Source organism: Pituophis catenifer, unplaced genomic scaffold (assembly GCF_029215685.1).
Source record: "Pituophis catenifer annectens isolate HBS135680 unplaced genomic scaffold, rPitCat1.0.hap2 SCAF_2, whole genome shotgun sequence".
NCBI lineage: Eukaryota > Metazoa > Chordata > Lepidosauria > Squamata > Colubridae > Pituophis > Pituophis catenifer.
In genome coordinates, this window is record NW_027256882.1 from 150,016,835 (window position 1) to 150,088,923 (window position 72,089).

The following is a 72,089-nucleotide window of genomic DNA, read 5'->3' on the forward strand; positions in this document are numbered from 1 at the left end:
CAAGTATTTTTCTTTTTCCTAATAACTTATAGCCAACATGCAGCACAGACGGCGTATCCCTGTTATTCCCCCCCCCCGTCCGAAACCAAAAAGGCTGCAATTATTCCAGGAGCCGCAAGGTGGAAGCATCGGGAATCCCGCGCCGCTGTAGACGGAAGGGAAAGGAGAGGCCCAGCCCTTCGAGGTAGCTGGCTGGTCGCTACAGGAAGCGGAGGGCGAGCGCTCCACGTGGGTTTCGGTCCGGCTTAGAGCTACGCTTCTCGCTTTTTGCTGGTTATGGCTGAGAGGATCGAAGAACGCATCGAGGACCGAATTCCGGAGCTAGAGCAGTTGGAGAGAGTCGGGCTGTTCACTCGTAAGGAAGTCAGGTAAAAAGCGGAGGTCTGGAAGCGGGGCGTTCACAATAACTAGGGAAGGGTGAGAAGGTGGAAGGAGACCCTAGACCAGGGACCTCTAAACTTGGCAACTTTAAGGCTTGTGGACTTCAACTCCCAGAATTCCCCAGCCAGCTATGCTGGCTGGGGAATTCTGGGAGTTGAAGTCCACAAGTCTTACAGTCGCTAAGTTTGGGGACCTCTGCCCTAGACGCTTCTACTTGCAGCATTATCTTTCTGATTAAGAATAGAATATAAACTTTATTACGGTCATCGACCAGCAATAGACATAATAAATTAAAAATAATACTGACATTAATCGTGAATAATAACATCCCTGTTATGAAAATACATGATCTCAAGCCGTTAGGGTCACTCCCTAATTTACATGAGTGGAGAGCCAATAAGTATGTGAGTAAATGTATTTTTCCAAAAATCGTTATAGATAATCTCCAAAAAATTGGCACCAGTTGACATCTATAATTCTGTAACCAATTTTTTTTCTTGTGGACATTGCAGTGACACCTTTCTGATTAAGAATAAACCATCACAAGCGTGGCTTTATACCCCCTTCTCCAATCTTGTGTCTTCCAGGTGGATTGGCATTTCTTTTAGTCCCAATACAAATGCATAAGACCACTTTAAGGGAGGCTTCTTAAAGGCTTCTTGATGGACATCCTAAAAGTCCTATATATACAGGTGGTCCTCGACTTATGCCGCAATTGAGCCTCAAATGTCTGTTGCTAAGTGAGACACTTAAGGGAGTTTTGCCCCATTTTATGACCTTGCTTGCCAGAATTGTTAATGGAGTCACGGCAGTTGTTAAGTTAGTAACACGGTTGTTAAGTGAATCTGGCTTGCCCAGGAACTTAGCTTGTTAGAAGGTCACAAAAGATCATCACAGCCCTCCCCCCCCCCCCGACACTGAAACTGTCATAAATGTGAACCAGTTGCCAAGCACTTGAATCACATGACTATGGGGATGGTGCAATGGTTGTAAGTGTGAACAGTCATGTCATTTTTTTCAGTGCTATTGTAACTTTGAACGGTCACAAAATGAACTGTTATAAGTCGAGGACAACCTGTATTTATATGTGGGTACCCTTCCATCTTCCACCTATGTTACACCACAACTTGTCCAGGGGAATTAGCTGCATAAAAAAAATTCCATCAGCTCCAACAATTGAAAGAAGCTGTGCTTGACAGGGTAGCATGGACAGCATTTGCCTATAAAGTTGCCAAAAATCAGACACGACAGAACAGTTAAAGCTACTATTAATATGAATCAGAATTTACGAAAGAATTCTGCCTTCATTTTTGCAGGGCTGTCATTAAGAAGGTCTCAGCTCTTGAATATAAGATACAGCGGAGAGCACTTCATAAGAAGGATTTCATTAGTTATATACAGGTAGTTTTCTCACACAGATCTTTTTCTGTGTATTTTTATCTGTTGATATGAATACATCTATGATACATTGTTTATTCTGCCTCTAACTACTTTAAATTGTTTCTTTCTTCAAGTGAACCTGCAATGGGATGCGATAAAATGTTACTTAGGGGAAAGGTAAACAGTCTTTCCATTAGTTCTGATGATGTCACAGGAACCTCCCAAAGCATTTACATTTTGGAAAATAGAAAACATAATTGAAATCAATTATATTTCATGAGATTTTAGGAAAATTGAAAACTATTGTAAATTCAGGCTATTTTGCATGACTTTTTTATTTAAAGTTTAAGAAATTTGGAGATCAGTAGGGAGAATGCATATAGGTAGTCCTCAATTTATGACCACAATTGAGCCCAACATTTCTTTTTCTAAGGAAGGCAGTTGTTAAGTAAGTTGTGCCTCATTTTACAACTTTTTTGTCACAGTTGTTAAGCAAATCACTGCAGTTGTTAAGAGAATCATGCGGTCATTAAGCAAATCTGGCTTTCCCCAATGATTTTGCTTGTTGGAAGCTGGCTGGGAAGAATAATGTTGATCACATGACCTGTGCAACTGTTATAAATACATGCCTGAATTTTGATCACGTGAACATGGGAACGCTGCAAAAGTTGTAAGTGTAAAAATTGCACTTTTTGCACTGTCATTGTAACTTTGAGTGGTCATTAAACAAATGGTTGTAAGTTGAGGACTACCTATATTGATAACAGAATAATGGAGATGGAAGGGACTTTGGAGCTCTTCTAGTCCAACCACCTGCTCAAGCAGGAGACCCTATATCCTATGTCAGAGGTCTTCAAACTTGGCAGCTTTAAGACTTGTGGACTTCAACTCCCAGAATTCTGGGAGTTGAAGTCCACAAGTCTTAAAGCTATGCTTAAGCTATGCTAGCTGGAGAATTCTGGGAGTTGAAATCCACAAGTTTTAAAGCTGCCAAGTTTGAAGACCTCTGTCCTATGTTGTCAGCTTTAGATTTAGATAGGTGTTTTTTTGCATAATCTGCAATATCTGTAGGTTCTGACCTATTTCAGAACTCTATTACATCCTGTCTTTAGGATGTTAAGGCAAATGACTCCAATCTCAAATTTTGTGGTATTCATAACTTTGCTGATCTTTACTGCAACAAAGTTATATATCTTCAGTGCAGGTTTAGAGCAATAAAATAATTTCCCAAACCTCCCCTCCCACCCAAATGTTTTGAACTTTATTTTCCTAATATTCATCACCACCAGCTTTGTTCCCTCCAAGGTGTGCATGCATGTGCATGCATACTAAGGAAACACATATACATAGTAAAAGTGGAGGGCACACAACATTACATTTGAAGAATGATAATAATTAGGCATGTAAAACTCTGAACTTGCAACAAGTCCTGTACAAAGTTATTGCCTCAGTTTAAGACATCTGTGCGGGTTGCTTGGTACTGCCAGGGACTGAGCAGGGATTCAGTCTGTGCTGCAGTAGCACCAAGGAAGCATCACTGCTGAGTTAAGCCAAAGCAGCTAATTTATGCCTGGGAGAGTTTGGGACAGAAGGCAGACAGCAATCCTTCCTTACCTTTGAAGTGGTAGCTGACCGGCCCTGGTCCTCAGAGCCTTCAGCTCAGGAAGGAGCACTCCCCTGCCAAGGTTTAATTTCCCTCCTTCCTCCAAAACAGGTTTAATAAATTGAATTAAATTCAGAATGCATCTAGAAAAGGAAAGGAAGCATGAGAAAAAATGAGACAAAGGTCTATCTCAATGCTTTTTTACATAACACTTTTCTTTATTTTTCCTTCCATCATAATTTCAAATTGCAAAAAAAAAAAAAAAAGAAGAAGAAGAAGAAGAAGAAGAATTTAAAATGCTTACAGAATATTGATTGCAAGTATCAGTGGCTAGCAGGTTTATAGTATAATCAGTAAGCATATGGATCTACTTTGGTGCAGTGGTTAAAGCATCAGGTTAGAAACTAGGAGGTCTAGTCTTTCCTTAGCCACAAAGCCACCCGGTGACTTTGGGCCAGTCACTTCTCATGTTAAAAAGAAGGAACTGGCAGGTCACTTTTGAAAAATTCTGCCAAGAAAAGTGCAGGGAGCAGGTTGTATGGGTTCAGCAATCTAAAATGACTTTAAGGCACAACTTTCAAGTGTGTATATGACATACTGATCCATTTTCCAGCTTCTGTATTTTAACTAAGAAGTATGTAAACATTTCAACATTTTTCTGTTGCCTATATTTGCAGTTTGTTCATAGATTTGTGCACAAATGCTTGGTTTGTCATAAATTTGAGAGAATGTTGCCTCCTGTCACTCTAAAAGCAAATTTTGTGTATAATTGATGAAGGGTCTATACTGGTAGTTCTTGACTTACAGCAGTTCACTTAGTGACCATTTGAAGATGCAATGGCACTGAAAAAAGTGACTTAGCAATAGCACTTAGACTTATATACTGCTTCACAGTGCTTTATAGCCCTCTCTAAGCAAACTGCCAAATTGCAGTCAGTCAGCAGAAGTAGCCTGCAGTACTGCATTCTAACCACTGTGTTACCAGGGCTCATAATCACTTATGACCATTTTTCACACTTATGACCATTGCAGTATCCCCATGGACATGTGATCAAAACTCAGATGCTTGGCAACTGGTTCATGCTTAAGACGGTTGCTGTGTCCCAAGGTCATGTGATCACCTTTTGCAACCTACTGACAAGCAAAGTCAATGGGGAAGCCAGATTCACTTAACAACCGTGTTGCTAACTTAGCAACTGTGGTGTGTCACTTAACAATTGTTGCAAGAAAGATTGTAAAATGGGGCCAAACTCACTTAACAAATGTGTCACAACATTAATATTTGGCTCAGTTGTGGTCGTGAGGACTATGTACATAAATGAAGACAGGAGGTAGGAGAAAGCAGCTATATTGGAGTGGGTAATGTGTGACTCATCAGATTGTTGTTGAATTTGGTTCTGATTCCATGTTTGCTAGGACTGTTTGGAATTCAGCAAGATCTGAAGGTGTGTTAACAATGTAAGAAACCTGCACCAAGCCAAGCCGTTGACCCACTTTGCTGAATATTGCTTAGCGTTACTATTCTCCAGGCTTTCAGTCCTACCTAGAGGTATTTCACTGGGAGCTTATGAAGGGATTACTTGTCACTCAGCTATGATCCTTCCCTATAAAAAATAGATTATTTGAGATGTGGCAGGCCTAATAGATTATTAATTGGAAAAAATAATATTACATTAAATGTAAGGAGAGGAATACAGAAAATGTACATTCGTTCATACAAATGAGCCACGCTGCAGACTGATGGAAGTAGATTGAGGAAAGCGGAGCAAAGCTTCCCTGCAAGGGAATGATGGGTAGACCTTGTTATATTCTCCCCTCCCTCCCCTTTGGGGAAGCAGTTAAGTAGAGAATCTCTTGGGGACATGGACAATATATAAATTTAATAAAACAAACAAAGCATGAGGATCTAAGCAGGTGAGTAACCTGAACAATACATTCTGTTTACAAACAGATACTTTGTTCTGTTTCAGAACAAAGCTGAATTGATAACATTTCTTTATTTTAGAATGCCAAATGATTATAAATGGGGGTAACAACTACATCTTACAGTGTGAATTGCAGGTGGTCCTCAACTTATGACCACAATTGAGCCCAAAATTTATGTTGTCAAGTGAGAAATTTGTTAAGTGAGCTTTGCCCCATTTTACGACTTTTCTTGCCACATTTGTTAAGTGAATCACTGCAGTTGTTAAATTAGTACCGTAACATGGTTAAGTGAATCTGGCTTCCCCATTGTCTCTGCTTGTCAGAAAGTTGCAAAAAGTGTTCACATGACCCCAGGACACTGCGACCGTCATAAATATGAACCAGTTGACAAGCATCCCAGTGTAAATCATGTGACCATGGGGAATGCTGCAATGGTCATAAGTGTGAAAAATGGTCATAAGTCACTTGTTTCAGTGCTGTTGTAACTTTGAATGGTCACTAAATGAACTGTTGTAAGTTGAGGACTACCTGTATTTTTGATCAGGCTGTTGATCACATAGTATCTTTTGAGACTGCTGGTTGATCCTCTCATTCCATTTACTGTATTTTCCGGCGTATAAGACGACTGGGCGTATAAGACGACCCCCAACTTTTCCTGTTAAAATATAGGGTTTGGGCTATACTCGCCATATAAGACTACCCCTCTTCCAATGCACACCAAATAAAAATTAAAAAACATCAACTGGCTCACCTACAATGTAAAAGCAGCTGTGCTAGACCCAAAATGGCCCCTGCAACAAGCAGGAACCTCACACAGCCACAAAAAGCCCCCCCAAAAAACTTTCACACTCTAAACACACACAACACAACACAACTGGCTCACCCACAATGTAAAAGCAGCTGTGCTATTCCCAAAATGGCCCCTGCAACAAGCAGGAACCTCACACAGCCACAAAAAGCCCCCCCAAAAACGTTCACACTCTACACACACACAACACAACTGGCTCACCCACAATGTAAAAGCAGCTGTGCTAGACCCAAAATGGCCCCTGCAACAAGCAGGAACCTCACACAGCCACAAAAAGCCCCCCCAAAAAACTTTCACACTCTAAACACACACAACACAACACAACTGGCTCACCCACAATGTAAAAGCAGCTGTGCTAGACCCAAAATGGCCCCTGCAACAAGCAGGAACCTCACACAGCCACAAAAAGTCCAAAAAACCAACTTTCACACTTTACACACACAAAATTCCACATACAGCTTTGTGAGATTTTGTGTGTTTGTGTAGTTAGAGTGAAACACTACAGAAACACACTAAATCTCAGAAAGCTGCACAAATATTATTTTATTTTATTTTATTTTTATTTTTATATGAAAGCTAAATTTAAAACTTCCTAAACTTTAAATGGCTAGGTCTAAAAAAGAACAACTAAAAAAACACCAATTGACTATTTTTTTTAAAGCTCCCAAAGGGGAAAAAAACTTACCCAATAGAACAGGGGTCTCTAACTTTGGCAACTTTAAGACTTGTAGACTTCAACTCCCAGAATTCCTCAGCCAGCTTTGCTTTGCTGGCTGAGGAATTCTGGGAGTTGAAGTCCACAACTCCCTGCTTGCTTGATTGCTGATTGCTGATGGAATAGATTCAGGCAAGCGAAGCAAGGCAAGCGTTGGGACTAGCAGCTGAGGTAAGCAAGCTGGAGGGGGGAAACTTTTTATATTTTACATGGCTCTGGCCATCCCAGCTGAGTTGCAGGGAACTCAGCTGGGATCGTCAGAGCTGGGATCGTCAGAGTAAAAGGGAAAAGACTTTTTTCCTTTTACATGGTTTCTGGCGATCCCAGCTGAGTTGCAGGGAACTCAGCTGGGATCGTCAGAGCTGGGATCGACCGTCAGAGCTGGGACCGTCAGAGCCATTTAAGGCTCGTCAGAGCCTTTCGTGCTGGTCTGCCTGGTTACAGGAGAACGACACCCGGCGTATAAGACGACCCCCGACTTTTGAGAAGATTTTCATGTGTTAAAAAGTCGTCTTATACGCCGGAAAATACGGTACTTTTTAGCCTTCTGCAAACTTTGGGGTTTCCCAAATGGTATTAATACTTGCCAGGAAAGACCAGGACAGTAAATCTTGGGCTTCTATCTTGCAAATACCTTCATTAGTGTGGATAGTACTTGGCTGCCTAAGAATCAGCATTCAAAAATGACTGCTATTAATTTATTGGATTGGGGGATTAGAGTAATTCTTGATTAATCACTTGTGTTATTGGCAGCGTGCTTCACTTGTAACTGTTATACGTTCTAGAAATGCTAAAAATGTAAAGCTTGACAGTGACAATCTATTCAGCATGGTAATCCTTGAATTATTGTTGATCTTTTTTCTCGCAGTATGAAATCAACCTCTTGGAACTGATTAAAACACGAAGACTGGTAAGTTACCCAGGGATTGATCATTTGAAAAAGCGTATGGAGATTTTAAAATCTGTACCAGTGACAGATCTGTTCTTTTCCTTTAGCGCATAGGATATTCATTTAAGAAAGAAGAGATTGAATATTCCATTGTGCAAAGAATCCATGGTGTTTTCAAGCGTGCTACAACAAAATGGAAGGTAAACCTATTGTTATTACAGAAATTGCTTTTTTCTAATTTTTGGATACTATTAAAAATAAACAAATAGAATCATCTTTATGTGTGAATCAGATACCTACATCAAAAATTAGCATATGCACTCTCTCCATGTTTATTTAGATAAAGTTTTCTTGTACAGCTCACCAGTGTGTGTTATTGGCAGGCACATGACATTTGGCTAGGTAGTAAGTAAGCTCATTGGCCAGAAAAATGATTATTTTTTATTATTACCATTGTAGTTTTGAACAATTGCTAAACAAGGTAGCTGCTAAATGAGGAGTGGCTGTATCTAGTTTTTAATACTGAATTTCCTGTTTTTCATTATAAAATATATGACACGGGATTATACAGGTATATAGGTAGTCCTTGCTTACAAGTCACTTATTCAATGACTGTTTAAAGCTGTGAATGAACAAATGGTACTTGCAACTGGTCCTCAGAGTTCTGGCCATTGCAGCATCCCTGCAGTCACATGATCATGATTCAGGTGTTTTCAATCAAATTGTGTTTACAATAGTTGCAGTGTCCTGTAGTCACATGATCACCATTTACAACCTTCCCTGCCAGCTTCCCACAAGCAAAATCAATGGGGAAGTGGACAGGAGAAATTTGCAAGTCGCTCTGGTAATTCCACCTTTGCTTTCCTGTGCATTCTGCTATGCCCTCTTTCCCTTGGCCTCCCTGCACTAGTGCAGATCTCACATGTCTTCCCTTGGCCTCCTTGTGTTTACGCAGCACTATAGCATACCCTTCCCCAATTTACATGAGACCAACACAGGACCTCCCCCACCTGGGGGGGGCATTCCCATGCTCCTTACCTGGGACTCCCACTGCTTTCCACTTAACACCTGTATGTCTTGGGGTTATGATGGCAACTGGGATTTCCTGGATTACATCACTTGGTATCGTCAATCCTGGTCCCAATTGCCATCATAACCCAAGGACTACCTGTAAATACCCTCCCTCCCCAGAATGACAGGAGCGATGGGAATTGCAGTTTAATTTCATTTAGTTGTTTTGTGGAGTGTTACATGGCATTGATTGCCTTCCAGCAAGACCTGGGTGAAGCATGGAAGGGAAGCTTTAAAGTACAGCAATTTCTATATAGATTCTAAACATTGTTAGATATTTTCCATGAGCGGCGTAGTGGCCTAATGGCGAAGTCTCTCACCTCCCATTTGGAAGGTTAAGAGTTCGATCCTAGGTAGGGGCAAATGTTTCTCTCCTAGGGTGCAAAGAAAAAAAGTGGCAGGAGTCCCAGGTAAGAATTGCGGGAAGGTGGAGTGAGTTTGGGAGGCCTAGCACAGGCAACACATGAGTCAAGGGATATTGGAGAAGGACTGGAGAAGCCCAGCATAGGTTGCCTGTGGGTTAAGGGAGGCTGGGGAAGGGTTTGGGAGATCCACTGCAGGTCACACAGGAAGGAGTGAGTTACCAGAGCGATTTGTGACCTTTCCTGTTGGCTTCCCCAATGACTTTGCTTATCAGAAGTTGGCAGGGAAGGTTGCAAATGGTGATCACACAGTTCCCTGTGATGTTATAATCACAAGCAGGGCGCTATAATGCCCGGATCGTGATTGTGTGATAGCAGGGGCTGGAGCTTTTGAATATTGATCCTGCATTCATTTTTTCAGCACCACTGTAATTTTGAATAGTCACTGAACGAATGTAGGTAAGCTGAGGACTACTTGTATCTGTATAGGCATCTCTAATTTCAAAATGCTTGCTTTATTTGTCTCTTTTCCTCCCTTTTTCTTTTCCTTCCAATTCCTGATGATCTAGAGAGCATTGGAATGAATGAGTGGTCATGAGTTCTCAGCTGATTCTTTTTCCCTTTGTCTCACTTCAACAGGATGACCTTCAGCTGTGGCTGTCTCATATTGCATTTTGCAAGGAATGGGTGAGTGGATATAATTTTCTTGTAAACAATTTGTACTTTATTATTTGAACTGAGCTTCCTCCTTTTAATTTTTATACAGCAGTGCACTGTCCCATTTATTGGAATATGCATCTTGAATGTAGCATTTGCAGTATAAAATGCTTTGGGTCTCCAAAGGAATTAGTTAAGGGCAGGAAGCAAAACCATCAGTTGTGGGCCAAATAGACATTCAGGACAAGATACTTAATTTTGATACTCCGTTTGTGGGACTTACGCGGTTAGTAAAGTATTCCTTTTTCTCTTCTGGAAATTATATCAAAAGTATTGCTGGAGAGTCTTGGCTATATGAAAATTGTAGAGTCAAAATTGGTTTGTTTGTTAATTAAGCTAAGTCAATTAACTCATACAATCTGCCAAGAAGTAAGAGAATATGTACATTTCTGGATGATTAGGGATATTGTTTCTTTTACTTCTCCTTTCCAAATTTAGTGCTATTTAATTGTTCCCAATCATTCCCAATTTTAATTATGGGAAATATAGATACAATGAGTTCAATTCTTGCTTCAATCCATTGAAGGCTTGCATCTGTCTCTACTCCTGTTAGATCAAGAAAATTCATATCCTCTGCAGTGAAAATGATTTGGTTTCATATTGAAATGCTTAACTACAATCATGTTTTCTGTTTCCTTACAGAACAAGAAAATACAGCTGAGCAAGGTGTTTTCTTCCATGTTAGCCCTTCATCCCAACAAACCAGGTACATGGATTATCTCCATGTCCATAATTCTTCCTGCAAGAAGCACAAACCTTTTTAATTGCTAGTCCTAGGACATATAAACAGAACTTGGTTGATGAAGTTGAGGATATCTGGGGTATGAGGTTTTTTTTATATGTTTTTAATTACAGGTAGGCCTATGTGACTATAATGAAGCCTACCTATTATGGTTGTGATGGTCATAAAGCAGATTATGGAACTAGACCCAATGTTATAATGTATAATGTTTGGTGGTTCTGTTAAATGAACGCTGTGGTCATTAAGCAAAATGTATTGTTCACCATGGGGCTTTTTTTGCTGCAAACTGGAAGTAAACGCTAGCTTTTGACAAATCTGTGGTAGATTATAGCCATGTGATCACAGGATGCTGCAAACTTTGGAACTGGATTGTAAGTATCTTTTGGGGTGGTCCGTTGTAACTTTTAATGGTTGCTAAGTGGCCAGCTATAAGTCAAGGACTACCTGTATTGTTTTAAATGTGGTTTAATTTCACATTATTTACACACACACACACACACACACAATGGGAATTTTTGATAATTCTGGCTTTTGCAGAAGTGGTTTGACACGAATGTATTTCAAGAAGGATTTGTTTATTCAGAGGGATAGAATCAAGATCACGTGAAGTGTTAATACCACTTTATAATGCCTTGGTAAGGACACACGTGGGGTACTGCATCCAGTTTTGGTTGCCACGATGTAAAAACGACATTGAGACTTTAGAAAGAGTGCAGAGAAGAGCAACAAAGATGATTAGGGGACTGGAGACTAAAACATGAAGAACGGTTGCAGGAACTGAGTATGTCTAGTTTGATGAAAAGAAGGACTAGGGGAGACATGATAGCAGTGTTCCAATATCTCAGGGGCTGCCACAAAGAAGAGGGAGCGAAGCTATTCTCCAAAGCACCTCAGGGTAGAACAACAAGCAATGGGTAGAAACTAATCAAGGAGAGAAAGAACCTAGAGCTAAGGAGGAATTTCCTGTCAGTTAGAACAATTAATCGGTGGAACAACTTTCCTCCAGAAGTTGTGAATGCTACAACACTGGAAGTGTTTAAGAAGATGTTGGATAACCATTTGTCTGAAGTGGTGTAGGGTTTCCTGCCTAAGCAGGGGGTTGGACTAGAAGACCTCCGAGGTCCCTTCCAACTCTGTTATTCTATTCTAAAAGTGTTACAGAAATGAAACATACATGACCCATGCTGAAATATGAAATTGGGTATACAATGCATCATTTTGTCTAGGAATCATCGTAACGTTATCTAGCATGGAATAGGAACCTCTGACTTTCCCACATTGCTGAGTTACAACTTCCCTCTTCCTTGGCCATGCTTGCTTGGCTGTTGTAAACAGCAAAGATTAAGCATTTCTTTTTGGGTTGACCTCTAGTTTGATGCCCCATTCTGTATTGGCTGTCTTAAATAACCTTTTCTGTCTCTTTAATCAGCTTTGTGGATCATGGCTGCAAAATGGGAGATGGAAGACCGCCTGTCATCAGAAAGTGCTCGGCAGTTGTTCCTTCGTGCATTGCGTTTCCATCCTGAATCTCCTAAACTTTATCAAGAGGTAGGCAGCTGATTCTCTCTCCCTCCTCTCTCTGCAGTAGCATATAGGACAAACACAGATGATCTGTTCCTGGTCACGAAGAATAAAATATCATCAGGGGTTGTTCATCTTTGCTGGGAAATTTTATCTTTGAGTTATAGCTTATAAGGTATTCTTGGGTGTACAGGTAGACCTTGCTTAAGTGCCTTATTTAGCAACTGTTCAAAGTTACCACAGCACTGAAAAAGCAACTTTATGGCCTCACATTCATGACCGTTGCAGCGTAATCAAGACAAAAGTGTTGTTGGGGTGCATATATAATTTTGAGTCCTTGCAATCATTCTTAAAGGATGTGACTATTTGAGTTAACAGTGCTTTAAGCACAGTATTAACAAGGACCTCTTTTTAACCAGAAAGCTATGATAATGTTCTTTGTAATCGTTGAATGCCTTGATACATTATTAATTCTCTTCCCCTTCCTTTTCCTTTTCCTTTCCTAGTATTTTAGAATGGAGCTGATGCATGCAGAAAAGCAAAGGAAAGAGAAGAAAGAATTTGAGCAAGCAAAGATAGATTTAGTAAGAAATCATTATGTTTGTTATCAAAAATATTTCTCTCTCTCTCTCCATGGTACTTATTTAATTTAAATTGTCAAGTGGAAACATTTGAACTGTCAGTTTGTGGTGAGAATAATTATTGCATATTTGTGCGGTGCTTTCCTGCACTTGCTATAGTTTAATAAATGAATCCAACAATGCCTATCTGTCGTGCACACCTGGGCTTCAAAGCAGATTGCCTGACTAAGAAGAAATTCACTCACATTCTTTTCTTGCCTAATTTTGATGTCTTTTCATTGCTAAATCAGGAATGTGAAAACACAGCAGATAAACAGTGGAAGGATTTTATTAGTAGGCAGTGGTTGTTATCAAAGGTGGGATGCAAATGAGATCACATTTCATTGCTTCCATTTGCACGTCTAGAGGTCATAACTTGTATAAACATGTACCAGGTGTTTGTTTTTTTTTTTAAAAAAGTCTATTTTAGATTCTTCTTTCATTGAATTAGAACCCATCCAATTCCAAGATTTTGTAGCAGGTAAACAATATGGCCTTCCCAATACCTAAGCACCAAAAACCGACAAGGAAAAAATGTTTTACATTGTTAGCAAGTTACTGGAGTTTGACAGGTCTTTGTTTTTAAAACCTTTCTTCTACCCTTCAGTTGCTCATTGAAAGCAGCTGCACCAGAAAGGTAAACCATGACTTACAATTAGATGTGGTAATGCTGTTGTTGGGCCATGTTAGAGATATTGTTTAAAGAAGAGATACTTGTTTTTCTTAACAATGCCCCACCAATCAATTGCAATTGATTCCACATGGAAACATTGTAATCCCCCCATAATGCCAGGCATGATTTTTGAGGTCTATTTGGCAATGCTAATTAATATCAGGGAAAGAAGAATATGATGCCTTGATTTGAATCTCACTGAAAGATGGAATTGATTAGGAGGTACTTGAATATTAGAGTTCAAGATTCTGTACCATCATTTGCTTTATATTAGGAATGATAGATCAAGTTTGACAGAGTATGATAGAAAGATCAGAATGCCATAAGGCTTTCTTTTAAAAATTGTTCCTTTGGTGGATTATGACGTATGGTTTAATTCTGCCAAATCACCTTTATTTTAAAAAAAAGACAAAGGAAAGAAAATGGCTGTGCCAATTTTCAACATATGTAGTCAGTTTGGAATAGAAGAGCCTTGGTACTACAGTGGTTTAAAGCACCCTGTTATTAACACAGCTGCCTGCAATTTACTGCTGGTTCGAATCTCTCCAAGGCTCAAGGTTGACTCAGCCTTCCATCCTTTCTAAGGTAGGTTAAATGAGGACCCAGTTTGTGGGGGCAATAAGCTGACTTTGTATAAAATATACAAAAGTATGAAGGCTATTGCTGAGCACATTGTAAGCCGCCCTGAGTCTCCGGAGAAGGGCGGCATATAAATCAAATTAAAAAAAAAAATATATATATATATACTCTTCAGTTCTGAGCTCAGTTAATTGTTTTCTATGATGGCCTTCTCCAGAGAGAGAGAGAGAGAGAGAGAGAGGGATCGAGAGAGAGAGAGAGAGAGAGGGAGAGAGGGAGGGAGGGAGAGAGCATGTGGTTCTCTGTTCTGTGTAGCGCTGTGTTCCAGAAGGGACTGTTATCTTTTCCACAGCAGAGAACGTTCGGTATGAAAATAACTACTCAGAAGTCACAGCTGGTACAGAATGCAATCGCTGGCCTGCTGATAGATAAGAGCAGTTCCTCCCAAATTCCACTGCAGGAATTGTCACTAGGGTTATATAGGCATCATCCAAAATGTTGGGTTTGACACTTACAGAACCCTAAATGGCTTGGCCTTGAGATCCATTCAAGATTGCTTTCTGGCCTCATTCCAGAAGATAGCTGAGGGTTTTTGAAACCTGAAGTTGCCTTACATTTGTGGGTTACCTGTAGGACAATTGTGTTCATGTTTACAGACAATGGTGGGGTGGGTTTTTTTTTTGTTTTTTTGTATTATCACTGCTTTTATTTGTATGGGTTTTGTGGTAGTAAAGCTCACAAAGTCTTTGAATACTGGAAGCATAGAAATAACATGCACATGCGATGTTATCCTGACATTGGGAGATATCTGGCCTCCCTGTTTTATGCAAACATTACAGCCCTCCAGAGTGTCGCTGCTGAAGCCTTGGCCAGATGCTGTAAAAATTCCAAGAAATAAAACGTTAATCATAAAAGAGCCGTTTTCTCTTGATGTGTAGGGTGAGTTCAGTTTTTCTGAGGACATCCTTAATGCTGAACTGGCTAGAATTGTCTACAGAAATGCAATTGAGAAAATCAAAGGTAACCTATTACTCTTTAACTTGTAATCATACCCACTTGTACATTGTTTTGTTGTTCTTTTATTTTTGAAAATGAGTATAGTTCATCTTAATTTTTTAAATATTTGGTTGCTTCAAGTCATTTTCAACTTTCTGGATTGATCCCTGCAGTTTCCTTAGTAAGATTTCAGAAGTGGTTTGCCATTGCCTTCTCCCTAAGGCTGAGAGGGAGTGACTGGCCCAAGATTACCCAGCTGGTTTTCTGTCTAAGGCAGGATTGGAACTCAGTCTCCCAGTTTTTAACCCAGTGCCTTAACTACTACACCAAACAGCTCAATGGTGCCTTCTTGATGCATCGAAATCTGGTCAGAATGGTTGGTTAGATGAATTAGCTAGTCAGCTATCTACGAGTCCTAAAAATGCAGAAATTCATAAGTGAGCAAATACAGATAGTCTTCGACTTGCAACAGTTCATTTAGTGACTGTTCAAAGTTACAAACATCACTGAAAAAAGTGACTTATGACCATTTTTCACACTTGCAGCATCCCCACAGTCATGATTAAAATTCAGACGCTTGGCAACGGACTCATATTTATGACAATGGCAAATGTCCCAGGGTCATGTGAACACCTTTTACGACCTTCTGACAAGCAAAGGCAATGAGGAAGCCAGATTCATTTAACAACTGGATTGCTAACTTAACAACTGCAGTGATTCACTTAACAACTGAGGCAAGAAAAGCCATAAAATGTGGCAAAGCTCATTTAACATCTGTCTCACTTAGCAACAGACATTTTGGGCTCAATTGTGGTCATAACTTGAGGACTACCTGTATTTTCTTCAAGCATTGGGGAGATACCTTTTCTCTATGCAGTATTCGTCTAGGGTAAAAATGCTCTTCCTTTTGTGGGTTTGGGGTAGACGTGCTTCAATTTTTTAAAACGTTGATGTTCTTTGGGTCAATAAGCATATCTGGAATTTTAAGCGTGTGTCATTGGTTGATTAACAAAGTAGCTAATGCTGATGAGACTGGGAAACAAGTAATTGGCTAAGAAAATGAATAGGGGGAACAGACAGAGTCTGAGGATAATAATTTGCATATGTGATGTCACAAATTGCAACAGAATATTCATTTCAAAGAAAATCTAGTTACTGACACTTGATTTGCATATAAGTAAGAGAAAAATACCGATGTACCCAGGCAAAATGTACACAGCAAATATACCCTAGATAAAAATCACAGGGCCTGAATATTTTCTTGACAGTACGGTACAGGGAGTTTATTTTGCAACATGCCAGCACCCCATTTATGTTAGATGGGGCAAGGAGCCTAGGAATGCCAAAGGAGGTAGGGGTACAATTAGGGGAGCTGCAATTCTGATTATGATGCTTAGAATACCCTGATTAATATATCCTTCTTCATTATAGGTGCAGAGTTTGCACTATCGCTTCTGTCAATTGCAAAACGTTTTGATTTTACACAAGATCTTCAGAAAGAAATCCTTGAAAAGTAAGTTCTGGGTGTGGTTTGCACCCTCTTAGTGTTCAGCAGCCATTATTCTATCATGTGTTAGTCTACTCCAAAAGACCCTGCATGTTTAAGGCTTAGAATGATTTCACCATCTTCCAGAAGTCAGGATTAGATTAATTGTATAACCTGCTCTCGTTTTTGGTTTGGCTCTAGCAAAACCAAATCCTATTTCTCTTCAACTAAGATGCTCCAGTGCAAAAATGCAAGTGTTGTTATTATCTTGGCTCTGTTTTTAATTTATAAGATTTTAATATGTATTTAAAAAGTAAAATTTTTGAGTACTTGGCAGTGGCTTACATTTGGGCAGATTTTCATTTCTTAGGCTGTAGCCATTTTTCAAATTCCCTTTTTTTCCTGGAAAGCTCAGCCAGGTGAGAACTGCAGCATCAGCCTTGCTCCCTTCTGGGGAAAACAGGTTAAAAGTGACTGTGCTTTGAAATATTCTGTTTCCAGTCAGGGTGCTCAGTTGTTTTTAACTCTGATATTCTGGTGAATATATGTTGATATTGATTATTGTGAATGTTTTCTAATGCAGCTTTTTAAATGTAAGCTGTTTTCAAATCCTTGGAAAGGAAGACAGGTTTAGCATACCATAAAAAAGGGAAAATTTCTTCAAGTCTCGGCATTTATTAGCACAGCCTTGCTTTTAAACAGATATCTAACAGCTGATGTAATTTGTTTTATTTATTTTCGTACATACATATATATTGCCCATCTTGCTATCCAAGATGTGCCATTTATATCCACAAACAGCAGAATCTTCAAGCCACGATCAACTGTGCGAAAATATTTATTTGCCCATTTAATTGTCTGGATTTGCCTTATATGCCTGCGTGAATTATGTGACTTAAAATAAAAATAATAGTAAGGAACAACATAATTTAGGAGCTATGGTCCAGAAAAGAGCATGTCTGTCCCCCCCCCTTTTATCTATTTGTATTTATTTTTTATGGCATCCTGACTTTCACCTGGTAACTCAACGTGCTGTAGCTTACTTTGTTTATTCTTACAACAGTACAATGGTGACATTTATTGTGCTGAGACAGAAAGTAGATAAAATTATCAAATGAGTTCTGTGGTCAGATGGGCCTCCCGAGTCATTTCATTCTGGGTCCATCATCTTAGCTGTGAGTACAATTGAGTATAAACAACTGATAAGCATAAATCTGTTTGGATTTATGGTATGTATCTCCCTTGCACTAAAAAAATGCCCTTGATCTTCATAACTATGTTGTGTCTGCAGGGGCTTTGGTTAGGAGATAACTGTTTTTTAGCACTGGTGTGTACAAATTCCTTTTAAGGCTTCTAGCATGGGAAAAGAAAATGTGTTATCTAACCCATTTCTTGCTGTGCAAAGTTTCCCATTTTCTAGGACGGGTGGGCAGCTATGGCCCCTTTACGACCTGTGGATTTCAACTCCCAGAATTCCTGAGCCAGCCATCAATCCTCAGAGTTGAAGTCCACAAGTCATAAAGGGGCCATAGTTGTCCACCACCCTTGTTGTAGGAGGTATGTGCGTATTTAACACAATGAGCATGTCAGTGGGACTGCTACCGTCTGAAGGGATGTAATTGTAATGTAGAACACAGAAGCAGGAACACGTCCTTCCCAGATCACTTGGCTCGGCTTGTGTAGAGCTCGTAGTAGTTTGCCAGTCTTCGGAATATCCAAAGTACTTATAGCTGAAGATATATTCTTGTTTCTATGCACACTGTGTGAGTTCTGTTAGCATAAGCAAAACGTTCCCGCTTATGGTTGCTTACCTTTTATGGAACAAAAGCGCTCACAATTATGCCAGAGCTTTATAGGAAGGGAGTCACTCATAGCTAATAGCATAGTGCAACTTTTCTTTTAGCTTGCAGGCAACGTACGACAACGATCCTCTTGTGTGGGATTTCATGGCACGGCGGGAACTGGAGATGGAATCCCCACCTCCTTCAGAACAACCTAAGTCGAAACAGTCCAAGGCTTTAGAGGTTGCCCGCAAAGAAGAACGGTGTTGCATTGTATTTGAGGAGGCAATCACACACCTTCCCACTGGTTAGACTTTTTTTTTCCCCCTGGATATTAAAACTTGCTTGTTTCCCCTTCCCCCCCACCCTTCAATTCTTATAACTGAGTTTCTGACTTCATTCTGAAGCTATGGATTTGAGAACAGCAAATACAGGTAGTCCTTGATTTACAACGGTTCATTTAGTGACCGTTCAAAGATACAGTGGCACTAAAAAGTGACTTATGACCATTTTTCACACTTACGAGCGTTGCAGCATCCCCATGGTCACGTGATTTACATTCAAACATTTGGCAGCTGACTCACATTTATGACAGCGGCAGTGTCCTAGAGTCATGGGATTCCCTTTTGTAGCCTTCTGACAAGCAAAGTCAACCGGGGAAGCCAGATTCATTTAGCAACTGTTTTACTAATTTAACAACTGCAGAGATTCACATAACAACTATGACAAGGGAAGCCATACCGTGTTGTGGGGCAAAACTCACTTAAGAACAGTCTCACTAAGCATTAGACATTTTGGGCTCAGTTGTGGTCGTAAGTCGAGGACTACCTGTAGTGCAAAATGATTTAATCCCACCTCCACTGTTTATATGGGAATTTAGTTGGAATTTCAGCAGATATTAACACCTGTTAGCACTTATCTAAGAAGGACTGTGGAGAAGCACTTTTCACCCATGTCTTTGTGTGTCCACAAAGTGTTTATCTTCTGTGAGTCCTTTGAGGTAGTCCAGAGAAGAAACAAACTATGAATACAAACACCAGCTTTATTGTAAGGCTTAGGTAACAGAATCCTGCACGTCTGAAAACACCTCTCCCCTCCCTTTTTTTTATTTTTCAGCAAACTAGGGAGCATCCCTTCCTAAACATTTTCCACACCTCTTTTCCTCCTATGGGCTGCTTTTTGCAGGCTGGCTCTTCCTGTCATTAAGCCTGCAAATTGCTTTATTTCAGTTTTGTACTAATAGAGCCTATCCAGCAAAGGCCCCCACCTTTTTTCTTCCTAAAGTCCACACATTCAAATCTTCTAGTACCCATTTCTAATGTACTCTTGCAGTGAAATGAGAAGGAACATGAGAAGGATATGGTGGCGCAGTGGTTAGAGTGCAGTACTGCAGATTACTTCTGCTGATCACCGGCTGCCAGCAGTTCGGCAGATTGAATCTCACCAGGCTGAAGGTTGACTCAGCCTTCCATCCTTCCAAGGTCCGTAAAATGAGGACCCAGATTGTTGGGGGCAATATGCTGATTCTGTAAACCGCTTAGAGAGAGGGCTGCAAAGCACGATGAAGCGATATATAAGTCTAAGTGCTATTGCTATTGCTATATGGCAGTTTGCACCCTTAACAGTTTCCTTGTCACACTTTGGTATTGTCTCTGTAAGTCAACTGCATGTGATTTCTACAAGGAAGCTAAGTGGGCTTTGTATGCTGATTTATGAGGAAGATGCAGAGCACCACAGCGCTCTCTTGAGGCTTAATGTGGTAATGCCACATCTGCTGAAGGAGGAAAAGAGTCTTGTGATGAATTAGCAGAACTGATGCTGACTTGAAACTTATTCAGAAGTTAGTCCGTGCTTCATAGATGCAAGTAAATTTGACTTGGGTTTTCAGAAGAAATAACAAGTATTTTGAATTCCACAGAGGAAATGTGGAAGTGTTATGTCACTTTTACCTTGGAAAGATGTAACCGGAAGACCAACAGTGAAGAATTACGGCAAAAGGTAAATGCTTTGCCTTTGGATTAATACAGGTTTCTTCTGTTATTGATGCTGCTATTTCTCCTGGAGGGACTTCATTGGGAAGTCACTCAGTTCCCAGCCTGAAAAAGCTTTTAGAAAATTGATTTATTAAATAGAATATTAAGACTTGATTAAGAGAGACAGACTTCAGTGAAGTAAACAATGATCTGGAATGTGTGTGGCTTCAATTTGTATAGTTTGCCTGTGCTTATCTGTTCTTATGATTTTAATGAGGCATGGTCAGAATTGCCATCCCATGTCTATACCATATGCCTACGCAGGATGGACAGGCATATTCTGACCTACCTTCCCTATTCTGATTACTCAATAATGTAGTACTTCACTTAAACAAAGAGACACCTAGTCTCATTTTGAGAGTATCTGGTTGGCTCCTAATTTTTAAGGTTGGATTGCAAAATGGCTATTTTGCTCCAAAATCAAAAGCAAGTAAAAATTTTGATATATGCCCTTAATGATGAATGGCTAGTTGGTGTTTTTTTTTAAAAGGATGCATTTGTGAAGAATCTTGTGATATACACTAATATTTATTATAATTAAGCTAAGCTAATGAGAGACAGTTTGGTCTAGTGGTTAAGGCAGCAGGTTAGAATGTGGGAGACTAAGTTCAAGTCCTGCCTTAGCCATGAAAGCCAGCTGACTGACTTTGGGCTAGTCACTCACTCTCAGCCCAATCAGCCTCAGGGGGTTGTTGTTATGGGGAAAATAGGAGGAGGAAGGAGTATTAGGTATGTTTGCCAACTAATTTGTAAAAATAAAGGCAGGATACAGATGAAACAAATAATATTTAAAATGATTCATTATAACATTTTACAAGTGCTGGGAACTTTAAAAAATGATGCAAGAATATTAAAAGTAGACTTGGATTTTCCTGTTTTTAGTACAGCTTGTGATGCAATCATAGATGTAACATGTAAGTATTCAGTTGTTGGCTGCTTTGCAGAAAGGCTGAACAGTCTTTTAATCCTGAGGGCCGCATGTAATAATAAATACTGTAGATGGCTATTAATCTGGCCACAGATTCATGCCCAGTACTGCACCTCCACTTCTCAAGTTCAAGAGAGCATGGAGAGGAGGCAATGGCTGCGGTAGCGAGGAAGAGAATTTGCATTGAGAAGACCCAGCAGAGGGCTGCAAAAGAGCGCTTCTTGGCAAGTGAAAGATTGTGGGCTACGTGGCTCCTGCAGCAAAATCTTACGATGTGGTATGCTCTGTAGTGTTTGAGCAGCAGCCAGATAAGCCAGTTTTCAGGATCTTCAAATTTTCATCCTTTCTGTTTTCCCCTTCTCTTCCCATCAAGTCAGTTCAAGATTCATTGTTCCCTAAGGAACACTGATTTGATCGGCCTGGTGGGTGGAAGATTTTTTTCCCCTTAATTTTAAAAACTTTTTGTTGGTATTTGTCCAGTTCTTGAAATTCTCCCAAACCCGCCACTTTTTCTTTTGGTGCCATAAATAATATCATTTTGACTACACACGGTTCTGAAAAATTTAGCCATGAGTACTCAGCATCATGACTTCAAAAGCTCTGTGATATTTTATGAAGACTCATTTGTCCTGCAGTAAAAGTGTTTTTATTCCTTCCATCTTGTTTCAGAGACTGGAAAGGGTACAGAGTGTTTTCAGCCGAGCTCATGAATCACAATTGCTGCCAGCTTCTCTCTATAAACAGTGGGTAAGGAAGGATGTGGTCCTTGCCCTTGAATAGCTCCTACTCACATAAACCGGAAAGGGTGGATTTGGAGCTTAGAAATCCATTCCTGGAAGCAACCATTCGGTGCTTATTTTGGTGTGGCATCTTTTCAGATTCAGCTCCTGCTGGAACTCAGTCATGAAGACAAGGCCAGAGAGGTGGCTGCGGCAGCCACAAACCGTTTCAGCCAATTGGTGGATATGTGGGAAATGAGGCTGCAGTTGCTGCTGAAATTGGAGAGCAATGAAGTGGCTGCCTGTGCCCAGGAGGCTTTCAAAGCGGTTAAAGCGAAGGTAGGAGCTCTCTTCTGCACTTGAGTTGTATGAAGGAATACTTGGAGCCTGGAAGTTCTCTCTCACAAATGAGAGTCATCGGAAACTAGTCATAACAGTAACATTTATTGAGTCATTGACCAGCAAAGTTTACCAAATATACAATGCAAAAGGCAAATCAAGTGGGTGAGATAGAATACCATCATAACAAGGAGTCTTATTAATAAAAGTGTAGCATAAGTTGCTAAAATAATGTGTGCAGTTCTAAAGCAGTGGTCACCAACTGATGGTCCATGGACCACTGGTGGTCCATGAGAAAATTTTGGTGGTCCGCAGAAAAATTATTTGCATTTTTAATATTGCACTAAATCCGGAGTCCTCAAACTACGGCCCCTTGGACAGATACGTGCAATGAACTTTTGTGTTACTGCAGAGAGTCTCCCCCTTCAAGGTCTTTTTGTGTGGGGCAGAGGGGGGCAGAAATTCCAACTTGGGGTCTGCTTTGGCCTCCAGGTGTGGGGCTTTGGGCGAAGGCTGGAGGAAAGTGCTGCTGGTGGCGAAGAGCCGGAGGACCTTGTTCCAGTGGGACTGCATCATGGCCTGGAACTGACTGACCATATCAGCCTGCTGAGCCTCCAGGTGCTGGTACCTGGCCTTGCACTCCCACAGGTCTTCCCTCTACTTGGAAAGCCTATGCTCGTAGTCCTCAATGAGGTGCTTCTGCTGAGCCTCCTTATTGGTCAGATCCAATTTGAACTGAGCTATTTTGCCAACTCTTTCTCGTGCTGGCTGCTTAGCTTCAACAACTGCTTCCTGTTGAGACCCTAAGGAGCCCGGGTGGGGAGGCAAGGAGTTGGCCATGCCCACCCAATCACATGCCCATCTAGCCATGCCCATCCAGCTGGTCATTAGGCAGATCATATTAGTTGTCTGCAGGATTTAAAATTATGAAGTTAGTGGTCCCTGAGGTCCAAAAGGTTGGTGACCCCTGTTCTAAAATACTACTCTCTATGAGGTAAAAATGCATGCAAATAGTCCTTGCTTATTGACTGCCTCATTTAGTGATTGTTCAAAGATATGGTAGTTGGGGGAAAAAAAGATTGTCAACTAATCTTTAGTATCCTGCTGTTACGTGATTGCCATTCAGGCACTTCGCAACTGGCTTCCAACCAGAAAAATTAATGGAGAATGTGGAAGTGAAATTGCAAGTGGTGATCATGTGATATCTCACTTAATGACCTGTGCGATTTGCATAAAAACCAAATGGGAAGTCAGGTCATAAGACATCGTGGTCATATGATTTCCTGTGCTTGGTGATAGAGTTGCCACTCCCAATTGTGGTCCGTAAACAAGGATTGTCTGTATTGTCTAAAACAGCGGTCACCAATTGGTGGTCCGTGGACCACTGGTGGTCCGTGAAAAATTTTTGGTGGTCCGCAGAAAAATTATTTGCATTTTTTATATTGCATTAAGTACTATTTATCTTTTTAAAATATATATATTAGTGGTCTACGGGATTTAAAATTATGAATTTAGTGGTCCCTGAGGTACGAAAGGTTGGTGACCCCGGTCTAAAATGAAGTAACTAGCATGATTGCAGAATCTGCTTAGTGATCTGAAATGCTCTCTCCCTTCATAAGATTAACTTTTGACAGTGGCATTGTCAAAAAGTCACATTTTATCACCTTCTAGGGAAAGATGAATTGGCAGTGTTCCTGGTAGAGGCAATGAAAGACCTTTTTTGATTTGCTTCTTGCACTTAACAGTGGGTTGTCCCACTGTCCCTAGTGGGCCTGTATGGGTACCTGCTTATGCTTGTCCATAGAATGATAAGCACTTGTCATCAAGGCCATGGCATTCCATTGTGGTAACACCTTCCAGCACTATTACAATTGCATTCTCCACACCCCTTATCTATAAAGATCCAGAGACAAACCATGAAAATAAGCTAATAACATAGCTTATTTTCTGAGTTCCCCTATTGTTCCTTTGAAAGCTTTTTGCATAGCCTGTGTAATGGAGGACTTCACTTACATAGTCCGGTCCCTTTCAATAGGAGAGGCTCCTTAATTTCATCAGTATATTTTCTGCTAGACTACAGGTAGCCCTCAGCTTACAACAGTCATTTTGTGATCTTTCAAAGTTACAACGGCACTGAAAAATGTGACTTATGACTGTTTTCCATGCTTACAACCATTGCAACATCTCCATGGTCACATGATCAAAATTCAGATGCTTGGCAACTCCTATATTTATGATGGTTGCAGTATCCCAGAGTCATGTTTTTTGTGACCTTCTGACAAGCAAAGTCAATTGGGAAACCAGATTCACATAACAACCATATTACTAACTTATCAACTGCAATGATTCACTTAACAACTGCGGCAAGGAAAGTCGTAAAATGGGTCAAAACTCACTTAACAAATGTTTCACTTAGCAACATAAATTTTGGGCTCAATTGTAGTCATAATTTAAGACTACCTATACTTCAGGAATTTCGGTGCCTTTTAATTTGCCTGCCACAAAATTTGCCAGCCATTCTCCAGTCACATTATTACAGGTATTTTATACAACTCATATCCAATATTTTCTTCTCCTGTTTTTTTATTATTCCTCCTTGTAGGACACCTTGCCACTATGGACTTTATGGCTAGAATGGAGTGAAGGTGCAAGTAGCAAAGCAGAGACTGAAGCCCTCTATCAGGTATCATATTTTCCATTAAAAAATGAATCATACTGTGAGATTAATTTGGGAAAGAGAGTAACAATGGTTCCACTATTATTTCAAAAATTAATTTTAGAACTAATGTTGTCCTGCGCATTAAAAATAAATGTATTGCAGGATATAAAGCCATCATATCTGTAGTTAATGAGACTGTTGTAATTCTGAAAATGTTTTGCTGAAAATATATACAGGTAGGCCTTAACTTACAACCATTTGTTTAGTGACCATTAGAAGTCACAACAGCACTGAAAAAAAATGACTTACCATATTTTTCGGAGTATAAGACGCACCTTTTCCCCCCTAAAAGGGGGTGAAAATTTAGGTGCGTCTTATACACCGAATGTAGCCCCACCCACCCATTGGCCCCCACCCTTTGGCCTCTGCCTCGCAGCAGTTACCTCCTTGCAAGCAAACAGCAAGAAAAAAAAGCTCCTTTCAGCACAGCCTAATTAGCACAAGTTGATTGGATTGACCTCCCGACTCTCAGCTGATTTGCTCTCAGCTGTTTTGCGCACGGCTCTACTGCTTGCTGCAAAGAGGTAAATTGCTGGAGCAAATTTTTTTTTCCCTTGTGCTAATCAAGCTATGCTGAAAACGAAAATGAAAGTAAAGCAGGCTGTTTGCTGAAACGAGGCAAAATTGGTCAGAGGCAGAGGGAGATTTCTTTTTCTTTTCCTCACCAAAAAAGGTAGGTGCGTCTTATACTCCAGTGCATCTTATACTCTGAAAAATACGGTATGATTGTTCTTCAACCTTACGACCCTTGCAGCATGCTCATGGTGATCAAATTTCAGACACTGGGCAACTGGTATGTATTTATGATGGTTGCAGTGTCCTGGGGTCATATGATCACTTTTTGCAACTTTCTGACAAACAAAGTCAATGGGGAAGCCAGATTCACTTAACAACTCTTACTAACTTAGCAGTTATTCACTTAACAACTGTGGCAACAAAGGTTGTAAAATGGGCCAATTAACAATTGTCACTTAACAATTGGCAGATATTTTGGGCTCAATTGTGGTTGTAAGTCAAGAACTATCTGTATGTAGTTCAGAAATAGAAACACAGGCTTCATTAACGAAGTAGAAATTTAGGAAGAGTATGAAATACACCAGTTTGGTGTAGCATTTAAGGCATCAGGCTAGAAACCAGGAGACTGTGAGTTCTAGTCTCACCTTAGGCACGAGAAGTGGCTGAGTGACTTTGGGCTGTCTCACATGATTTTTGTTGTAGTTGTTGTGGAGAAACTAGGAGGATGAAGGAGTATTAGGAATAGTTATATGCCTTGAGTTACCGTATTTTTCAGACTATAAGATGTACTCCCCCCACTCACCCAAAGTGGGTGGAAATGTCTGTGCGTCTTAGAGCAAATATTGCGGTGGGGGGGAAGGAGGTTGGTGCGGTGCTGATCAGCTGTTCTAGGCAGCCGGGATTGCTGCCTATCGCTACCGCCTGTATGTGGTGGTGGCAAATGGGCTGCGGTGGCAAACGGGCTGCGGTGGCAAATGGGCTGCAGTGGTGGCAATCAGGCCATGGAGGCAGAGGTAGATTTTTTTCCCTTGTTTTCCTCCTCTAAAGCTAATGTGCCTCTTATAGTCCGGCGCTTCCTATAGTCTGAAAAATATGGTATTTATCAAAACTAACAAAAAGCTAATAAAGAAATTAATTAATTAATTTCACATAACCATACCAATATTAGAGCCGCGGTGATGCAGTGGTTAGAATGCAGTACTGCAGGCTACTTCTGCTGATTGCCGGCTGCCTGCAATTTGGCAGTTCGAATCTCACCAGGCTCAAGGTTGACTCAGCCTTCCATCCTTCCGAGGTCGGTAGAATGAGGACCCAGATTGCTGGGGGCAATAGGCTGACTCTGTAAACCCGCTTAGAGAGGGTTGCAAAGCACTGTGAAGCAGTATATAAGTCTAAGTCTAAGTGCTATTGCTATTGCTATAAGATCACAAATGGTATCCTGAAATGGAGTAACATAAATATATCGAAGCACAGTCTTTAATTATAAATGAATTGTTTCAGAAATATTGTCTTCAGTTAAGAAGGGTAATTAGGACCAGAATTTCTATTGCTAAGTAACTCAATGGTAACGCATGTCACGTATGTCACGTAACCATGCCACTTAGTGATGCAGTTCCATCATTTCCAGACAATGTTGTTAAATGAATCCCAAACCATTGTTTAAGTGCGATGTCTCATGATTGCCACTTGTGACCTGCTGGCTTCCCCATTGATTTTGTTTGTTGGAAACTGGTAGTGAAAGTTGCAAATAGCAATCATATGGCCATGGGATGGTGCAACATTGTAATTGCAATCTGATTGTCAAAGTACCGGGATCTCAATCATATGACCACAAGGATCTGAGACAACTGCAGCTACGAGGACCTATCTTAAGTTCCACTCATTTTGCACCATTATAACTTCAAAAGGTCACTGAATGAGTGGTTGTTAAGCAAGGATTGGTTGTTAAGCAAGGTTGTAGACTCTCCAGAGTAGGTTTACTAAACTACCGTATTTTTCGGAGTATAAGACGCAGCAGAGTATAAGACGCACCTACCTTTTTTGGTGAGGAAAAGAAGAAAAAGAAATCTCCCTCTGCCTCTGAGCAATTTTGCCTCATTACAGCAAACAGCCTGCTTTATTTTCATTTTCATTTTCAGCATAGCTTGATTAGCACAAGGAAAAAAAGTCTGCTCCAGCAATTTACCTCTTTGCAGCAAGCAGCAGAGCCCTGCGCAAAACAGCTGAGAGCAAAGGGAGGCCGATCCAATCAACTTGTGCTAATTAGGCTGTGCTGAAGCTGAAAGGAGCTGTTTTTTCTTGCTGTTTGCTTGCAAGGAGGTAACTGCTGCGAGGCAGGGGCCAGTGGGTGGGCGGGGCTACATTCGGTGTATAAGATGCACCTAAATTTTCACCCCCCTTTAGGAGGGAAAAAGGTGCGTCTTATACTCTGAAAAATACGAATAGGAGATTGCCAGCCGATGTATATCCTCTAGCCGAGTCAATTTGGTGTGGGTAATTATCACAAGGAACAAAGTAACTGATCTTCTTGACTTTAGTTTCAAAGTCCACCGTGGATGCTTAAAATCTTTGTGTCATTTAATGGACCTCACAATCATTTACATTTAACCTGCAGAGATCTTTCCTTGCCACACTTCCTGCTGACTCCATAGCCTTGAAAGAAAAGTACCTTGAATGGGCTCATAGGACCGGTGGCTATAAGAAAGCAAAGCAAGTCTTCACCAGGTTAGGACATCTTTTGAAAGCATTATTCAATCACTTTTTTTCTATACTCCTTCACCCCCATTTGTTATTAAAATCAGGTGCCTTACCTCATTACTTCTCTCTTAGGCTGCAGGAATGCCGCCCATTTTCACTCCAGTTTTTCAAAAAAATGATTCAGATTGAAAAGGAACAAGTAAGTAAAGAAGTATTATAAACGAGTGCAGGGATTCATTTCTTGGTAGTGTTAGTCATTATGAAATATATTGTTTTCTCAGGTACCATGTGTTTTAATTTTTATATGGTTGCATTTTTATTTTAAATTTGTTTACCACCCAGTCTCACTTGAGATGGGTACCTAAACAAATCAAATGAATGAATAATAGTGATATTTGTGAAATATTTACCAATTGTTTGATAGAACAAATAAATGAATAAATAGTGTGCAATATTTGTAGAGGTATTTACCAGTGTGAGGTTTCTAATGGAATTGGCATTTTTTATTTTGTAAAGCATGCTCTGCCAGGACTGGGCCGCAGTAAAATACTTGAACTGATTTTAAAAGCCACCTGGAAATAGTAATCCTTAATGTTACAGGCAGATTACTGGCACATGCCCAGTTTCTTGAAAATCCTGGCCACCGTTGGTGTTCTTAAACTTATTAATGAAAATGGTGAGGTGAACTTCTGGATTCTCTAAATATTCCCAAACTGCAATTAAGAAGTCCAGTGCCGGCTGTTATTGCTAGGAATGGTAGATCAGCAACATTGGAAAGATCATAAGTTTCTCATCTTTGTTTTAAAGCATTAAATGTCTTAATGCTATAAAACAAAGACATTAAATGTCATATGTTTCATACACACTGGTTATAGTGGTTGTCTTGGATGAACAATTAATGTCTTTGCATTATGTGTCTTTTGAGGGAGGGAGCGCCCTGGAGCTTAATATAATACTCTCCTCAAATGAGAGAAGCTGAAACTCCTACCCTGACTGCAATAGTTGGGGGTGGGTGGGAAAAAAAGGAGAGGGAGGGTCCTTTTGGTCCTGATGCTGCAGCTATAGGCCTATCAGGTTCCAAAACCAAGAAAAACATGCAGAATTATTTATAAACAGTTGTTGTTGTTATTGTTCCTCTCCTATAGACAGAAATTGTGCCAAAGTCAGAACTGTTCATCTCTCACTTGCCAGGAGTCTGTTCTTGTGCCTGGATTGTTCGCATACAACCTACTCCAGGAAAGTGGGAAGGAATGCCCCCAAAAGATTTATGTATCAAAGCTGCCTAAAGTTTCAGAAGATGATTGAGATTGCATGATAAATGTGTTTTATTCCAGTCATTTTATCATTGTGTGTTAAGTTCAGCATGCTAACCACCCACCATTTTTTAAAGGAATCCAGTAAAATATTTAACATCCGAGAATATTATGAACGTGCCTTGAGAGAATTTGGTGCTACAGAACCTGGTAAGAATTTTTACTTGTTGGTTTCTAAGACTACTCTCAGTTGTCTTTCTGTTATAACTGTGGCAATCACCTGATTCTTTCTGATACCAAGTCTCCCAATCGGTGGGTTGCTACTGATTCGCCCCGGATCGGGCGAACTGGTAGTGGCGACGGTGCGCAGAAGCATCACGTGCAAGCGTGCGCGCCAATGAGCAAACTGGTAGCGACGGGTTTTGAAACCCACTACTGCTCCCAAATGTACCAAGCAAAGCTTATTGTGGCAGTTGCTGATTTTCCTTTCTGTCTGTCTTGGAATTCTACAGAATGCTGTGTAGTTGAAACATTCCATCATTTTTTAAATTTTATTCTATTCAAATTCAAACATTAACATCACTATCAACATTAAAATACAAATTCCAAAAAGAAAAAAAAGAAAAATACAAAAGCAAAGCAAACCAAAACTACACTAATGTGCATGAAAAAACAATACATATACATAAATTGTCCCCCCATTGAATACTGATAAATATATTTCAGATAAATATATACTCCTCCCCCTTTGTGAAGCAGACACACCATTTATAAATGTCTACAATTTACAACCCACTTGGCCTGACATCTATCTACTATATGGAAACAGTTAACAGATAAAACCAGCAGCCAAATTTCAAAACCCTCTATTAACAGTCTCTTATTGTAATTCATATGCAGAAAGTCCACATCAGTTTCTGATCTACCATAAATCACCACAGTCATTTTCTCTGATCCATCCAGGATCATTCTACAGAATACAGTGTAGTTGCAACATTCCAATCAAATACATAGGCAATGTGTTTTTTGCAGTGGGAAATCCCCTCTTTTGTAGCATTTCCATTATTACAGTTGTAACTATGATTTCTTTTTATTGAAGATCTTTGGCTGGATTATATCAAAGAAGAGCTGAATCATTCTCAAGGCAAACCAGAGAATTGTGGCAGTATTCACTGGAGAGCTATGAAAATATTGCAGGGAGAACAAGTGGAAACATTTATTTCAAAGTATACATTGCTGCAAGCTGGGCACCTGTGAGAAATTATTTTTTATTCTAATGGCAAATTATCCTGTTTGTTAATCTAACAACTATGGAAACTCTTGGCTTTTAGTTGAGTCAAGTGTATAATAAATGTTCCCTGGATAAATTATTTGCTACTAAATAATTGCCTAACATCCATATTCCCTCCACATTACTGGAGTTAACAGAACTGTAAGTTTTAGATTTTAATTAATATACATATAAATATACTTTCAAGGAAAGTGGAAGAACAAACTTAATTTTGAGTTCATTTTGCTACTGTTTTGTGATAGGACCTGTTTATATTTTATATTATTGTGATAGAACTGGATTTCATTCTGGCTAGTGAATAGAAATTAGTTGTCCGCCAAACAAATGTAAATGATCATATATAGATTGTTCCAGGGACAGCTAGTTTTGGGTGGTTTGTGTAGAAAGCAAAACATGCATGTGTGGTCCAGATGCAAACTGGAATACAGTTGTTCTAGACAAAAGTATTTTGGTGCATTTGGGAGGGAGGGAGATAGAACAACAACAAAAAAAGCCTTACTGAAGTTAGGCACATTTCTTTGTTTTAAAAAAATGAATGCATATTCATTATGTACAGATTCAAAATAAAAATTTGAATATCTCAAGTGTAAAAGTGTGGACATCATCTCTTCTTCTAGGTTGGACATTTCGGCCATACAGCAATCTGAAACTTTTCCAAAACAAACAGCAAAGCCTTATAGAAAATAAATATAAAGGTTCTGGAATCGTCTTCCATGCTTGCCAGACTTAACTATTATTTCAAGACTGAAGGGAGGTCTCAAAGGCATGCAAGGATTCTGCAAGAGAGAATGGGAAAAAATTGCCTAAGCAAGAGTAGCTATCTGTAGAAAATACTTAGTAAGGAGATGCTATAAAGCAGGGATGTCAAACTTGCAGCCCATGGGCTGAATGTGTCACGTACTGGCTCCCCTTCCCCGGTTTAGCAAAGGGGGAAAAAGTACGGATACATCATGTGACACCGCCGTCACATGCGTGTTTGACACCCCTGCTATAAAGGATGACTAAAAAGTGGGTCTCCTGAACCCTTTCAGTAACCTGAAAGAAATATGGAGAAGTGGTAACCAGTTAAAGGCATCCATTTAAACATCCATTTCATATAATGTGAACACTCAGATATTCCTTCTGGCTGACATTAGAATTGTGAAATTTGAGAGATGTCTTCTTCCAACTGATAACATAAAGAACAACCTGGTTCCAATGTTTTCTTTTTCCTTTACAGCAGAATCAAAATGATTTAAGCACTTTTTTAAAAAAATGAATGAACAATCTTTACAAGTTGTTGTCATCAGGCAATTGGTGAATGATCAGTACTAGAAAACACATGCCCCATTGCATCCTTGTTTCAGAGATATTTCCTTAACCAAACAGAAACAGAATGACATAAGAGTAGGCAAAACTTCCCGCCTGGACTACTGCAACGCTCTCTTCATGGGGCTCCCCCTGGGGTGCACCCGGAGGCTCCAGCTGGTCCAGAACGCAGCCGCGCAGGGGATTATGGGGGCGACGAGGCACTCCCATGTGACACCTCTCCTGCGTGAGCTGCACTGGCTCCCGGTGGTCTTCCGGGTGCGCTTCAAGGTGTTGGTGACCACCTTTAAAGCGTTCCATGGCTTAGGGCCGGAGTACTTACGAGACCGCCTTCTGCCACCAATAGCCTCCCACCGGCCATTACGCTCGCACAGAGTAGGCCTCCTCAGGGTGCCGTCCGCCAGACAATGTCGGCTGGCGACTCCCAGGGGAAGAGCCTTCTCTGTGGCGGCACCCACCCTCTGGAACAACCTCCCCCCAGAGATACGTACAATAACAGACCTCCGGATTTTTCGTCGGGCCCTGAAAACCCATTTATTTCAACTAGCTGGGCTGGCTTGAGTTAAATTTTAAATTGATTTTAAATTGGGTTGTTTTAATTTACGGCCAAAATATTTAATTATTTTAAACTGCTTTTAAATTTTGTATGTTCTGTTTTTTACTTTGGCTGTTCACCGCCCTGAGTCCTATAGGAGAAGGGCGGTATAGAAATAGGAACAAATAAAATAATAAATAAATAAATAAATAAATAAATAAATAAATAAATAAATAAATAAATAAATAAATAAATAATAAATAAATAAATAATAAATAAATAAATAAATAAATAAATAAATAAATAAATAAATAAATAAATAAATAAATAAATAAAAGCAATGGGAGCCGGTGTGACTTCCTCACCAAATTTCTATGTGGGATTCAGGCAGGGGGCATTCTTTCCTTACCTTCCCAGCAGGCAGATAAAGTGGCTGCTCTGGGTGGGGGAGGGAGCGAGGGATTGCAAGACTGGCTAGGAAACTATTAACGGAAAATGGAGATCAAGTGATCACAGCAGCAGTGCAGCAACAGTCAGTAGCATTGAAGCAGTCATAGCTTCCCCAAATTTCATTCTCTTAAGAGTCATGAGTCTCAGATTTTGGACACATTCTGTAAATTAGCCCATTTGAAGTACTTTGGTTCAAAAATTGTTGCTTTATGATGCACTGTTTCATCCAGTTAAAGGTCATGACAAGAACTTGAGTAGTAGATCAGGGGTGTCAAACTTGCGGCATCGTGTATTGGGACTTTTTCCCTTTGCTAAACCAGGCGGGGTGGAGCCAGCATGTGACGCATCCGGCCTGCGGCCTGTGAGTTTGACACCCCTGATATAGATTATCAAGCCTATAGAGTTTTATTTCACTGGATTCACATATCAGAAAGCAAGAATCAAATCCATTGTGGCTTAATCCAGTTTATAATTTAGTGGCTGAGTTCATACTTTGGCTAAGCTTGAAGTGTAAAATTCCCCCCAAATAACTAATTTCTGAAATAACACCAAAAATCACCTTTTACTTTAGCATGATGGATGAATTCAAGTTATATTGTAATCCCTTTTGTGCATTTGAAAGAGCTGCAGGTAGTTTCTTTTTGGGATAGACTTATAGTAGTATATAACCTTGATTGAGAAGTCAAATGGCCCTTAGAAGCAGTTGGGTTTATACTCTGATATTTTGTGACCTGATTTATAAACTGTAATTGACTGAGGTCATATAACAATCTAGTCAAAGATACCTATATAAAAATATGCTTTATTACTAAGAAATAAAGGCAATTCTTGACTAAAATTTCTGAATCTCTTGATGTGTAGCTCATTGAATTATTTTCCCACTTTTGATTTCTACCCCTGATCAATTATTTGTGAAAAGATTTGAAATAAGTAATCAAGATTGTTAAACTGAGGTGTCTGTTGGTGAGGTAAATGGCTAACAGAACGAGGATTTGGGCCAGGAAGCTCTGAAAATGTAGATTTTTACATGGGGGGAAAACTTCAGAATGTTAACGTCAGAAACTTGTTTTCAATGTCAGGGTTCACCTTTGAAAAATGAGCATTTCTGAGTATTAAATAATTTATTCCCGGAACCTGTCAGAACCTGCTGGATTTCACCCCTGGTTGCAGTGTCCCAGGGTCATGTGACCACCTTTTGCGACCTTGACAAGCAAAGTCAATATGGGAAGCCAGATTCACTTAACAACCTATGTTACCAATTTAACAACTGGCAGCGGAAAGTTGTAAAAGAAAACGGGAGGAAACTCAAGTTAAGCCAATTTCTCACTTAGCCTGGCCTCAAATGCTCGCCTCAATTGTGGTCGTAAAGTCGAGGAGTTCCTTTTATTGGTAGTGCGCGTTGGCCGTCTCTTGTGTATGAAAAAAGAAAAAAAAGGGCGGGATTAAAATAAATAAATAAATAAATAAGACCCGGCCAACGGACGGGGTGCAAAGAGCTTGGGTTGGCCACGTGAACCGCGCCTTTGCCGAGTTTTCTCGTGGGAAGGGAGGAGGAGGCGGAGGTTCCGTTTGGGCCGACTGACGGGGGTGGGAGTCGAGACAGCCCAGTCGGCCGGGCATGGAGACGGCCGCTCCTCAGGGGCGTAGCCTAGATTGCAGGGTGAGGCGAGAGCCCGCATGGCGGGGTATGTTCGTATGTGGGACGGGACGGGACGGGACACGGCCAAGCGGGCCGAAGGATTTCTCGACGGCAGCCGATCAGCGGAGTTACAAGCCTTGAGGGAACATTTAGCCGCCCATGGAGGAGGGGAACGCTTTGCTTCCCAATAGTAGGAAACACGTTTTTAGAAACCGGTTCAATGAAATACTTATTCTTCAATGGAGAACGGCGGGGCCGCTTATACGTGCCATTGACTAGGAAGCTGTGTAAGATAATGCAGATACCGGTAGATAGATTCTCGTGGGTAATATCTGCATTATCTTACACAGCTTCCCAGTCGGGCACGTATAAGCGCATATATATATATGTATGTATGTATGTATGTATGTATGTATGTATGTATGTATGTATGTATGTATGTATAAAAGTAAATAAATAAATGCAGGCAGGTCGTTGTCAAACACTGGAATATGCGTTATATATTCCCGCTTTTTGGTAGGTAACGAAGTACAACGTTTGAAATTAAAATAGAGCGTTCCTGGGTGGGTGGGTCAGGCGACCGTTTAAAGCTATCCGTGACGGGTAAAGTTAATTAAATTTGAAGCACGCTAATTTCACTAGGAGGTGGTTGTTTTTTAAATGCAGTGGAAGTGCTGAGTGAACTTAATTGAATAAGATTAGGCAGCCATAATCTTTCTTGAGGTAAAAAAAAAAAAAGTTAGAAAAGCTTTCCCCATTCCGGTACAGTAAATCTCTACCTATGTTTGACTACAACTCTTATAAGTCTGGAACCAGGAAGGCATCGGGCTGAAAAATATATGTTAAGGCAGGGGTCTCCAAACTTGGCAACTTTAAGACCTGTGGACTTCAACTCCCAGAATTCCTCAGCCAGCAAAGCTGTCTGAGGAATTCTGGGGGTTGAAGTCCACAGGTCTTAAAGTTGCCAAGTTTGGAGACCCCTGCCAAGCAGTGGAAGAAACCCTGTATGGCATCATATTCTAATCATATGGCCATGAAGATCACCTGATCTTTGTATCAAATTAGTTTGAAGTTTAAGGATGGTTTTTCTTCATACTTTACTCTTTTACAGTTTCTTTAGATATCCATTCTGATTTGTTTTTTGATCATATGGCTATAGTAACACATGAAACTGGCTATATAGTTAAGAATCAGTTTTAATTATTAGCAAGCACCAAGAAGGGATGTTTAAACATTTGTGCCTCAGAGTTGCCATATCTGGAAATTATCTCATGCATTCCAATTAGCTAAAAAGATCCCTGCCTCACTACTGTTAATTTAAAATTCTGACATATAAAACACACATGTTGATAGGCTTCCTAGTGACCTATTTAGCATTGCATCTAATTTCCAGTTTGATATCTGTTTGAACAATTTCTGCATTTATTTGGTGCATCACGTTTTTCTGCAGTGCAAAGAGTGTGATGAAGCATTAGACGCAGATTGACTGAAGAACAATAATGGTAGGCAGTGTGTGTAAGATTTAAAATTCTTGGAAAAGCAGAGTAGTCAGAATACTTACAGCCCAGATTTTTTTTTAAAAAAATTATTTTGGTGTGTAATTAAATCTTCCATGGACCCAAGCAATAGAATTGGATTTATTGAAAGGATTGGGCAAGGTCATAGGTACAGAAAGATAGAGAATCAAAAAGTTGGATGAGTGGAAGAAGGTTTAGTAATAGTATCTTGAGGGAGAAAGATGTGAATAGACAAGGAGATGTTTAAATAGCAGTTTCATTCATCTTTGAGGGAGAAGGGTGGTTTAGAAATATGAAATATAAATAAATACATAAACTAAATGTTTCTAAAGAAGTAATACTAAGCTTAAGAATATATGCAAGAGAAGGTAAGAGATGAAAGTACAGGTAGTCCTTGACTTAAAACCACAATTGATCCCCAAATGTCTGTTGCTAAGCGAAATATTTAAGTGAATTTTGTCCCATCTTATGACCTTTATTGCCATAGTTGTTAAGTGAATCACTGCAATTGTTTAGTTACACAGTTAAGTGAATTTGGCTTTCCCGCTGACTTTGTCAGAAGATCACAAAAGGGGATCACATGAGCCTTAGATACTGCAACCATTATAAATATGAATGTGTTGTCAAGCATCTGAATTTTCATCATATGACCATGAGGATACTGTAATGTTGTAAATGTGAAAAAGTCATGTCACTTTTTTCAGTGCCGTTGTAACTTCGAATAGTCACTAAATGAACTGTCTAGTCAAGGACTACCTGTAATAGGGTAGGGTAAAACTATGGTTCCCAGGAAATAACATGATGGTAATATGTTGAAAAAAAGATGTAAGGGGAAATAAAAGGAGTAACAGTTAACAGAATAATTGAATGTTACAGGTTTAAAAGATTCTGGGTTTTAAATCTAGATTTACAGACAAGTTTGCTAATTGTGACTTCAATTATTGTAGCACAATTAATTGGTAACAAATAAGGACAGCAAGGCCTAAGAAACAAGGAACATGCATTTTATACAGTAGTTTGAGTTGATATAACCAGCTTTTTCCTAGGCTGTAAGCTTCCTGCTGGTATTGCTCCTTTAAGAACTTCTCTAAACTGCTTAGGCAAGCAGTTTTAAGATTTGCTGAAAATTCAAAAAACGTACAAAGGGTACTAGGTTGGAATATATGGTGTTTGTAACAAACTACAATAATATCTTCATGACAGACAGTGCTATTGTAAAATATAATGTAGTTGCATTACAAACCCTGATAGGGTTGCTTAAGTCATGGCATTGTGTCATGTCATCATTCCCCCCACCCCATGCCCATAAAATGAAATACGAAAATGCAGTCAACTGAAATCTTAGTGTGGAACCCAAGTATGTTTACAAGCAAATAATTCCTTTGAAAATTGCTAGGAAAAGAACCTTTACTGAAAATTGTCAGTAGTTTTTTAAAGAAATCAGATGGACATCAGGGATTATTACTGTCAATTTTTGAATTCTAGATGCTAGTGGGAGCAACCCAGTGAAAATCAAACTGCCATCCTTCAGAAATTATTTGAACATACTATATAATTAAAATGTTTTTATTCCTGAGTACAGTTTTTATCCCTGGCAGCAATTTAATTAAATTCCGTTCTTCATGTTCTACAGGTTAGCTGTCTTATTTTTAACAAAATATTTTTTAAATCTGTGCCTTCTGTTTAATGTTTTAGATTGTGTACATGAACACTCCAATGTGATAATACTTTTAGAGATAAAAATTCTGGTCTTATGATTAACACATTAATGTTTTAGGAGATTGGATTTTGGAGAGCTTAAACAGACACAGTTCCTTTATATGGGCATTCATATTTTGGGGAATAGTAGGAAATGGTATCTCCTTTAGCCATGCTCTCTTTTCTTAAGTTTATTTTTAATTTTAAATAAATACATGGGAGAGACCCACATGGCAAAGACTTAATTTCCAGATCAAATTTGTTTGCATGAATGCTTCTGGACTGTGTATCAGCACTTTGAGCACTTTTAGAAAGCCAGCATGGTGTAGCTCAGTGCTGTTTTATCTAGAAAAAAAAAAGAGAAAGCTACTCTGAATTCATAGAGAGCATCCTTTGGCTAAGGTATAACAGAAAAATCTCTGTTTTTCTTCTGATAGATATATTAGCTACATGTATGCGACAACTATTTTGTGAAGAGGCAAATCCATTGATGGCCACCATTTTGTAAATGGACATTATACCCTTTTAAAATTCTAAAACATGCCAGGCAGTCCAAAAAGTTGCCTATGCCTGATCTGGAGAAATCATCTATTTTCTGTAGATATTTTTATTCCTTGAAAAAATATTTACATTTTAATCAGGGATTTCTCAGTGTTATTCCTAAAAATTAGACAGCATTGTCACTTGGTCAGTTTCAAACTATTTGGGTAGAAAAGTGTTTGCTTTTCTTTTTTTCTTACTTTAGATCAGTGCTTCCCAACCATTTTCTTCATTATCCAAAATTACTTATCAGAAAGTATTTAAATATATCTGTTGTGATTGTGTAGTGCAGGGCTGTCAAACTCAAGGGCTGGGGGATGGATCTGGCTCACAGGATGCTTAGATCTGGCCCACGGTCTGCCCTGGAAACATTGAAGGACTGGCCCACAGTGCCTTTGCAACGAAAACAGAGCTAGCAGAGGACTGCAGGAGGCCGTCGCAGTCAAAAATGGAGCTCAACAGCCCGTTTTCGTTGGCAGAGCACTCAGGCCACCACAGGCAGCCCCAACATGAGTGATGTCAAGTTGGCCATGCCCACTCTGGCCACACACCCCACCCCCCAGGTCAAAGACAACCCTGATGTGGCCCTCAATGAAATCGAGTTTGACATCCCTGAAGTAGTGGTTTTGTGGGTTATTATCCAAAAAACCCTCACTTTTACCCACTATTAAGTTATTTATCCAGGTTTGGCAAGCATACATTATACATTAAAAGCAGAATTTCTGTTTTAGAATTCATGATTACATTATTTGCAATTCGGAACTGAGGAAACAGTATTCTTATGGCAACTGCCCCTGCTTCTTTATGACAAATAAAATGATTGATCTTACAAGCTTCACAAGATTTATTTTTCAAGAAGATATTTGAAGTCATCATAACAAGTTAAAAGTTTAATATTCTCACTATGAAATTAACATTAAAATACATTTACAATTCCATATTTTAATAACAGGAATTTAAGGCCAACCTTTCTCACAAAGAGAGATTTAATCCAACTTTCAAGAGCTATATTTGTTATCCAGCAATTTCGGGAGCATTTATATGAAAACAATAGGAGACAGGGATCATATTTTTAAAAATAAGCATTTCTGCCTTGCAGATTGAAGTTAATGGATCCTCCATTACTGAACAGGAGGAAGCTGAAGTAAAGAAGGCAAAGGCATTCATTTGGAGACCTGGGAAAGGTACTTAGAGAAAAGTAACTGCATTTCTAGAAGAGGAAACAGTAGCTTAGTTGTAGAATACATATACTACATGAGTGGATTTGCATGTTGGAGTAAGTCATAGGCCTTGTTCAGCTGTTGTGCAGTTCAATGCATGAAGAAAATGAGGACCTAGATTGTTGGGGACAATGTGTTGATTCTGTAAACCGCTTAGGGCTGTAAAGCACTATGAACCTGTATATAAGTTTAAATGCTATTGCTATTAGTAACTGAGTTGTTACTGAACAAGTTGGTGAGAGATGGTCTACATAAATATAGTGTGACTGACTGTCGCTGGCAGCCTTTTTAGGCATGTCTAAGCTCCCATGTGAAATGCAATCTGGCATTATGGTTTAATTCAATGAGCCAAAATCCAGCAACATGGCTTATTTTAACGAACTATTTAGGCTTACTGTTCGATTTTCTAAATTTTATTCTTAATTTAAGCCTTTTACTGGCAAGATGAAGCACAGAAAAAATAATCACACATAAAATAGAAGCAGTGAATTAGTCACAAGAGACTTAAAAAATTGGAATTAAAAAGAAACCTTAAATAAGATAAACTAGAATAGAATAGAACATAGCAAATAAAAATAGAACAGGAAAAATATTCAAAATGTCTCTGCTTCAATATTAGGACAAATAGAAAAAGAAAACAAGAATATAGTTTAAGGAAGCCACGTCTGATTTTCTTCACATCAGATATAAACATGGTGGCACAGTGGTTCGAGTGCAGTAAACATGGAGCCGAGGTGGCGCAGTGGTTAGAGTGCAGTACTGCAGCTACTTCAGCTGACTGCTAGTTCAGCACATCAGCAGATCAAATCTCACCGGCTCAAGCTTGACTCAGCCTTCCATCCTTCTGAGGTGGGTAAAATGAGGACCCAGATTGTTGGGGGCAAAATCGCTCAGATCCGGCGGGATTTGGACTCTGGGTAGATCCGGGCAGGATGGCGAGGAATAGTCTTGAGAATGTTATCTGGGAAGAGTTTGACTATGACTCCGGATGATGTGGACAGGATTTTGGGGAGACTTAATGCGACCACATGTTTACTGGACCCATGTCCCTCCTGGTTAGTACTGGCTTCCCGGGAGGTCACACGAGGCTGGCTCCAGGGAATTATCAACGCTTCGTTGAGTGAAGGTCACTTCCCTGCTGCCTTGAAAGAGGCGGTGGTGAGGCCTCTCCTCAAGAAGCCAGCCCTGGAGCCGGCAGTATTGGCTAAGTATTTGCTTCGTGGCGAAGGTTGTTGAGAGTGTGGTCGCATGACAGTTTCCACAATTCCTGGAGGAAACGTCCTATCTAGATCCGTTCCAGTCGGGTTTCAGGCCTGGGCACAGCACGGAAACGGCATTGGTCGAGTTGGTTGATGATCTCTGGAGGGCTCGGGACAGGGGTTGCTCCTCTGTTCTGGTCCTATTAGATCTCTCAGCGGCTTTTGATACCATCGACCATGGTATCATGCTGCACTGGCTGGAAGAGTTGGGGGTGGGGGGCACCGTGCTACGGTGATTCTCCTTTCTCTCCGACCGGTCGCAGTTTGTGTTGGCAAGGGGGCAGAGGTCGACCTCAAGGCCTCTTATATGTGGAGTGCCTCAGGGGTCGGTCCTCTCGCCCCTTCTGTTCAACATTTATGTGAAGCCGCTGGGCGAGATCATCCGTGGCTTTGGGGTGAGATACCACCAGTATGCTGATGACACCCAGCTGTACATCTCCACCCCAGGCCACCCCAGCGATGCCCTTGAAGTGATGTCCCAGTGCCTGGAGGCTGTGTGGATCTGGATGGGGAGGAACAGGCTCAAGCTCAACCCTTCCAAAACTGAGTGGCTGTGGCTCCCGGCATCCCGATATAGCCAGTTGACTCCATCACTGACTATTGGGGGCGAGTCTTTGGCCCCCACAGAAAGGGCTCGCAATATGGGAGTCCTCCTGGATATGCAGCTGTCCTTGGAGGAACATCTGATGGCTGTAACCAGGGGGACCTTTTGTCAGGTTCGCCTGATTCGCCAGTTGCGCCCGTTTCTTGATCGGGATTCCGTGTGCACAGTCACTCATGCCCTCGTCACCTCTCGCCTGGACTATTGCAACGCTCTCTACATGGGGCTCCCCTTGAGAAGCACCCGAAGGCTCCAACTGGTCCAGAATGCAGCCGCGCGGGTAATTACGGGAGCTGCATGGCGCTCCCGCATAACACCTCTCCTGCGTGAGCTGCACTGGCTCCCAGTGGTCTTCCGGGTACGCTTCAAGGTGTTGGTTATCACCTTTAAAGCGCTCCATGGCATAGGACCTAGTTATCTTCGAGACCGCCTTCTGCTACCGACGACCTCTCATCGACCCGTGCGCTCCCACAGAGAGGGCCTCCTCGGGGTGCCATCAGCCAAGCAATGCAGGCTGGTGACCCCCAGGGGGAGGGCCTTTTCTGTGAGGGCTCCCACCGTCTGGAATCAACTGCCCCCAGAGATAAGGAGAATCCAAGACCTTCGTGCCTTCCGCCGTTCCCTTAAAACTTTCCTTTTTCAACAAGCCGGGCTGGCCTAACAAATCCTTTTAAATGATTTTAAATGATTTTAAATTCGTTTGTCTTTTTAAATTTTGGGCCAAATTGAGATATTTCCTTTTAATCTGTTCTTAATCTAATGTATTATGTATTCATGTGTTTTTACTTGGCTGTACACCGCCCTGAGTCCCTAGGGAGAAGGGCGGTATATAAATCTGAAGTAAAATAAAATAAATAAAATAAAATATGCTAATCTAATGCAATATGTTAATATGCAATATGCTATATGCTAACTTTGTAAACTGCTTAGAGAGGGCTGTAAAGCACCATGAAGCGGTATAGAAGTCTAAATAAAATAAAAATAAATAAATAAATAAATAAACAAACAAACAAATAAATAAATAAATAAATAAATAAATAAATAAATAAATATAAAAAACATTTAAAACCATTTTTCCTATTCATAATTATATAACATGGTTCTCTTAATATTCTGCCCTTATTAATCAGTAAATCCAGATATCATCACTATTGTGGATTAAATGGTACTTAAAGGCATTTGATCGTTGTAGGCACATACCTGTGGACTAGACAAGTTATAAAATATAGTTTTAGCTTTTAAAAGCTTAATGGTAGCAATTATTGAACTACTCTCTTTAGAATGGAAAAAGCCCAGAATTGCCTTGGCACTGTTGTTAGCTTTGGCAGCAATGGATCTAATTTGTTCCCTTCAATTTCTGGAAGCTTAAAAAATTATGCCAAGGTATTTAAAATCTGGAACATGTTCAGTTTTATTATTTCCTATTTGCCATAGATATCTGAAGGGACTTTCTTTCCCAGGAAGATTAAATCTTGGTTTTGGAAATAGTTGCTCCCTTTTTACAATATTTATTTATTTTATAACCTGCCGTTATTATTTTGCTAAAGCCCTAAGCTTCTCTTAAGGGCCACCTAGGAAGCAAAAGAATAGTTGGTTCATTGGCATATAGCGGCATTATCAAATGTCTATCACTGAATTTAGATGGAATTTAGGATGTTTGGAGCAACTACCACTGAGGTCCACATAAATATTGAACCACAGGGTGCTGGAATGCAACCCTATTTTGTGCCTCAATGGATTGGAATATCTGCAGTAAGATAGCTAGCTCTATTCTCATCTGACTTGGTGATTGTGTGTTCATACTATATCGTTATTAGAGTGAGTGGCCACTGGTCAATGAATGGGAGGGACATTTTTCATCAGAGTCTGTCCCTTGAAATAAAACTGAAGAATTGTTTTAAATAAAGACTATGTATAAAGGGTGACTTTGCTCACATTTATATTTTTCTGTTAGAAATTGTAAATTGGCACACTGACTCACTACCTTCCTTACATTCTGCTAGAAATTTATCTTGATATACTCAATCCAAAAATTTATAATGAGGAAATGGACATATCGTGTTTTAAGCTCATTTTGTAGGCTAACTGAAGAATTTCCATTTTTGCCATTTTAGAGAAGGAGAATGGTTACAGAACTCCAGTCATCAAATGTTTGAAGTGTTTTATTGATGTATTTAAACAATTAAAGGGACCTATAAAGCAGCATTTCCCTTTAGCAGCTTAGGTGATATTAGATCACTGCTGGGGGCTCTCCTGCTTTACAATTGGTCAATTTGTTTAAGAATCTGAATGAAAAAACAGTAGTAGAGGTGAAGTGAAGAAATATGTGGTATTTAGAAGAGAAAAGGCTAAATAGCTTACTACAATCTCTTTCCATCTAGCATCTGAAATCCTAACTTTCAAATATTGGTTCCCCTTATATATCAAGCAAACAATTAGCTTCCAAAATAGGGAAGTATTCTTTTCCACAGCCTGAAAAAAAAATCACATTTGTTGGGCAATGACTTGTTTTTTTTTCCTTTCAGTTAATTTTTTCTAAAGCTTTTTCTGAGCAGTTAATTGATTAACATGAGTAATTGCTCACTGTAGATTTTAAAAACTGTTACTAAATCTGCATTATCATATACAGTATATCATACCTGGGTTTCTGAGCGGTGCAGGCAAATGTTCTCCTAGCATGTTGCATTAGCATTAATTAATAGTGGCTGAAAGATAAGATGTTTATACATGGCTTGGGCCTTTGCTGGATTTGAAATTGTTAGCAATTTGTTAGCAAATTGTTAAATTGTTCCTGAAACTGATCCAGCAAATCTGAGGGTAATGCAAAATATATTCGTTGTGCGTGCTTTGCAGTTCATATGGCTAATTCAGGCTCCGTAACTGCCATTCTGTCTCCTGATGTTGGTTGGTGAAATGGGCAAGGGGTAATAAATGGAGGTAGTTGCTGTCTTGTCAAAACCCAGCTATAAATGCAACTGTTATTAAATAAATTGCATGGAGCCAGACTAAGATTGATTGTACTTTATCTCTGCCCCCTCCAATACCGGTATATAAGATCATCCTTATGATTGTTTATTTTTTTTATATTTTAAATACTGGCTACTTTCTTTGTAGGGTTAACAGAAAAAGTGGAGGCAAAAATAAGTAATCTTGGGTACTCTGATGATTTTGAAGACTTCCAATCAGAAAATGAAGACTTCCAATCAGATGATGAAGATTACGATGTAGCTACCCAAACTGTTTTTCCTGAAATGACAACAGTTACCCAGTATGAAGAAGAGGACTGGGATAAGGAGATGGAAGACTCTGAAAACAATAAAAACTCTTATGGTAAGGGAATGCTTATTTATGATTTTTTTCAAACACGTTAGGAAACGTAATGACTGGGAAAAATGCATCATGTATTTGTCAGACTCCTCACTGGACAAATTAAAGCACTGATACATGAATTTCTTGGTACTTCGTATAAGAAAATGGAGAACACAGTTGTATCTGTCATGTTTCAGGAGTGTGGTTCTAGGCTGTATCTAAATACTAGAATGTTACTAATCTCTGATACAAATATGGCTTATAGCTTTATTCAAGCTGGCTCTTTGGCTGTGAGTCAGAAATGAGCACTGCTCCCTAGAGTCAGATACGGCTGATAGGGAAACTTTACCTTTTATATATATATTTAAGTTAAATGTGCATAGAGTTATATATTGAAGAAATCTAATTGTATGTAAGTGTGGCTCCCTGCAAGATATCCAGGTTACCTTTCTGGTCCTAAATAATTGTCATGTTATAGCGGGGACAATTCTGAGATGCAGTAGACTATCCAGGAGCTTGTGAAGAGGGAAGAGAGAATTGCAACTAAGCACTTCCACTATCATTAATTTGACAGAAGCTGTATTATCAGAATATAAATATATTAATTCTTAAAATTGTACTCTGGCCTGGGATTAAATAATAGAAACTCCTAAATAGAAAGGCCTAGTCATTTGCTAGTAAATAACTGGAATAGCAGCTACATCTCCTTTTTTTTTATTCATTACCTTTGAGATTTTTCATAAATTGTGAAGGATTTTTTCCAATATTTATACTGCTTCCTTAGTTTCTTTCCTTTGCATATTTTACAAATATTTGTCCCCCTGATAGTTTGATTTCATTGCCATTTTAATTATTGATAATGGTTCCATAGTAATCCTTCAGTAATTTTCTCTTAAATATACACAGTTGGCTAAGTTTAGAATAGTTGTGTGAACACAGTTAACACAATGATGAACACAGTTCTCTGCAAAACCCTATTTGAAAACACAAGTTCTTTCTAACCAGAGCTGTAACCTTAGTTTAATAATTGTTTTGAATTAAAAAATCATTTAGTCAAGATACAAACCATCCTTCTTTCTGTTAATCAAGTAATATAAATACAATACCTACAATAATGTTAGGATAATAATATACTAACTTATTCTTTGAAGTGGAAGAATAGCATTTGATAGTGAAAAATATACAGGGTTTCTAAAGATACACTCTTAGTGTTTGTGTTTCTGATCTAGCTTTATAAAAAGATAACATCAAGTGTTAAAATTGATATCCAATAATCTGCTAAATTTAGGATCCCAATATTTCTGTAATACAGTTATCATTGGGCTATATCCTAGTGGATGCTAATTCTTACTCTTAACTGTCTTGTCATGATAGAAACAAAATGTCCCACTTTTCCAAATAGGAATGTGTGGTAGGCATTCTATTTTAAGTTATTTAGGTGGCTCAGTGGCTAAGACACTGAGATTGTCGATCTGAAAGGTCAGTGGTTCAAAGCCCAAGTACAGGTCTCCTGCGTGAGCAGGGGGTTGGAGTAGATGACCTCTAAGGTCCCTTTCAACTTTGTTACTGTTAAATGTTAAATTAAGGAAAATAGGTGATCCAATATTTGTTTAAAAGGATATGTTCAAAAATATAACACTTTCAATAACTTATTCTGTGTTCTACCCCCGGTAAAAAATATAGTGCTCTATAAGAAATATAGAGTAATGACTCTGCCTCTCTTTTGAAGACAACTATAATAGTTCATTAACCATCTATTCTGTCTATTATTTAATGGTTATGTCAACTAATTAAAGACATGTAAAACTATATATAGATTAATTAATTAATTTAATATATTTATAGGGCTACCTGTCTTGCAATAGTGATTCCTGGCAGCTAACATACAATTCAAAAATTTGCAATACAAAAAGCCAACAATATAAAAATCATAATAACAATAGTTCTATGTATTATTTTAAAAGTGCCTGTGGTGACATCACATATTTATTTTCTGTAGATATGAGATAGTTTATGCATTTATTCAGTTTATAGAGCTACCTATTTGTCTGGTTGACTCAAAAACATAAAAAATGCAACTGCCATTAAAAAAAGAAAGGTCCTCTGGGATTCATGGGATGCTGTTCTACTGGACTGTTCAGTAATTTAAAAAAATCATATCAAATAGAAAAACTGGGCTGGAGAGTTCATCTGCAAGAAAATTGTATTTTCAACCATTTTGCTTTACTTATTGACATGCATGACTGCCACTTGCTGCCATCTTCCAGCTTTCCAATGCTCTTGGGAAAAGCCCTTGATTCTGTGATCAGAGAGGGAGCCATTCTAAACATTACACACTGATAGGCATAATGCACATATTATTTCAAACCAGTTGTCAAATACTTAGATTGCGATCACATGACCCTGGGAGTGGTGAGATGGCTTTAGCTTTGAGGACCTGTTGTTAGTACCACTTGTTTAGCACCATCATTTACTTTGAATGGTCAATGAACAAGTGGTTCATTGGCACGTGTAGTGCCATTTTTATCCTTTGGCTCAATTAGCAAAAGAACAAACTGTCTCAGATACTTTTATTATTATTATTGTGTTCCTTTGATCTTGATTTGTCTTATTTCTTAGTGTTTTAAAGAACAAGCCTCTGTTTTCAATAATTCTGTAGACATCTGAAATTTAATCAGAATTTAATGTAATTATCAGAAGGTAATGTAACAAGGATGAAATACATATTTTTTCTAAATGGTAAAGTTTTTCCTTCTTTTAATATGAAGAAATGTTTTTATTCATTTCTGTAAAATGTTAAACTACTGGTGTGATGTGGAGAAGAGTTGCATATTACCATTTTAAGGATTCCACATTTTTCTTGTTTCTAGCATTATTTTTCTTATGCTAGCAAACATAGATCCTTTTTTTCTTACGAGAACTTGCTGAAATTTTTTAGCAGCAAGTATGAATTGGAGAAGGAAAGGAAATGAGTTACTGAGTATTGCAAGATTTCACAGTGTGTTGATTAGTAGTCCTTCATAAAATATGGCCTATAAATTAAAAGCATGTGTAGCATTTATATTGAAATTGAAAACAATTTTTTTGTAAAGTTAATTTAGTTACATTTTTCTGTAACATGAAGATTTTATGACTTCTGTTCCTGGTTTAACTGGATGAAGTGGATAATTGAATCCTAGAATAATAAGTTTTGTTTATAGCTGCTGTAATATTTACTTCTGTATGTTAACTGAGTTTTCTAATCATATTGGTTGAAGAACACATTTTATTTACTCTTTCTTTTAACAAAGAAGAAAATAGCATGTTCCCAGCGCCATTAGCTTAAGCTCCTCGGAGGAAGGACTGAATATAAATGAGCATAGTAATATTTATAATAAAGCATTTCTTCAGAAGTTAATAGAACCTTAGCTTGGATAATTTTGCAATCTACATATATATTAACTTCAGCATTGTACAACAATATATATATAATGTATTTTTACATTGTTCCCAAATTGCCTCTTTAGATTTAGACGATACTATCTACTGTGGAAGTTTCTGGAATGGCAATGGACAGGCATCCTATTCAGTTCAAGAAGAACCTCTGTATGACCCAAGCTTACATCACGTAGCACCGTTGACTTTGATTCACTTAAAAGCTGTGACAGAGGACGGCCAATTTGAAGATGCTGTTGACTGAAACATTCCCAGCAATGGGACAAAAACACTAAGTTCTAAATCAGATTTCTCCGTTCAACTGCACAAAATGGAAATTACTGAATGCCTTATAAGAATCTAGAGTACTGAAATATTAGGGACTGGATGGATGCAACTTTGTATCACCTTTTGGTTTAAACAAACTTGAAATGATTTAGGTTTAATTTGTGAAGTGGCTATTGCTGTTAAAGTGCTGTTAACTATTTTGTGTTATCTCAGTTTTAATTTTGGGTTTGTCTTGCAAGCCTTCACTGAAATGACAGTACACGTTTATTTCCATCTCTTGACACTCAACAGGAGTTTCTGAATCTATAGTTCTATGTTTTGGTATATTGGAGGTCATTGGGATGCTGGTGGGATGATAGTAACACGATTATTCTTCAGGAATACAGGCTATTTCATTTTGTACAGCATATGTATGTGTTTTATTTAACATAATAAATGTGCTGATAGAATATACTGTTTGGCTAGGGTCTGGATAATTATGTCCCCATCTGCTGATTTATTTTTAAAAAATATTGCTTGTAAAATAATAACAAAAAGGAAAAAGAATAAACACAAAAAGAAATCAAAAATACATTATCCTCCTTAAAAATAAGTGAAATAAGATACAAGAGAGAAAAAAGATCTTAATATGTTATTAGAACAATATGCAGTTATAATTCTATATATAATTATCTAATGCAAACGGTATTGAAGTGTGTGTGTGTTTCTAATACACTTATATGACTATCATGCTTTGCCATCACAGCTCTATGTCAACCACCCAGGTTGGTGCTTCCCAAGATAGGAAGTTCTCTTTTTTGGAAGAGGGTGTGCCAAAGTATATAGTGAGATGGGTGGGGTTGATGAGCCACAAGAGCTACTGCCCCTGCAGCATTCTTGCCATGCCTCATGACCTCAAAGTTGAGGGAATGTAGACATGCCTTTCAGCTGCTCTGAAGAATTTTTCTTGTTGCTTGCAAAGGCAGAGAAATATTTTGTTTTATAAAAAGCCCCAGAAGAGACCAGTAAAAGGTTGGATTTTTTTGGAATGCTATGAAGAGAGCTTTGAATTGCTCTTTATGATTACGGTTAGTTATAATTTTATACTTCAAAAATGGTATGTTTTGACATAAGAAATTACCAAACCAAAATATTCAGATAAACCCAAGTATTGTTTACTTGATTTTGTGAGATGGGGTAAATAATGCACCTACTCCCTCCTAGCCATGACACACTTAAACAGATTCCATCTACTTTTCCCTACTAAGAGTGTAGACTATGGGTTTGTCCTCATGTCCTATGGATTGCTATCCAAAGATACCTTGCTAACATGTCCACCTGGTAATCTGAAGCAGTTTGAAATCATCCATTATTAAAATTGTGTGTTTTTTTCCCCTGGCCCAAGTCTTGCCATAAAACCCATCTACAATGGACATGGGAATGAGAGTAATAGAATCAGAGGTCTGTCCAGCTCTAATTGGCCACCTAATTCTGCTGTCTCTGTCTCTTTTGCTGATGGCTAGGCTCTGTCTTAAGGCTATTTTGTCTTGGCTGACAGAGACCACATTCAGGGCTTCTAGTCCCACTCCTCTTTGTTCTTTTTCAATAGCAGTATTGACAGAGGACTGACACCTCTGAAATGAGGTTAACATACCTGTCAAAGTTCCGACCTCACCCTGCTAGCTGATGTTTGAGTTAAGAGATTCTGATTGAAGTGTGAAGTAAATTTGTGTATTTTACTCTGAATTCTACAAGGATTACTGTACATATTTATAAGATTTTTGGTTATTTTTACTGTAATGGCTCCACCAATGTCCTAATACTAATATAAAATATTATTCTAAAAATCTAGAAAAAAAATTAGTAACTAGTATGTTATACTAGTACCGTGTTTCCCTGTCTTATATTTTTTTTGAACCCTGAAATAAGCGCTTGGTGTTATTGCCATGCGCTCAAAAGCCCGATTGGGCTTATCGGGATGTCTTATTTTGGAGGAAACAGAATATTAATTTTTCCTTTATTTTTCCCAGATGGACATATTTGCCTACCCCATGTTTTATGCAACTGTGCTGTTTTGGATGGGGAATATGATATCTATTGTGTAAGATTCCTCTCTGTCCAACAGGTCATAAAATTGGGCACGACTTACTTAACTGCTTTGCTTAGCAATGAAAATTCTGGTCCCAATTGTGCTTGTAAGTCAAGGACTAACTGTATACACATTTAGGTACCAATTTAGGCTACTGAATGCTTCCCTCTACTATGTGTTTAGCAATCTGCATCCATCCATAAAAGTTTTGGTATTTGTTATTCAATCTTTCAAAACATATATGGTATACGTGCATGCATAGGCAGACTTCCAGTTTTTGTATTTTAGATTTTCACTGTTGCAGTCTATGCAGTAAGACCTATAGAGGGCAGCAGTCATCCAGGCCATAGTAAGTTTGTGCCTTATTTTTCCAAAATGTGGCTGTGCAAAAGTGATGCACTCTACTCAAATGGCAAAAGCTGCTAAAATGTTGAGATGAAATGAGGCCTTGTTCAGCTAAATATATACAATATATGCTTTTGAAAGATGTATGTTTTGTCCACCTCCAAGGATTAAAAGTAAAAATTTTAAGGTCTGTTTGCATTAGCTTCGAAACAAATGTTGAATTTCCTTGTTTGCACAATCCCATGGGCCCAGGTGCAGGTTATATCTTAATTCTTATAGCTCAAAATTAACTAGTTGGAAATTAGGAAGCAGACTGAACCTTGTACCTCAGTTTCCCTTTCTTTATTTTATTATATTCTAATTGCACCTGCTATACTATACAAAAACCTGCATAATTTTCTGCTTCTCTTGGATCACGGTAAAGGCTTACCTTGTATAGTATTGTTTCAAAGTGATCCAATAAAGCCAATACACAAGATGTAGGATAATGTGCACACCAGTGGTGAAATCTAAAATTTGTTACTACCGGTTCCGTGAGTGTGGCTTGGTGGGGGGGTTAATGTGACTGGGTGGATGTGGCCTTTTTTTTTTTTTTTTACTTTTAAAACCATTTTTTCTAAAACCTCTTCGGCGAAGAGGTTGTTAAAAAATGCTTTCAAAAGGCTCTGACGATCCCAGCTGAGTTGCCTGATCGGCAGAGGCTTTTTTTCTTTTAAATGCCTCTGACAATCAGATAACTCAGCTTGGATCGTCAGAGGCATTTAAAAGAAAAAAAGGGTTTTTTTCTTTTAAATGCTTCTGACAATCAGGCAACTCAGCTTGGATCGTCAGAGGCATTTAAAAGAAAAAAAGGGTTTTTTTCTTTTAAATGCCTCTGACGATCCAAGCTGAGCCGCATGATCATCAGAAGCTTTTTTTTTTTTTTTACTTTTAAAAGCATTTTTTCGGCCAAAGAGGTTGTAGAAAAAATGTTTTTAAAAGTTAAAAAAAAAAGCCTCTGATGATTGTACGGCTCAACTGGGCATGGGGAGGGCAGGGATTTTTGCTACCGGTTCTCCGAACCACCCGCCTCCATCGCTACCGGATTGGGCGATCTGGTCCGAACCAGGAGCATTTCACCCCTGGTGCACAAATACATATTTTCTCAATAATTAGAGACAGGTAAATTTCTGATATTGGAAGTAGGCATTAGGAGTAATGAAAATGATTGCCTTATCCTCCATGAATTTTAAAGTTGGTGGTAGTAATAAAATCAATGCTTAATACTAACTTACACATTTGTGGGGAATTTATTTAAAATATTTATGAGACCCTCTTTCAACTTGAAACAAAAAGCAACTTTTAAAAAACAAGATGATAAACACATAATGCAGAAATCCTCACAATTAACATAATTATATAGAGAAAAGCAATACTTAATGTAATGGTTGAAATATTGGACTTTGGAGAAACTCAGTGGGTGACTGAGTCAATCAGTTCTTTCAAGCTTATCTTTCTTCATAAACTTATATAAAAGTCAAGTGTGTATGTATATCTGTTTGTGTATGTATGTGTATCATAATTTATATGTATATGTGTATATTATTTATAATTTTAAGCAATCTGTATGTGTATATACACATAAATACAATATACACATACACACATGTACACAGTATTTATTTTTTATCCTGGCATTCAGCCTCTTTGTCCTGGTGTGGAGTTGCTTCTCAGACTGCCAAAGGATGTGTCCTCACAACGTTGCTTCTGTCTCATCTTCAGCCTGCTACCAAAGCCGTCCAAAGGTGACTTTAGTTTCAGAGTGAATATCTTGGCACAGGACATTCCAAGCAGATTGTGTACCACAAAGGAAGAGATGGTTTGATTTCTTTTAATAGTAATTTTATTTAAAAATACAGCTACAACAATAAAAAGTAATACTTAAAATATGCATTGGTATGAAAAATAGGAAAAAACCTCCTTTGATAACTAAACTCTTCAGCACTTTACCCAGCAGCTGCACAAGTGATCACTAGATGGCAGTAAAGTGATGCAAACACCAATGTTTTGGTGCCATCTTGTGGTCAACAAGTCAACTAATAAAACATTTGAAATATTTTGTGGATATACAAGAACACTCCACAGATTCACATGACTTCTCATATTAGGTCGAAGTCAAAATATGTAAACCCTTTCTGACCATCTAGTGTTCATTAAGTCAATAGGTTGGGGAAGGGGGAATATAAAAAAGGATATTGAATAGAGTGCCCAGACAATACAAATAGCTCTGACATATTCAAGGTGGCAGTTGGTAGTGGCTTTTCCTGCAGTTGGTGACATCTGAATTTCAGCCAGGGGAATGCGACAATGTTGTTCTTTCAGCATTGTGTGGTACAGTTGAAGGAACAATGGCACAACAGAGTCCCACTTGAGATGGATGGCAAAAGCATGCTATATAGGGACAGCAAGATTTAGAGTGACAGGAATCCTTGGCTCTGATACAAGCAGCTATATTTTTTCAAATGACATAGTAAGATTTTTTATTTTCATTTTTGGGAAGGAGAACTTTTTAAAAATATAAAGAGTAGAGCTGGCACTTTTAAATTGCAATTGGAAATGGGTTGGAAGCTAGGGCATGGGTAAAAATATAATATTTTGCATGGATGTTTTCTAATTAACAGTAGCATGTTCCATTCAGTATAAAAGTGTTTCCCAATTTTTGGATAGTAATTGTCTGCAGCCAACATGCCTATCCTGCTATCTATGAATAATGGGAATCATAATCCAAGCTTCTGAATGACATCAGGTTGGGGAATATAGTATGTTATATAGTATTATTCAGTTTCCAAGCATAGATCTTTACATAGCCAATATTACATATTCAGCAGGCCAAAAGGTTATAAAAAATATTTCCTAAATTTTATATGATGAACATACCAAAGAAGAACAGTTCATGTTGCATCATTTCAATGCAAGACCAATCACTGTATTTTTGGAGTATAAGACACACTTTTTTCCCTCCTAAAAGGGGCTGAAAATTTAGGTGCATCTTTTACTCCGAATGTAACCCCGCGCGCGGTGCCCAAAATGGCTACCTGGAACAGCTGCTACCTTCTCTTACCCTTTCCGTGCTTGGCCTGCTTTAGTCACTGGAGCTCCCTCCGAAGATCAGCTGTGCTTTAGAAGCTGTTTTTTTAGCCTCAATCAGCCCCAACCTCAAAACCAGCGAGCGAACTAGTGTGCTGAAGCTGACCAGGCTAAGGACTAGCTAGATGAATACCTAGCAGGCAGAATTTTTTTTCCCCTATTTTCCTCCCCAAAAACTAAGGTACGTCTTATACTCTGAAAAATACAGTAGTTTTGAATTAATTTTTGTTTGCAAACCATTTTGAAAGGCAGCCCTACATAGACCACTGAAATAATCTGTTGCAATATTTTCAGGATTAGACTCAATAAATCCAGTAAGAGTTAAGAGTTCAAATATATCTCTCTTTATTTACACAAGGCATTCTATATTCACTGAATATTCACAGATAGAAGCTAGGAATGGGTGCGTGCAGCTCCTTATATATACAATGGGTGGAGCTAGGTATGGGAGTGGTAAAGTATGAATACATTAAGAAGTGAAGAATAAATTAACCCCTGATATCCCGTTCATATACTATTTACATATTAGAGAATAAGGCATTTACATGTGACAAATCCCCCTCTAAATGCCGATTCGATATGCTACACCAATTACATTCAGATTCAGAACAATACAAAACATATAACTTGGAAGTCAAGTATTTATGTTGCTTAGATGGCAAAGGCTTTGTCAATATGTCAGCTAATTGTTCTGATGTCTCACAATGTACCGCTTTAATAAATCCATCCTGAGATAATTGTCTCACATGTTTAAATTTTATGTCAATATGTCTGGACCTCTGTCCAATGGCGTCAGATCTAGATATTTCGATAGCTGCTTTATTATCTTCATGCATGACAAAAGGTAGGGCAGGTTTTTTCCAAACATTAGAAATTAAATCATTAAACCATACAAGGTTATTTGCTGCTTTAGATAAACAAACATATTCTGCTTCTGTCGTTGAAGTGGCCACTAAATCTTGTTTGCCAGTGTACCAGTAAACTGGACAACCGTTTAGGAGGAATAAATAACCAGATGTACTTTTTCTGCATGAAGTGTCTCCAGCCCAATCCGCATCTGCGTAACATGTGAGGTTTGGCTCCTTGACATTATTAGGCTCTAATATCAAACAAAAATCTAAGGTATTCTTTAAATATCTTAATATCCTTTTAACAGCTTCCCAATGGTACATTGTTGGTTTGCTGACATGTCTGGACAATAAATTGAGGGGTAAAGCGATATCAGGTCTAGTCCAATTGGAAATGTAAAGAAGGGAACCTATGATTGATCTATAGAATGTGTTATCTTTGAATTCAGGGGATGATTCATCTGCATTTCTTAGGAAGTCAGTCTGCATAGGAGTGTCACAGGGTTTGGCATCACTTAGATTACATTTGTTCAAAAGTTCTATGATCTTATCTCTCTGAGAAAGCTTGAATCCTCTTCTAGTTTTACTAATTTGAACACCAAGATACTTATTTACTTTGCCTAAAGATTTCAATGAGAAATGTTCATTTAGCTTTGTTACAAATGTTTCTCTTCTTTCTTTATGTTTACCTATGTACAAAATGTCATCCACATAGATCAATACAAATTCTATGTAATCATCACCCTTTTTAACAAAGAAACAGTTATCAGCAGTAGTAGCATTGAAATCCATAGTTTTAAGTACTTTTACCAAACAATCATACCATCGTTTACCAGATTGTTTTAACCCGTATAAACTTTTGTTTAATAACCAAGTTTCATTCTTGTTTGTGTATTGACTGTGAGGTGCTCTTACATATATTTCCTTATCTAATTTTGCGTGTAAATACGCAGTCTGTATGTCATATTGGAATACATCGAGATTGAGTGCTGAAGCTACAACTAGAGCTGTTTTGACACTCTCAGTTCTTACTGTAGGGGAGTATGTGTCAGTATAGTCCTCCGGATATTTCTGTGCATAACCTTGTGCAACTAATCTAGCCTTATATAGAGTATTGCCTCCCTCTAAATTTTTAATTTTATATATCCACCTAGTGCCAATAATGGTTTTGTCCTTTGGTGCAATTGCAGGTGTAAATACATCTAATCCTTGTAAGCTTTCCATCTCCTTTGTCATTGCTAATTCCCATTTTTCTTTTTCTTTACGAGGAAGTTTTAACACTTCCTCATACGTATTAGGTGTCGTTGATTCTCCATCCATATGCATTATATAATCCTTATATTTATTTGGCATTTGGTTTCTGGTGTTTCTAATTGTTTTTTCAGGTTTACTATTATTATCGTGCAAATATCTTGCTTCCTTTTTTGTTAATGTATCTGTCTTTATTTTGTGTTGACTATTTGTCCATGTTTTGGTTTTGTTTCTATGTTTGTTGTCATTTTGCTTTTCTATAGTCCTTTTCTCTTGGGATTTTGTATCTGTGTTGTTGCTTGGGAATATTTCATTAAGATGTATTTTAGACCAGTTGGCCTGTTCATGGAACACAGCTGTTCTAGAAACTATAAATTTGTTATTATTATCAATGAATCTGTATCCTTTTGTACCTGTCTCATATCCCATAAATCTAAGTCTTCTAGACACATTTTCTCCCTTTCTTCTTAATTGTTTAGGTATGTGTACGTCTGCAGTGACTCCAAATATGTGCATGTGTGCTAATTTTGGTTTCCTATTATACATCACTTCATATGGTGTCTTATTTACAATGCTGGACCAAGTTCTATTTTGTGTGTAATTGGAATAATGTAAGGCTTCTGACCAGAATTGTTTGCTTAAGCCAGCATCTTCTAATGTGCATCTAATCATGGTTTGTAGTGTTGAGTTCTTCCTCTCTACAACTCTGTTCTGGAATGCAGAAAATGGGCTAGATGTGTAATGTAACATTCCTTTGTCCTTCAACCATTGGGAGAATTCCTTAGACATGAATTCACATCCCCTATCTGTCATGATTTGTTTTATTTTGACATTGTGTTGTGTTTCTACGCGTTTGTAAAATTCTTTAAATTTCTGAAAAGTTTCACCTTTGTGTTTTAATGTGTAAACAAACCCATAGCGACTATAATCGTCCACAATGGTTAAGAAGTAACGTTTTTTATAAGTGATTGATGGAGTTAGTGGACCAACCAGGTCCATGTGTACTAAATCAAAAATTTTGTTGGTTGACCTTGTTGATTTTCTAGGCCTGGGACTAGTTTTTAGTTTTGTAGATTTACATACTGAGCATTCCAAATAGTTTTCACAATTTTTTATTTTAACACCTTCTGCGTGTTCAGTCATTTTTTGTACTACAGGAAAACTGGCATGTCCTAACTTCCTATGTAAAACATGAGCACACTCATCATGAATTGGTTTACCTATTTTTGGTTTTTTTTCATTATGTGCATCCTTGTGATCATGAGCTACTTTGCACTCATCATTGTCACTGTTGCTAATGTTTCCATTATCTAGTTCAATACAATCTTCCATATTTGAATCAATATTGTGTAACCATTTCTCTTTTGTTATTAAATAAGGTAGGCCTCCTTTAATCATTACTGTACCTACATCTATTTTATTTTTCTCCAAGGTCGCTTTTCCTTTTGAAAACACAATATTAATATCAGAATCTCTGCTTAGTTTTATGGCACTTAGTATGTTATGAGGTATTTCAGGTATTAGTAATACCCCCTCTATTTTTCCTAGGCCAGGTAAGGTTACATTCCCTCTACCTAATACTTGGACCTTTTCTTGGTTAGCTACCTTTATTACAAATTTATCTTCTACAAATGAAGATAATATACTTTTATTATTAGTGGTGTGATTAGTTGCTCCAGAATCAATAAGCCAATTATTGTTCTCAGTTTGCTGTATGTTAGTGTTGTCTTGTTTGTTTAGTCCATTCAGTGAACCAGATTTTCTATCCTTTGAATTATCTCTGCCCCCTCTATGCTCTTTGTAATTTGGAGGGCTACTATATCTATGTCTATCAATGGAAGACTGTCTATAGTTGTATTTATTTCTGTGTTCTGGCCTATGTCTTTCTTTTGAAATTTTGGGGCAATCTCTCCTATTGTGTTCCCTGGATCCACAGTTGTGGCATCTAAATGTTTCATTATATCTTTCTTGAAAAACTACTTTTCTATATGGTTTGTGTTCTATGTGGTTGTTAGAGCGACTCCTCCTTGAATTGTCTTCAGCTATTAACTTATTGGATAGACTTTCTATGGATAAGTATCCTAGATTGATTGTGTCTAAATGTGACATATAATTATCCCATGATGGGTCAAGTGAGTTGATAATAACACTTTTCATCGTTTGGTCTGAAATCACCTCCCCCCTTAAATGCAGTTCAGCTCTTATTTTGTTTAAGGATATTAAATGTTCACTTATAGAAACCCCTGGTTTTATCCTAGAAGAAAAGAAATCTTTAGACATTCTTGTGGTAGTAGCTACACTATCACTGTGAAATAAATTGAACATGCATTGAATAATTTCTGAGACAGTCAGATTTTGCTTAATGCTGTGATACATAGCAGGAGATACACTAGAAATTAATAAGAAAAATGCTCTATGGTGTAAGCAGTCTAACTTTAGAGTCCAAGGTCTTTTTGGGGATTAGTGATAAAAAACAGCAAGTTTTCTTTCATAAAGACAACTTGGAGCTGCTGATACCATTCTTGTAAATTAATGCCATCTATTCTCAGCTTTGGGAAGTCACTGGGCAAGTTTCCGACATTATTGGGTCCATTACTTACAACCGGAGGTAGTCCGTGGTCTCGTAAATGCTGGAAATTACAAAACGGCGTGGGAATGCTCGCAACGAGCCTGCACGATCCTTTCAGCAACTCATGTCTTCCTGGGCTGTCTGTGTAGTCTTGCGCATGCGCGTTGCTTATTTCGTCCCTGGAGTCATCGTGAGAGGTTCTCGTTGTTGCGGCTCGCTCGTTCTGCTCCTCCTCAGATGAATCAGTCTCCGGCTCGATCTTGGGAGTCCTGACGATGGCGGTTGTTCTTTTTCTTCTCTTGAGAGCGTTGGTGCTTGCATCGGTCTGCGGTGTGGGGCGGTATCTGCAGGGCTCTCTGGGTTCAGGCGTCGGTGCTCTCGTCGTCAGGATGGGAGCGGGTAGATTTTGAGACGTTGGCTTGCTCGCTTGCTTTCTAGTTGACTTTTTGGTAATCTTTAGTTTCGGTCCAAATGCAGCAAAAAGCATTTTCATTGCTGACTTTATTTGAGTATCTGTTGAATCACCTTCACTTTCCGATTCTGATTCTTCTGAGGTGTTTGATTTTTCTTTTTCGTTTTCATTATCTACTAATGTCTTTCGCGCCAGAAATTTTGAATCGAGTTTTCTGATTGGCTCTGCTCTGCTCACCCTGGAGGTCTGTTGAAACCAAGATGGCTGCCATTCAAAATTTTGCGCGGGATCACCGTTTTTCTTCTTCATAGCGTTTTTTTCTGTAATCGTATCACTCACTATTTTTGAATCTTTTGGCTTTTCAGTAGCGATGTGCTTCTCTCTCGCTGCTCCGCTGTTTTTTAGCATATCTTGGAGGTTCGCGATGAGGCTTTCATCGTTCTTCTGGCTTTTTAGCAGTTTTAATATTTCTGACCTGAGTTCGTTGTTTTCTATTTTGATTTCCTCTCGGTCATTATTTTCATTTATTATTTCTTCGTCTTCAGTGGTGTATTCTTCAGATTCTCTTGAAATCGCATTTGTGGACTCATCGATTATTTCTTGATCCGTTTCCATTTCTTTGCTGTATGCCCTGGTGTTGGGCCTATCTCTCTTAGACATGTTTAAGTTTTTATTGAGTCAATTCAACCATCCTCTGCTACCAGCTTGTTGCAATATTTTCAGGATCAGACTCAATAAATCCAGTAAGAGTTAAGAGTTCAAATATATCTCTCTTTATTTACACAAGGCATTCTATATTCACTGAATATTCACAGATAGAAGCTAGGAATGGGTGCGTGCAGCTCCTTATATATACAATGGGTGGAGCTAGGTATGGGAGTGGTAAAGTATGAATACATTAAGAAGTGAAGAATAAATTAACCCCTGATATCCCGTTCATATACTATTTACATATTAGAGAATAAGGCATTTACATGTGACATAGTCTAATATCAAGATTGTGAAACAAGGTTAGCAAGATGAAAAATGGAGCTTTGGTGCACAACTAAAGAAGCCCCTCTAAGGTGGCTAAGATTAGAGGATAAGAGGGAGCTAGCCTTGTGAGGCAATTTACCCATTCCTCAATAAAGGAAAGTGTCTACGCCAGTCCAACATCTGGAGGATCACACTAGGTTGTTTTAATTTCTTTGCCCTTATTTATTCACCATTATTACAAGAGATCATTTCCTCGGTAATGATTTATAGTGTAGTGTACCTAGCCATGCTGTGATGATATAAAGCCTGTCTTCATTAGTGATTTGTTGCCACAGCAATGGCAGGGTAATGCTATAAGTCACAGTAAATCTCTAGCAAGGAAATATTCGGAATTGTGTAGGATTTTTGCTACTTTACTCGCCCCACTTTACACTCACTTAATTGCTTGTTTCTAGATTGCCCATTTTTCTCAAGAAGGGGCTGATCATCTAGAGAACAAAAAAAGGGGTTGCCTGAATACTTGCAAGTCTTTTTTTAAAAAACTTTATTACATTTCAAAAAATATATAAAATACCAAATAACAAAAGGGAAAAATTGGGAAGGAGGAAAAAAAGCAAGAAGTGAAAAAAATGACAAGAAAAAAGACTTTCAGACTTTCCTCAATGCAGGTAGAAACATATACAGTAAACTAGCCTCTTGCTCTTAAGTTAAAACAAAAACATGTAAAAATATACACATTAAACAATCAAGATAACATTAAAACCATGCAACAAAAATCCTTGAATGGTTGCAACACTTGATCCTGCAAAGGTCCCTTCCCTTCAGCCATCAACCTTTTTATAGAAGCTACCTGGTAGTTGAATGTAGAATGTAAGGATGTCAGCATTCATGATGTCTAGCTTGCCAGGTGTAGAATATAATATCTCCTGCCCTCATTCCAAGTTTTAAATCTTCAAAAATACACAACAACTTTTCCCCCTCCCTTCAGAGTGTCCAGCATCCTCTCTCCTTCATGTACATTACTCATGAATTTATCACTTTGTGTTCATGAGTATATTAGGCTGGTAATTGGCAAAAAGCACCTCCTGAGGTGAAAATGGTTTTTTTAAAGCAATCAAGAAAATCCATGGAAGAGCCCGGAAAGCCTTCTCTATGTAATACCACATCAGCTCTGTTGGTGGGCTACATTACAAATTGTAACCAACCCAGGAAGAGTTTCATGCTAGAAAAGCAGTTTTTCCAGGACCAAGTCAAGCATGGTGGTTCACTGCCGAGAGGCCAGGAAAATAAATGGCATTTTCTCTGGTGGGAACATCCATATCTTTGGAAACAGGAGCTAATGAAATGTTGCCATCTATTCCTGAAGTGGGGTGAAGGGAGGGGAAAAGCCTTCTTTTTGCAAGGAGGAGGAGGAGGAGGAAGCAGATAATTTGAAAGTTTGCCAGAGGTCAGCTGGTAATGTCTTGAGCCATGAAAGTTACATATTCAAAATACACGAAAAACTCATTGTATGGCAGGGCTCCCTGTTGAAGAGATAAACATGAGTCAACACCCACAGAGCTGAAGTCCCTAAGGCATCCTTTTCTAGAACCTGTTATGCAGATAAGAATTTGTGGGGAAAGGATGCTTTCATTCCTGTCCCTAAAATCCTGGTCCTGAAGGATGTAAAACTAACTGGGAAGTCCAGGAAGATCAGTGAGATTCAGTTCCTTTGTCCGCATCCCACAGAAGGTCATCAAAGGGATATTCTTTATGGGAAACTGGGACTGAAGCCAGACCGATAAGCTTTCTACATAATCATTGATGTGCAATAGTTTTTTTAAAAAAAACTATCCTGCTGGCACATGTTTCCTCACCTTTCCCCAGACTAGTAATGTGTGGAGAGCATGGAATCATTCTTCAGCCTTGGCTTTTCCTCTACTGGTTTTTAAACTCACAACCTTTCATTCAATGTGCTATTTGTGCTTTTTGTTAATAAGATTAAATGCTTAGAGTGCTTCTAAGTAAGGTGTTTATTGCACTATTGCCCTGCCTGATTCACTGAATTTTATGAGGGGCCTTGGAGGCCAACACCCACTACTTGAAACCCTTCCATTTTTTTTATTCTTAATTTTCCATTTATTACAGAATAAAGAAACCTGAATTGCTGCACCATGTCTTTTGACCAGTTAAGGTTAGCAGTCATCCATCTAAAAATGCCCTTAATGATCAGAGATAATTATGCTAGGCATCTGTTTCAATTTAATTTCCTCCCCCTCCAAAGAAGCAGAAGTAGTAGTTTTGTTGTTGTCTGCTGTTAGTTACATCATGAGTCTGCTTAACTTGCAAATGTCTCAGTGGCTATCTGCATCTCTAGCTGTAAAATAGGGCATGTCAATAATTTCAGAGACGGAAGAAAATGCTGAGCACAGCAGCTCTCTGAACCATCTGCTGTGCCTGGAGTTTCCAGGCTAAATCCCAGAGTCTCAGAGGTCACTAGATTGAGGAGGATGATAAGTTCCAGCACTCTGTGTGTCTAAGAAAAAATACTGTTTGCAAGATACTCTGGGGAGCCTGAACGAAAAATGTATAGTTGGCAGCCTGGAGTTAGCTGGGAAACTAGCTGTGTTTGCACGTGTTCAAGTCCCAACCCTCTTTTCAGATGCAGGATGGAATGCTGGCCCCAAAAAATCAGCCTCTGTGATTTGTAGACAGTATAAAGCCTCAGGATTGGCTAGGACTGTACAGACACTGGAAGCCAGGTTGAGAAAGTATTATTGACTGTCCTTCAGGTTCCAACTTTCAGCATCTAAATAGCCTCCAGCTCTTAACAAGATTGATTAATTGATTGATTATGTGCCATCAAGTCCTGGGTGAGTCTTAGTGATCGCATAGATTTTCTCCATGACAATTTGCCCAAATCTGATATTTCTGGCCTTCCAAAGGTACACTTATCATCACTGCAAATGAGTTCGTGCACCTTGCTGTTGGTCATCCTCTTCCCTTTCCTTCCACCTTTCCCAACATTAGAGCCTTCTCCAGATACAATGGCTGTAAATCATCCAATAATATCGTCTGAATTTTAACGTCATCCTCCCATTCTTTATTGTGTAGATTCATAGAGACAAAAAGATATGTTTGTCATAGATTTGGAAAGGGATATTTAGGCCCATAAGGAAAAGTTTGTGCCAAGTGCCGATATCCAGAATAAAGCATTATGATGACTCAGTTTGTTCTTAATTACATTCAGCAAAGAGGTTACAAGGGATTTTTACAGTAAATGTGAATGTACGTCATGGGGACCTGTCTATGAAAAATAAATTACACTTTTTGAAAAGGTCAGGTTTATATGTCTGTTTAGTCTAGCTTTCCTAAGGTTGGAAATTGCAACTTTCAGAATTCCTAGGCAGCAGGAAAGTTGGCTAAATTTGTCAAAGTTGCTGTAGCTCTTTATCATCCAGTTATTTTCCCATTGAAGATTTCTGTCAGCGTAAATATGCAATTAAAGAAATCTGCATGGGTTTAAGAAGGCTGGCAGAGGCAGAGAGAGGGTTAAGCACTCAGATAGTTCAACCTTCAGAGGGCTTCTTTCATTAGTATAGGTAGATAAAAGGTTATTTGATCAATGGGTTCATTCAGAAGGTGAGAGCATGTTGTAGGTTCTGTGGAGGTAGAGTTGATCCATTCCCAAAATCACATTCTCCTAGGGTGGTCTGGCTAGTCTCATGCCAGATGGGATCTGAATTACAAAGTGGCAAAATAGATACCTTCAGGCACATAGTTGCTTCATGTGCCCCACATTGAGGATTTCTGATGTAGGGCCTCATATCACACAGTTGCTCTTTAGTCAGTAAAAGGAATCCTACCACAGGCCATCCACACAAAAACACTGTACGTAGCATTTGTGAATCAAATAAAGTCAGTTTACATCTTAAAGTTGCTTAAAGTAAGACCATTGCGGCTTTGATTAAGCAGCTCCTTGTGCAACTTGAGGACGCTGTTGCAAGCTAAACCGTGCCATTGCTTGCAGCATTTGGCAACTTGCTGCTTGAGGTTTTATTTTAATGAACAACAGTTCCCACCTCTTCAATAATCCCAGTGATCTTTCTGGAGAAAAGCCCAGTAGTAAATTTAGCCTGATCTTTGTTATTTTCCTCATCTCTCCCATCTTTTCTTCCCTTCCAGAAATGATTTGTTTCTTATTTTGTGTCCAGTAGACATAGAAATGTATCAGAAAATCACAGTAGACTAGGTGCTGAGTGGGAGAAATTGAATTGTTTGCAGCAGGCTCTCCTTTTGGTCTAAAAGAGGTCCCTGTACAGAGCCCACTTCAACAGCGGTTGGCTACTGTGCAGTTGGAACAGAAAAATTGTGGAAGTGATAGTTGGAGTGGGTTCATCTCATATGAAGGAGAGAGTCTAGAGAGGGAGAATTGTAGGAGTTTGCATACTGTATGTGCAGAAATTTTCCTATCTCGGAAGGCAAATCTCAGATAAGGAAGATTACATGCACATAGACGCCAGGAAATGGTATTAGAAAATAAGACCCTAAATCTGTAAATAAGAAGAGCAAGAGAGGAGGAAATGGGATATGTTATACTTTAACTATAGCTAAACATTATAAGTGCTTAAGCAAGCAGTAATGGTTAACCAAAGATTTAAGTTACCTGGAAGATTCTGTGAGCCAATGATATGCTGCCAAATACGCTGTAACTTGTAGTAACAAACTATATAATGTCACTCTGTAAAGCAATAAATTACCACATATTTCCTCAACCTCTCTCTGTGTGTGGTCATTTACAACAGAGAATGGGTAAGATGTGTGCAAGGTCTGGGAATAGATTAAGTGGGAACCTATGAAATGTGGGCAATGCCTTCTGTTAAAATCAAAGCAGCACCAAAGCCCTGTTTCTTAAGTCCATGTTTCTTAAGTCATTCAGCTGGATAGCATGGCATGGCATGGCATAGCATAGCATAGGATAGCATAGAAGTGAGGTGAAGTGAAGCTTTGAAGAGATGCTTTTGTTCAATCAAGTTTCAGTCAAATCACTGCACTGAAGCATTCATAAATGGCAGCAGATACGTACTTTAACACAGTAGATTCAATTTGATGACAGCAAAGCATTTTGCAGAATTCCCAACTTTTTGGGTTTTTTTCCTGGAACTGTGCAATGTTGCAATATCAGAAGACTTGTTTGGGGATTAAGAGGAGTGATAGACTCTCGGACCACTGAGATTTGTCACCTCTAGAAGAGCATTTAACAGGTATTTAGAAATAGCCTGACCAACAGGTCACACTCACAGAGAAGTGCTGCATGAGTGACAGGAAGCATCCCTGTTGCACCAGGATAATTCCTCCTGGTTCATCTTCCATCTCTCCCCATGCCTACGGCCTGTCACTCCGCAACTTGAAAGGTGCCTTAAGCTGCCGTTTCAAGCATTAAGCACTGCTGGAATCCCCTAATCCCTTTCCAGAACTCGGCCCACATTAAATTTGGCAGGATTGCTGCCCTCGTTACCGAGGGCAGAATGAAACACAAGATAATTTATGTTGGCCAACTTGAGAACTGGTAGAATGCACATGAGGGAAAGCCCATAGAGTATTGTCATTAAGCCTTAACTCTGTCATAGTCACATCCTGCATCAAATATACCAAGCTTTGTTAAGGTGTCCTACTCAGACTGCACACCCCACCAAAACTACTAATGAGGTTAGATAAGATAGATAAGATAAGATAACCTTTGTCATTTTTTTAATATGGGCACACTGGTACACATTAAAAATGAAATTCTGTTGCCTGCTCTCAAAAGTGTACACATATATAACACATATATAGAAATGCTATATACATACATATGCTATATAACTAAACCCTAACCTATAAATACATATAAATATTAATCACTATCTAACTTGAATACATAGCGGAAAGTTGAAAGTTCACAAGGTTGATACTGTATGGAACAAAACTGTGACTGTTCCTTCTGAAAATGGGCCAGACTTCTTATGTGCTCCATCTGTGTATGCCTATTATCTGAATGTAGTAGCCAAATGCTATCCTTTACTTATTCCTATAATTTAGTTCTTGTAATCTTTCTGTCATTAATATTATTATTGATCATCGCACAGTCAGCCAGATGTTCAGACTGGGTTTGGCATTTTTGTCTACCTATTGAATCCTTATTAAGGACCTGGGATAGGCAGATCTGGATGTTTGATGGTGTTACAGACATCGTCGCAGGATGGAAGCTGTCCCCAGTAAAGCCGCCTTTTGCAATTGATGGCGAATTTGTCAATGCCGATGGTGTTCAAGTGGTGCTCCAGTTGTTTTGGGATTGCACCCAAGGCGCCTATTACTGTTGGTAGTATCCTTGCTTGCTTTTGCCACAGTCGTTCTATTTCAATTTGTAGGTCTTTGTATTTTGTTTCTTCTCCAATTCTTTCTCTTCTATTATTATTAAAGATTTAATCTTCAATTCGATTCACAGTCTGGGACTGGAAAAATGTAACAGTTCAAGTCCTAACGATGATGATTATGCTGCTGCTGATGAAGTGTTTAGATCAGATTCCTTCTCAGGAATGCTTACATATAGAGAGAATACCTCAACTTCCATTACAAGCCCTTCAAAATACAATAATCAAAGCAACAAAGCAAGTTTTAAGTCTTTCCTCTACTGAGACCTGGTGCTGGAGCAGAGAGGATGTTGTCATCCATTACTCTTTGAAGGCTTTTGGAGGTTCTGCTCCACAGGTAACTGGATGTGAGATACTCTGGTTGAAGTTGTGTTTGCTACAGAAGTACTGCCCTCTGCGCTACCCAGTGATTTATCTGCCTGATCTGGGCTGATTTTGGAATACCCTAAGGCTGCTGGCACATGGAGATTTAAATTTGTCACCTTGTGCTATTGTATCTGAAGTAGCTTGGACGTTTGTGGCTCTCATAGCAACCATGAACTTGTCTCAGATATCACTGGCCTGACACATATCAAAAGCCAGCAGCCAAAGAAGGCTTTTGCACAATTCCATCTAGTAGGCCAGTTGTGATTTTCCCTGGATCAGGAGGCCCTTCCGATCATACCTAATCACCTTACGTCTCAGCTTTGCAAGGTGCACTTCACGTGTTTGCCTTTGAAAACTCCTTCAAGTGTCAAATAGCCCATAATGCACATCCTGGGGAGTTATGAATGGGTCTTGGTATCCCCCACCCCCCGCCCGGTGACCTTCCTGCTTTGCAAGCCGTACTAGCTGCCAGTATGCTTCAAAGTGCAATTCAAGGTACTGGTCATCACCTGTAAAAAGCCTAACATGGCACAGAGCCAGGTTATCCGAGGGACTGGTTATTTCCTATGATGTCTGCCCAGCCAGTATAAGCCAGCATGGTTGGCAGGTTCCAAATTTCTTCAAAGCAACAGTGTCATCTATTGAACCTCAGGAAGTGTGCCTCCTCTGTGGCAGTGTCTGGGATGAAGTTCCCCCGAGATCCATCTGACTCCCACCCTGTTGACATTCTGGAATGCCTAAAAGACTTGGCTGTTTTCCCAAGCTGTAGGATATGGTAGGTTGGGGCTCTTGCTTGGTATGTTTGCATGTGTGGATATTTTTGGCCAGACTCTTCATCTTGTTCTTTATTATTACTCTATTTATTTTATACGGTATATTCTACCTTGTTTGGCTTTATTGTGAGCCACTTAGAGTCAGCCTGGAATCGGTTGGTATCTAAATTGAACAAATTAAATTAAATTAAGCTGAACTAAACTACATGAAATTAAATTAAGCCCCACACATAGGAAGTGAATAGGCATTCATTCTTACCAAGCCTCTAAATGGGAAAATAAGTGTTTATCTATTTATATAAATAATATTTATACCTCCTAATCTAAAAATTCCAGATGATAGAAGATAGGAATAGGAATAACTATACCTCATAATTATAACAACAGTTAAGTATAACTAGCTAGCATAACTCTAGTTTTTAAGAGCTATCTATTTTTATATTGTATACTTTCTGCGCTGTCTTGCTAAAAATAACTTGGTCTCTTTGCTGAATAATTTTGAAGTTTCTCTGAGGTCCTCCTGGTCTTTGTATTAAGAGAAGTGACATATTATTATAATGAAAATTTTGTAATATCTGACTAAAAAAACCAATTTAATGTTCTCTAAAAGATCTATCCTCCCTGCTATTTTCCTTCCATTCTGTCTAAAAATAAAGCATCTGCAGATGCTGTTGTACCCTTCGGATACATCTTTTTTTTCCCTAGTCGAATCTTTAACTGGTTCAAATCTCATTGGATTGCTTTGAATGTGGAAGTATAAACTCAAATGGAAATGAACCTTATCTTGTTTGAATATTACATCCCATTTCAAATTGAATCACGGCTGGTTCTGATTGGTCTGGGGGAAAAATGCTCACGTATGAAATGTGGGGCACTGGCTTTACTAGTGAGATAATCAAAAACTTGTCGGATGTTCGTGAGCATGTTATGTGAACGTATATCCTGTTTTTAATTATTCAGTCAAGGCTCCTATGGTCTTCCTAGTCTTCCTGTGTTTCCATTAGACTGAAAGTGAAGACGTAGGGAAAGAACTTCACACAGGCCTCAGGGGGCTACCTCAGTTCATGAAGCAAGTTGTGTATCCTTCAAAATTGCGGAGGACAGATACATAACAGATCCAAACAGCACCAGCAGCATTTCTTTTAAAAAGTAAAGTGCGTTCAATATCATCACAAAGAGATTCTAAGGAGCCTTGAGAAAAGTTCTTTTGTTCAGAAATAAAGCCTTCAGGGTGTTAGATTTGGGTGCAGTGCCTATTAAAACTTACCCTGATGAGAAAATATTGGATTGAGTAATGGCTCCCTTTCCCTGATTCTTATTAACAGTCTTATTAAATGTTCAAATAACAGATGCATTAATTATTTATTTTATTTTATTTATTTGATTTGATTTGTATACCGCCCTTCTCCAGCAGGACTCAGGGCGGTGAACAGCCGAGATAAAACAGAGCATACAAAATTTAAAAAACAATTTAAAAGGTAATTAAATAATTTCGGCCCACAATTTAAAACAACCCAATTAAAACCAATTTCAAATTAAAACTGAAACGGATGGGATCAAGCCAGCCCACCTAGGTGAAATAAATGAGTTTTCAGGGCCCGACAAAAAGTCCGGAGGTCTGGTATTGTGCATATCTCTAGGGGGAGGTCGTTCCAGAGGGTGGGTGCCGCCACAGAGAAGGCTCTCCCCCTGGGGGTCGCCAGCCAACATTGTCTGGCGGACGGCACCCTGAGGAGGCCCTCTCTGTGCGAGCGTACTGGCCGGTGGGAGGCTATTTGCGGCAGAAGGCGGTCTCGTAGATACCCCGGCCCTAAGCCATGGAGCGCTTTAAAGGTGGTCACCAATACCTTGAAGCGCACCCGGAAGACCACCGGGAGCCAGTGCAGCTCGCACAGGAGAGGTGTCACATGGGAGCGCCCCGTCGCTCCCATAATCCCCCGCGCGGCCGCATTCTGGACCAGCTGGAGCCTCCGGGTGCACCCCAAGGGGAACCCCATGTAGAGAGCATTGCAGTAGTCCAGGCAGGAAGTGACGAGTGCCTGAGTGACCGTGCGTAGGGTCCAGAAAGGGACGCAACTGGCGAATCAGGCGGACCTGATAAAAAGCCCCCCTGGCCACGGCCGTCATATGCTCTTCTAAAGACAGCCATGCATCCAGGAGGACGCCCAAGTTGCGAGCCCTCTCCGTGGGGGCCAGTGATTCGCCCCCAATAACCAGCGATGGCACCAGCTGGCTATATCGGGACGCCGGAAGCCACAGCGACTCGGTCTTGGAAGGGTTGAGTCGGAGCCTGTTTCTCTCCATCCAGGCCCGCACGGCCTCCAGGCACTGGGACATCACTTCAAGGGCATCGTTGGGGTGGCCTGGGGTGGAGATGTACAGCTGGGTGTTATCAGCGTACTGATGGAACTCCACCCTAAAGTTACGGATGATCTCACCCAGCGGCTTTACATAAATGTTGAACAGAAGGGGCGAGAGGACCAACCCTTGCAGTACCCCACAAACAAGGCGCCTCGGGGTTGACCGCTGCCCCCCTGTCAACACAGATTGTGACCGGTCAGAGAGGTAGGAGGAGAACCACCGCAAAACGGTGCCCCCCACCCCCAATCCCTCCAATCGGCGCAACATGATACCATGGTCAATGGTATCAAAAGCTGCTGAGAGATCTAATAGGACCAGGATAGAGGAGCAACCCCTATCCCAAGCCCTCCAGAGATCATCCACCAACGCGACCAACGCCGTTTCCATGCTGTGCCCAGGCCTGAAGCCGGACTGGAGCGGATCTAGATAGACAGCTTCATCCAGGTATTAATAACATTTACATACATCAGATAAAAACTGTTAATTGTGAAAACCCACTTAAAATTCAAGATATAGTTGAATAGCTATCGTAGTTTTTTTTAAATTGGTTTCAGTTGATTATTCTTAAATCTGTTTTATTTCTGCATTAATTCATAATTTGTCAAAATATCTACTGAAAATTAACACAAGTACTTTTTACAGTTTATTTTCAGTATATTTCCTCATTAAATGCAAATGTCTATACATATTGCATATTCTAAATACATATCCTCGTTTGCAGAGCTTACTGTACATTTATATATTGGGCATAGACCTGAGCACTATAGCACAAAATTGGGGGAAGTGCAAAATCTGATGATTAACTTCTTTCTGGGTACAGATTGGGTCCATTGATATGAGAATTGGCAGAACATCAAGCTTCTCTGATTCTGCTGGTTTTTATTTTTTAAACTCTTGGTGCTTATATTCTTATGTTTTTCTGTTTCTCTCTCTCTTTTACACAGGCAAACACACAAACACATAAAGTGTACATACTGTATAGCAGGGGTCTCCAAGCTTGGCAACTTTAAGCTGAGAGGACTTCAACTTTGCTTTGCTGGCTGGGGAATTCTGGGAGTTGAAGTCCGCCAGGCTTAAAGTTGCCAAGCTTGGAGACCCCTGCTCTATAGGTTTGCTATGTAAAACTGAATATGACCAGTATCAGTATTTTTGAGGCTATTGGAGGAAGTGTTATTTCAGTGAAGAACAACATACATTTTTTTTGATCTTCAGAAGGAAAGCCCTTTTAGAAGAATATAGTTCTTCAGTAAGACCCATATTTGCCAGTAGGGGGCGATGTTTAGCAATAACTTGCACAATTCTCAGGAACACTGAATATATCTCTACAAGAACAGCTAGTATTATCTTGGTGCAATGATCCTGTAGAACAGGCAAATTGAGTTAAAGGAAAATGACGGACAACACCCCCCCCCCTTTCCTAGTTGTACAGGGCAGGGATGAAACAGAAAAAAATGGTTGCATCTATAACTGTTGGTATCAGTAGTGTGCCAACCTAAATTTTGTCCCGGGTAAGCAGAGTGAATGCTAATCCAGAATGAATATAGAAAAAAGCTTCTTAACATCCCTTCCTCCAATAGTTTTAATATATTAGATTTGCTATATGAAGTTAATCTTCCTCTTGCTCCAGAGCAATTGCTTGTGCTCAGAACTATATCTAGATGTGTCCAAAAGCATCTTACCCAAATCATCCTTTTGGGGAATCCTGGGCCTTTCAGCAATCTGTCCCTCAAAATGGAGCCCAGTAAGGATTTGAAGGAAAAAAGTGACAGCTTCAGTGGTGAAATCCTCCCTGGCTTGCTGCCAGCGCATGCACAGTGTGCGCCAAATGCACGCTATGCACACGCATGCACAGTGCACACCAAATGCACACTGCGCATACACATGCGCAGTACGCACCAAACACGTTTCATGCAGAAAAAGGCTTGGGAAGATAAGTAGAACAGCGAGGGGGGGGGGGAAACAGCTGTGCTGCGCAATTTTTTTATTTTATTTTTTTATTTATTTTGTCGAGTACATATTAGATAATATATACAGTATAAGTATAAGCATGAATTGAATACATAAAATGAATACAATTAAA

The 72,089-nt window shown here is 39.2% G+C and overlaps 2 protein-coding genes across 3 annotated transcripts; both read left to right on the forward strand.

The window, feature by feature from the left end:
* The first annotated feature begins 237 nt into the window (after positions 1-237).
* UTP6 (UTP6 small subunit processome component) lies at positions 238-31,289 on the forward strand. Its single transcript, XM_070934812.1, has 19 exons — positions 238-368; positions 1,698-1,782; positions 7,682-7,723; positions 7,810-7,902; positions 9,775-9,822; positions 10,495-10,558; positions 12,024-12,142; positions 12,622-12,699; positions 14,926-15,007; positions 16,415-16,496; positions 18,373-18,557; positions 20,169-20,248; positions 21,881-21,958; positions 22,090-22,269; positions 24,872-24,952; positions 28,119-28,228; positions 28,334-28,400; positions 29,592-29,664; positions 30,554-31,289. Exons 1-19 carry the CDS (start codon positions 277-279, stop codon positions 30,709-30,711), a joined length of 1,797 nt encoding a protein of 598 aa, XP_070790913.1. The 5' UTR covers positions 238-276; the 3' UTR covers positions 30,712-31,289.
* Positions 31,290-34,631: 3,342 nt separating this feature from the next.
* On the forward strand, positions 34,632-48,609 carry COPRS (coordinator of PRMT5 and differentiation stimulator). 2 transcript variants are annotated; one of them, XM_070934813.1, is made up of 4 exons: positions 34,632-34,698; positions 39,532-39,616; positions 44,627-44,842; positions 48,328-48,609. In XM_070934813.1, exons 1-4 carry the CDS (start codon positions 34,657-34,659, stop codon positions 48,498-48,500), a joined length of 516 nt encoding a protein of 171 aa, XP_070790914.1. In that variant the 5' UTR covers positions 34,632-34,656; the 3' UTR covers positions 48,501-48,609. The 2 variants fall into 2 exon arrangements, with proteins under 2 accessions (XP_070790914.1, XP_070790915.1); XM_070934814.1 differs by lacking the exons at positions 34,632-34,698; positions 39,532-39,616 and adding an exon at positions 34,831-34,867.
* Positions 48,610-72,089: the final 23,480 nt, after the last annotated feature.

What these genes read in the sequence shown, in the direction of transcription:
- UTP6 (XM_070934812.1), top strand. Translation starts at nt 277, where the DNA reads ATGGCTGAGAGGATCGAAGAACGCATCGAGGACCGAATTCCGGAGCTA. An exon ending in TGCAATTGAGAAAATCAAAG is followed by an intron (nt 15,008 to 16,414) that starts GTAACCTATTAC and finishes TCTTCATTATAG; the next exon opens with GTGCAGAGTTTGCACTATCG. An exon ending in GCAAAGCAAGTCTTCACCAG is followed by an intron (nt 28,229 to 28,333) that starts GTTAGGACATCT and finishes CTTCTCTCTTAG; the next exon opens with GCTGCAGGAATGCCGCCCAT.
- COPRS (XM_070934813.1), top strand. Translation starts at nt 34,657, where the DNA reads ATGGAGACGGCCGCTCCTCAGGGGCGTAGCCTAGATTGCAGG. An exon ending in GGCGTAGCCTAGATTGCAGG is followed by an intron (nt 34,699 to 39,531) that starts GTGAGGCGAGAG and finishes TCTGCCTTGCAG; the next exon opens with ATTGAAGTTAATGGATCCTC. An exon ending in CATTTGGAGACCTGGGAAAG is followed by an intron (nt 39,617 to 44,626) that starts GTACTTAGAGAA and finishes CTTTCTTTGTAG; the next exon opens with GGTTAACAGAAAAAGTGGAG.